General features: G+C 37.5%; 1 protein-coding gene across 1 annotated transcript; it reads right to left on the reverse strand.

The window, feature by feature from the left end:
- Window positions 1-14,818: 14,818 nt before the first annotated feature.
- LOC145661551 (uncharacterized) lies at window positions 14,819-43,167 on the reverse strand. Its single transcript, XM_081727027.1, has 5 exons — window positions 42,596-43,167; window positions 24,570-24,709; window positions 22,658-22,842; window positions 20,394-20,565; window positions 14,819-16,639 (listed from the first exon to the last, which is right to left on the reverse strand). Exons 1-5 carry the CDS (start codon window positions 43,165-43,167, stop codon window positions 16,503-16,505), a joined length of 1,206 nt encoding a protein of 401 aa, XP_081583153.1. The 3' UTR covers window positions 14,819-16,502.
- Window positions 43,168-72,089: the final 28,922 nt, after the last annotated feature.

Raw genomic sequence — 72,089 nt, forward strand, 5'->3', positions numbered from 1 at the left:
AGAAAGGATAATATTAATCATAGTAATGAATAATGATGCTTGTTTTGCAAAAGTTATATTGAAACTGAGGATTAATGAAAAACTTAATATTTAATTCCACACATGATATTAAATGTATGTTATTACTCTTAGAAAATGAAAGACAGTAAATACTACAAGCATATGCTACGACATTTAAAGAAATATTTGCTTTTGCAACTTCTTGAAATATGTTCGTTGCCATTAGGTGCAGATTTCACTTTCTTGGAACACATCAAAACACAACAATACTTACAATCCACACTTCAGTTATACAAAATAAACTTAAAACCTAGAATTATGTTAAATTTACTAAATTTTATTGTATATACACTCGTACATCCTTAAACACAACACTTCACTCGTATATTACACTACAAAACAATGGAAAAGTAGAAGTTGTTTCTTATCACGCTCTTTTTAATCAATATTCCTTACTTTAGAAAGAAGAAAAGACATTTTAGGAACTGTCAATTTTTGTGCAATTAAAGAATAACTTGTGAAATAGGCCCTACTTTTTTGCATGATGTTCTTTCGATTAGCTTCAAAGCGGCTCACTAACATATCGAGCCCTTGTAAGAAGAAATGAAAGTATGTTGAAATTGTGCTCCAATAGGTTATTTTTTGGGGTTATTTTCTGTGGCGATTAAAACGCAATTACTGTAGCTTTCTTTACTCCACGGGAAGACAACCAATACGTATTCACGCAACAGCAAATATTATATGGCAGCATTTTTTCCTATTAATCAGTAACAATACAAAATCGTTACATTTCCAAATGAAACTATATACATTAATTGGTTACTTAAAAAAAGTGCGGGGGCAACTGCCCCCCTTTGCCCCCCCTAATCGCCGCCCATGGAAGGCCTGTCCAGAAAATAATGTCACCAAATTCATAAGCATGAAATAAACATATTTATTTACTTAATAATACGAATAAATTACCTGTACATTAAAATTCTTGAAAATATTGTCCTCCTGAATCGGTACATCTTATCAACGGGATTCCGGAAGGCCTCAGGAAGTGTGTTTAAAGCTGTTTCGTAAGCTACTTTCATGTTGTCAGTTGTTCTGTAACGAAGTCCTTTCGGAAGGGATTTCAAACGGAGAAACAAAAAGAAATACGAGGGAATCAAGTTCGGTGCTGATGCAGCGATGCTATGTTAGGTTTGGGCAAGTAGCTGGTAACGACGAAGGCAGTGTGGGCTGGCGTGTTGTCATGATGAAGTTTCTAATCGCTGCTGACGTCTGGTCTTATGCGCTGGATTCTTGCTCTCAGTCTCTTGAGGACTTCTACGTAAAATATAGAGTTAACGCTTGTGCTGAGACGTACAAACTGACGGAGGACGTTCTTCCTGATGTCAAAAAGCAGAATGAGCTCAGTTTTGGTCTCTGATTTGCTCCTTCAAGCCTTCTTGGAGCAAGGGGATGCCGAGGTGTGCCACTTCGCACTTAGCCTTTACGTTTCGAGGTCGTATTGAAATATCTACGTTTCATCACCTGTGATAACATTGCCCATAAAGTGAGGATCATTTTCACACATTTCCAAAACGTCTCTACAAATTTCCACTTAGCGAGACTTTTGGTCGTCGGTCAAAATTCTTTGGGAAAAAAATTGCGCACATTTTTTCATATGTAAATCCTTGGTCACAATCTCGTGAACGATAGTTTTTAAAATATTTAACATGTCAGCCATTAAACGAACACTCATTCGACGGTCTGTTTACAAAAGTTCTTCCACACGAGTCACATTTTCGTCGTTTGAGACGGTTAACGGGCGCCCAACGCGGGCTTCATCGTCAACCTCTCCATGCCTTGCAAAAACGCCTCGTCTCGTCTGAAGATTTGCCTTTTCGATAAACAATCATACCGAACGCGTGTTGAACTATTGGAAAAGTTTCTGCAGCAGACTTGCAGAGTTTCACACAAAAATTTATCGCATATCTTTATTTCAGTGACCACTACGTCGCGACTTGTACAAGAGATGAAACAGAAGTTTACAAAATCGTCTATTCTTCACCTCCAAGAGCTCCTAGCCAACTGAGCAAGTACTCACTCGTGGTTGACTTATACATATATCACCATCCATCCCGGTGGATATAGCGTACTGTAACGTACAGTCGCTTCACAATAAAATGTTTAACATGATCTTCTGAACCGACCTTGTAAAGCCTCGCTAATATAACGGGCGCTAAACTAAAATCTAAATTCAAATAACAATTTTCATCGCCAGTAATATTTATGTATTTCTCCCGCCCTTTTCTATTCATTTTCTTTTCGAACAGAATTATCACAATGTTTAGAAACTAAATTGATATTTCATATACAAACGCCAAAAAGTAGGTATATAGAAGATTTGGAAGAAAATTTGTGAAACAATTTTAATTTTTAAAGAATTGTTTCAATTTTCACCCTTCAACTTCAACTGTGCCTAGTGTGGTAGAAGGGTATGTACTAATAAGGAGTGTAGAATGCGTTAGGATAATGTTTTCATAAAGAAATGTGATTTTAAATGTTGTGTCAATTTGATCCCGTATTCTTAAGCTGTACGCAATTTTATTAGAGAGAATTCATTATGTATTTTTTCACATTCACAATAATTGAGTTCTCTCTTCCCTTCTTTATACTCAAGACTACATTCCGAAATTTAATCACGTTCGAATAGTTTTTAATCTCTCTTAGGAAAACGTTAGCACATATGCAAATATTTAGTATGATGGCAATAGTGACAATCCTACCACGGTGCTATACAATAAGAAAGAGAAAGAAGATATGAAAAGCACAGCGTCTGATGAACAAGATATTCCTGGCGAAGATGAAATTGCAGATACAATAAGTGAACTAATTCACAGCCATAAAGTGGTCATATTTTCAAAAACTTATTGCTATTTCTGTTTTCGAGTAAAGAAAATTTTAGATTCAATTGGCCAAGAGTATAAAACTGTTGAACTGGATCAAATATCGAAAGGACAACAGATTCAAGAAGCATTGAGGAAAATTAGTGGCATAACTACAGTACCACAGGTGTTTGTGAATGGCGTATTTATTGGTGATTCTGATGCAGTGGCGGAGAGTCACAGAAATGGTACTTTGACGAAAATACTTAAGTGAGAAGTGTACGGATAATGAAAAAAAATAATCAGACTGTTGTTCTTAAGTTAGTGTTCCATCAAACGGACTTCTCATGAACCTCAACTACTCAATAAAATATTAAACCATAACTTTCAGTTAGATTTTACTTTTAGAACTATGACAATTTATGACATGTATTCCGAACTTGGTCGTCCGTCTGGGTTTCGACCAAAGGCGTAATAACAGCTACGAAAACTTAAAAATGGATATAGTATACGTAAGACCGTCTGAGTTCCAGAAGAAGCTGAACGCTCATACTTTTAGGGATTATTCATTGAGTATCTACGAACTTAGAAAGGGGGTAACAAACCCACTTTCATTTACTTATCCACTGATACGAAAATAAGAAAGAACGTACCTATTTGCCCTTGTACTTTATATGCTATAGCGCATTACATTATATGCAACAAGGATTTTGGTCTGCATCATGATATAAATTTAAAAATATTTAACATTTTTCGAATCGAAATCAACAAAATTTATTCTAGAAAGTAAAAATAGAATGTTAAGCACATATAATGAAGACAACACAGTGATTTAATTTGGTAACGTATAAATATATAATATGAAGTATCCTCGCGCACGGAAGACAGGGGGTTCTCATGTATACTATTACCTTAAAAATAATCAATTTTTTAGGACCCCCTTTAAAAAGGGTATAACAGAGTAGGGTAGGGTAGAGTAGAGTAAGGTAAGCATAAGGAGGATGGGGTAGGGTCCGGTTAGGTTATGGTTAGGAAAAGTTAGACTCATTTTGTTAAATTTAATAGTGTAATTTCTCGTCCCTGCATAGAGATACAAATTGGAATATCTCTGTAATGATTGATTGATTGAAATTGTTTGGGTGGGCGCGTCGACAACGGGGTCTTTTGCACCCTTCTTTGACAGGAACAACAAAAAAACAATCAAGAAGAAAAAAAAATAGTAGTGCAGAAAAAATAAAATAAAAGAGGTATCTGGAGCATGCTAAATTGGCAGGACTTTGATGAAGTAAAATGTCATAGCATTTAGAAAATGTGCAAACTCAATACACAAAGACTAGGACTGGTTAGTACACAATGACAGGTTAATCTTCTCTGCCGGGGCAGCTCGGCAATAGGTGAACACACGTAGGGCAGCCCATAATTAGTATGGAATATAACAGTGCAGTAATAGAATAAAAGCAAGGAAATGCTATGACAAGCATAAAATCATGAAAGCTAAGAAATAGTAGATAAAATCAGAAATAAATTAATTAAAAAGAAACGCGAGAAATGCACTCACAGAGCATTCAGAACATGCAGATTCTTCAAATAATTGAACATTTTCTGGATCATGGATTCATCATCTCCAAGCAAGATTGCCATATCGGCTGGTAATCCAAGTCGAGCTCGCTCAGGAGCAAGAGGCACACATTCCACTAAGAGGTGACGAATACTCAGGGGCTGACCACAGTGACGACACACAGTCGGAGGCATACGTCGCAGAAGATGTGCATGGGTGAGATGACTATGTCCAATACGAAGGCGTGCCAAAGTCCGCTCTTCCAGGCGAGATGATCGGGAGCTCGTCGACCAGACTCCAAGGTGGGGCTTCACTGCATGCAGCTTATTGTGAATCTGCTCATCCCAGTGTGTCTGCCAGCGGTGAAGAAGAAGACGATCGATCACAGGACGAAGATCAGAGCTGGGGAGCGGTGCTGAATAGGCAGGTCCTGTAAGGGCAGCGTCTCTGGCAACACGGTCAGCATGCTCATTACCTGGAATACCAGCATGGCCAGGCACCCAACAAAACTGGACCTCACAACCTGCAAGATGTAAGGAATGGCAGGAGAGGAGAATTTGCTGAACGATAGGATGCGCAGTTGACACGTCGGTAAGACTACATAAAGCGCTGCTGGAGTCAGAGCAGACAAGAACCTGCCGAAGATGGCGGCGACGAATATAATGCAGAGTCTCCAGGATAGCAACCAATTCAGCAGTGAACACACTGGTAGTAGGATGGAGCTTCAAGCCAGCGCTATGATCATCCGTGACGAAGGCACAGCCAACAAAATCTTTAGACTTGGAACCATCTGTGTAGAAGATATCGTAGGTACGGTACGCCTCCAGAAAAGAGAAGAATTCCTGACAGAACTGTTGATTGCTGGTGAGAGACTTCTGAAATTGCAGTAAATGAAAACTGACAACTGGTGGAAGAACAGTCCACGGAGGAATAGGAAGGAAGCCCAATGGACAGATAGCAGGAACTTCCAGTCCTAATGAAGCCACAAGGTCTAGAGCACGAATGCCAAAAGGCCGAGTAGCAGTGGGTCGTGCGTGATATCTGGCGTAGCGAGCACCAGCCTCAAGTGCAAAGGCCGAAGGATGGTCAGGTAAGGCTTGAATATGGATGTAATAGCGCAGAAGCAGGCAGTCTCGACGGTGGGAAAGAGATGGCTCATGAGCTTCAACATAGAGACTAGGAATAGGGCTGGTTCGAAAAGCTCCAAGCGCCAAACGAAGGCCAAGATGATGAACTGCATCCAGATGACGGAGGATGGAAGTTCGAGCAGAACCATAGGCAACACAGCCATAGTCCAATTGGGAGCGGATGAGGCTACGATATAAACGCAGCATCACCACACGGTCAGCACCCCACGAAAGATGAGACACCATACGTAGTAAGTTCAAGGAGCGAAGACAGCGATACTTCAGATCCCGAACATGAGCAGCCCATGTAAGTCTGCGGTCAAACTCCAAGCCCAGAAAACGAACATGATCGACATAGGACAATCGAGAACCGCCAAGGAACAGGTCAGGATCGTAAGCACATTGACGTAGGCGACAAAAATGTACACAGTGTGTTTTGGTGAGAGAAAAGCAGAAGCCAGTAGTGGAAGTCCAGCGGTGAAGACGGTTAAGCACTAACTGTAACTGGCGAGTAACAGTACGGAGGTCACGTGAGCGACAGTAGATAGTAAAGTCATCCACATAAAGCAACCCATTAACTGTAGGGGAGAGTTGCGACATCACACTGTTCACAGCTACAGCAAATAATGTGACACTTAACACACTACCCTGGGGAACGCCATTCTCTTGTGGAAACGGAGCAGACAGAGTAGCTCCAAGCTTGACTCTAAAAGAACGTTGTTGGAGAAAATTCTGGATGAAGAGAGCCAAGTGGCCACGTAAGCCCCAGAGATGGAGTTGCCTCAAAATGCCATATCGCCAAGCGGTGTCATAGGCCTTTTCAAGGTCAAAGAAGATGGCTATCAGATGTTCTTGATGACGAAATGCATCGTGAATAGCACTTTCAAGATGCGCCAAATGATCAGTAGTGGAACGGAAGCGCCGAAAGCCACACTGAAGATTGGAAATGAGGCCATGGTGTTCAAGAAACCAGACTAAGCGGGTATTGATCATCTTCTCCAAAAGTTTACACAGACAGCTAGTCAAGGCGATCGGGCGGTAGCTTCCACTGGACGTGGCAGGTTTAGCAGGTTTCAAAATAGGAATAATGTATGCTTCACGCCAGGCATCGGGGAAGGAGTCTGCAAGCCAGATGCGATTGTACAGGTCAAGAAGATGTTGCTTGCCATCGTCAGGCAGGTGCCGGAGCATAGCATAACAGATGCCATCAGGACCAGGTGCCGTGTCCTTCGTAGAATCCAAAACAGCAACAAGTTCAGCAGTAGTAAAAGGCAGATTATAAGCTTCAGCGGTTGCAGAGCGGAACTGAAGTGGCGTACGTTCGGTGCGTTGTTTGTAAGTGAGGAATCCAGCTGAGTAGTGAGTAGAACTGGATACATCCGCAAAATGACGACCTAATGCAGCAGCAATTCTGTCCTGATCAGTGACCATTACACCATCGATAATAAGGGATGGAACCGCAACGGAGGAAACATGTCCCTGTAGACGACGAATTTGCGACCAGACCGCTGTCATGGAGCTGCCAGCAGTAAGAGAAGAAACATAAGTGCGCCAGCTATGACGCTTAGCCTGCTTAATCAGATAGCGGGCTCGAGCACGAAGAAGTCGAAATTGAGCCAAATTATCAGCTGTAGGAGCACGATGAAAAGTACGTAGTGCTCGACGTCGGGCCACAATAGCGTCACGAATCTCCTCTGACCACCAAGGAACGGTGCGTTTACACCGGGAACCAGCATAGATAGGAATAGAGTCGTGTGCAGCTGCCAGGATACTCTGCTGAAAGGCCTCACAATGATCATCAACAGTAAAACGTGGGTCTAAAGTGAAATGAAAAGTGACGGAAAAATGATCCCAGTCTGCTCGACGGAGATTGTAGGCAGTGAACGGAGCAGAATGGATGAGCGGAAGACCATGCACAAGAATAGGAAAGTGGTCACTGCCACAGAGATCATCATGCACGCGCCAAGTAAGATGGGCACCAAGTTGAGGACTGCAAATGGAGAGGTCCAAATGAGAGTAGGTACCAGTAGCAGTAGTAAAATGTGTGGGACTGCCATCATTGAGGAGCAATGAGTTAGTGTTGTCAAGGAAAGTGGAAATCTCTTGACCTCGTGGCTCAGTACGAGGAGAGCCCCACAGTGCATGGTACGAGTTAAAGTCACCCACAAACAGAAATGGGGATGGAAGCTGTCGAGCAATCTGTTCAAGATCAACAGCAGTAAAGGTGTCATGACGCGTAAGGTAGATACAACAAAAAGTAACAGGTTGTCTTAAGAAGACACGAACAGCTATAAGCTGGAAAGCACTATTCACATGGATGAGAGCAGAATGGTAAGCATCAGAGACCCCAATTGCTACACCACCTGCTGCACGACCTGCAGTAAGCTGATCATGACGATATACAGTGTAACCAGAGAGAACTGAGTTGCTAGTAGAGGTAAAATGCGTTTCCTGAATACAGAATATGGTAGGATGAAACAATGTCAATAACTGCTTAAATTCCTCGTAGTGTGTGGAATAGCCATTTAAATTCCATTGAAGAAGGGACATGTTTAACAAGCATCGAGAACAAGAAGCGAGGTACTGCTCTTGCCCTTTCCACGGCCTTCCACAAGGGTAAAATCATCGAGCTCCTCCTCCACCATATCATCCATAAGAGACTCGTCATCACTAGGTGGACTACGTGACGTATGCTTCTGTTTCTTCGCCCCAGGTGGGCTAGAAGACTGGGTGCGTGAAGATTTCTTCGATGCCTTGGTAGAAGAAGCAGTGGAAGAGGGAGAGACAGCTTTGGAAGCTTGAGCCTGGAGCTGTTTTTTTCGTTCCTTCTTAGTGAGGGGTTTGGTAGGAGGCTGGCTGTTTGACTGCTTCAAAAACTGAGTTATGGAGGGAGTAGGAGCAGACGAGATAGAGCCAGCTGCCGGAGCGGCAGGAGGCTGAGAAGCAGGAATGGGCTTAACAATTCGTGGAGGCGAACGATCTGTCAATGGAAGCTTAGGCTGCGAAGCAGATGATGATCGGTGCTTCGTGCGAGATAGTCCTGGGTTCACAGAAGTAGTGGTACGGGACGCCTTGGAAGAGACTGACGCACTGGGAACCTCAACGTCAGTTTGGGTAGCAGAATTGACTGTCTGGGTACCTTGGGATCTGCTGGTCTTTAGAAGCGAAGAGAAACTGGTGCCGAAGTTGACTTTTGGCTGTAGTCTTCGTTTAGCCTCAGCAGCGGAGATCTTCTCGATTACCATCAATTCACGGATCTTCTTCTCAGCCAGAAAAGTAGGACAGTCACGTGACCAAGCTGGGTGGTCACCTTTACAATTAGTGCACTTCGATGGGGCCACACATGGGGCCGGACCATGAGCTGCAGAACTACAATTGCCACAGATGGCAGAGGCATGGCAAGAAGGGGCTGAGTGGCCAAAATGTTGGCAGTTAAAGCACCGTAAGGGTAATGGTATGTACGGTCGGACCTTCAAACGGTGGTAGGCAACGTTCAAATGCGTTGCAAGGTCAGGTATAGCGAAAGTTATGATGTAAGAATCTGTGGGCTGTACTGTACCATTTCTCTTTGTACTAATACGATGGACGTCTATCACATGGCTATCCTTTAGTTCAGCACATATTTCCGCCTCTGGTAACTCTCTCAAATCAAAGCAAGTGATGACTCCTTTGCTAGTGTTTAGTTGTCGATGAGGCTCAACCAGAATAGGAACAGGTCCTAACTGCGTACTAGCGAGGAGTAATTTTGACTGTTTGTCTGTAGTCGTCTGAACAAGGAGCGTCCCATTCCGTAATTTGCGTATATGGCCAGGAGGAAACATTCCTGTGGCAATGTGATGAATTTGACGATGTACTAGGAACGGTGACAATTTGCTTAATGCTCCAGCGGTTTCTGTTGATCTATCCTTAATAATTAAATATCTTGGTGCAAGACCAAGCTTTTCCTCTCTTTCTCTGTCCTGGGTGGGTAGTTGATGCGTATCCATAACTAAATGAAGCCCAAAATCCTCTCAGCTTCCCCGTCATGGTTCGAAGCGGCCAACGAGGCTGGCAGGTCCTACCTGCATGACCCTTGTCAGCAAGCTAAGCTGTGACACCAAGTCAAAATGACAAGGAGGCAGAGCCACTTGCACCGCCGACTGATGGGTACTTTTGAGAGGACCCACGTCCCACCGTGTAAGGGGAGGAACCAATGGTTCATTGGAGATTCCCGCACCGCAGACTCCCAGCATTCCCTTTCAGGGCATCACTCCGTCCGGTCCTGCTGGGTGCGCATGCGCTGCACTCCTCCGTCCCACGGCCCCGGGTCCAGCGTCATCCAAGAAAATCCAATCAAAACCAGTCCATTGCAAGGTTGTCTTCTAAAAGAGCAGTCCACATCCGAGGCTTTTATTTGTAACTACGCTCGATCGCAGGTTTTAAATGCCGGGTGATCGGCCCGGCACAACCCCCAACCTGGAGGACCAGTGGCTGATTGCAGTTCCGAAGAACTGGGCGATGGGGGCGCCACATCCCGACGCCGGGGAATATCTCTGTAATCTGCAGCCATGTTCGGAAGAGAAATGCTCTTTACTTTCCATACACTTCAACCATACCGTAACATTGCGCGAAGTAGTTCCGTCCACTTGCCAAATAGTTCCATATTCATAACTGCTTATTAAGAAAAACAAACACAAATTTCGCTTTTCTTACATAATATCAGGCACATAAAAGGGCAAATTATCTATTTCTTCCTGGTAAATTTTCAGAATTTTGATAGAAATGGACTACCAACTTTGGAACTTAATTCACAATTTTGGGCAAACAGGGTTTCATTTTTCTGTTTACGCTCCGATAATGATTAGAAGTTTTTGAGTTCGTGAAATGTTATGAAACCAACCAATAATCGGAACTTAAATTAGAGCAATCCAAATACTACTACTACTACTACTAGAAATATTGAGCCTTCCCAGTTTAAGCAACCATACTGAATTTATGATTTAAGTAGTTTTTCATCAAGAAATGCTCTATAAATTACTTTTTTTGGGTGGGAACCAGAGGTAAAAGTGAGAGGGAACTCGCGGAGACGCCGTTCCCAAATCCGAAATATATGTACGGCGTCCCTCCACTTCCTAAAAAATACAATGGGCAAAGATAGGCAGGGGGACGGCGTGATGTCATGTCGCTACCTATCGCCCCCTTCCTTTTCAGATCCACTTTTACCCCTGGTAGGAATAGTAGCAGTGCTGGGTGCAGATTCACTTTAGGAGAGCTTAATCGTTATACTGGAAATTATCAGACATATCATGTCCACACACACAGAAAACGACAGAGCAAAGAACATGAACCAACCTGTGTTAGATGGCCACTAAAAGCAATAATTGTTCTAACCTGTGTAAGGATAAGGCGAAGCAGGTGGCCCGCGCAGTAATGCGTCCGTAGGGAGAAGGGGCGTCAGCGATCATAGTGTTGGAGCACACTCCCCATTGACAATCCGCTGGCTGGACGAGAGCGGCCAAACAGCGAGGCTCGGGCCAGTATCGACAGCGACCCGCCTATGACTTTACACTTTTTCTCCCGGCGGCCCACTTAGCGGTAACGTGTCTGCTGTCGCCAAAATGTCGCACACAGGTTGGTCAGCGATTTGTGGATTTTATGACCACAAATCCGTAAGCAGGCAGCCGGATGAATAAATACCTGGGTCTCAAGGACCAGGTTTCGGAGGAACCAAATTAAAGTACCGCTAAAAATTACCGTTTTTCTGTAATCAAACTGAAAAAAATAATCGAAAAATTGCTTTGTACGAACAGTAGTGTGCATGACACAGTTATCACTAGTCTGCTAACTGCTTTCGTTAATGCGAATTCCACAAATTTCTGCTTAACGACAACAGTTAGCCGACTCGTGATAACTGTATCTCATGCACACTGCTGTTCCTACAAAGCAATTTCTTGATTATTTTTTCAGTTTGATTACACAAAAATGACAAAATTAGCGGTACTTTAATTTGGTTTATGAGGCCCCTTAACACACAGTAACCCATGTGTTACGCTAACTATAGTCATTGGGGAGAAACCAATGCAGGTACACAATATAACATTTACTTTAATTGTCGTCTTCCCCACCAGGGGCCACCTACACATCATATTCTTGTCATTTTCTCTTAACCAGCAACTTGGTACAGTTGCCAGACTATTGTTCACTTGAAAAAAGCACTACGGTATAAAATTATGCACATTTTTATCGCTCACAAAACGTCTTCAGGGTTCTTACCAATATGGAAAACAGGGATAAGTCAGGGAAAATGAAACCAAGGTCAAATGTCAGGGAAAAGTCAGGGAAAATGGTGCTTAACCTTGAAATCAGGGAAAATTGGGGATTTTTCTCAGAAAATGAAACTATTGTCCATTTTACCTATTTGTTAAAATAAGCCAATAATTTACTAATTATTTGTTGAAAGAAGCACTATAAATAAAGGATTTTCGTAGAGTTTTAGGAGTTGTATTTATAGTATGTAAACTTGTTAAGTAAAGTTGTTACCACTTCATGTACGGTTGTACACAACATTATTTCTAATATTAAGAACGTAATTTATGAAGATATTTTGATCTTTAACACTTCACGTTATAAATGGTGGCCATAGTCGGAGCTAGGAATTGTCTGCTGGAGGGGCAGTGGGAGGGGGGGCAGACCTTTTGGTCGGTCTCAGAAGTCTTGGTAGGTGGCCATTTTATAGGTGGCATTTTTTTTCAAAAAGTTGGGAGGGCAATGCCTCCCTAAGCCCCCCATAACTCAGCCCATGATGGTGACATTTCTTTCTGTTGGGAACATAATAGTGTAGAAGTACTGTTAAATAAATGGAGGGTAATTTGCTATTACTCAATGCTTTTTCACACCGTAATAGACTGTAAACATTTTTTTTAAAGAATATATGATAAAATTTAAATGCCGATGTCCAATGAAACGACTGACGGCAAGCTATAGAAGTTAAAAGTAATCTGAAAGCTTCAAAAAATGTAGATATAGGATTCGGGGCACAAAATAAGATACATTAGGAAGCTTGAAGATGTAAATGAAGTAAGCAAGTGCAGTTTCTTGAGTGATTGTCCAAAATTTTTGATAGGCACTACTGAAAAAAAAAATCGAAAAATGACCTTTCAGATATCCTCTTACTCGTGCCATTTCATGCATTGACCTTGAGGTTTTTGTTGCATAAACCTGCAATTACCCGGACAAGCATGACGAAACTCTTGGAAATACCCCATCAGTCGTCTCGTTATGTTAAAGCAGAGCTAGTTCAGAAAGAGTTCGAATCTTTGCTTCAACCGTCTAAAAGTGTGTTGGCGTCTTACTTGAATTCAGATGAAAGCAAAACCAATCTTGATGAGTATTATAAAACAGTTCTAAAAAGTGACAAAAGTGAATTCAAACACTTGTGGTGTCTTGTGAAAATAACATGGATTATTTCACATGGAAATGCAAGTGTAGAGTCTGTTTTTTTCTATTAACAAAAGTTTATTGGTCGAAAATTTCAAAGAGGCTTCTTCGGTATCTCAACGACAACTGGAAGATTGTTTGGCCTACATATGTGGAATTAGATGTCTCAGTGCTTCAGATCCAGGACTCTTTAACTTCTTGTAAAAGGTACGAGAACAAGATACGATTCGGCTTTGGAAGAAAAGAGAAAAAGAGAGATCTCAGGTAGTACTTAAACCGACGAAAATGGTTAAGTTAAAAGAACTAGAAAAGAAAAATGAGATGACTTAAGGAGAAAACAACGATTGGAATCAGAAGAAATTGAAAGTGAGATCAAAATTTTAAAGCCGTCAATCTAAGTAACTGAAATAAGTAATCATAGCTATTATTGTTAAACGCTTTTAAGCAGTGTTCCTACTTATTTAATATCATTTAAGTTGTTTTTGGACAAAAAAATCCAATATATTTCAGGCAAAAATTTTCTTGTAGGTCTTATATCTGAAGAACTGCATATAGTGTACCCAACTCACACTATCACTTAACTCAGTATGATATGCTTATACCGTAAAAAAAAAAACTGGAGAACTGCATATAGTGTACCCAACTCACACTATCACTTAACTCAGTATGATATGCTTATACCGTAAAAAAAAACTGGAGAACTGCATATAGTGTACCCAACTCACACTATCACTTAACTCAGTATGATATGCTTATACCGTTAAAAAAAAAAAATCGATTTAGTAACTCCGTATCCAAAAATTAACTATCGGCCAAGATCGCAATCTTTTGATCCATTTTTTGGATCATTCCTAAAACTCTTGTTACCTTTTAATAAGTTGGATAATATGTATAACACAGTAAATGTATATATTATTGTGGTAACAGTTAGGGTCTATTGCAAGAACAGGAAAAAATCGGTACAGGAAAATAGAGGTTAGGGAATTGGCATGGGCAGCTGTAATGTTCGCTCCCCATAACTCATGTTAAATATTCAAATATTTTTGCGTTTGAGGAAAAAAAATCGCAATTTGTATTCTCACAGTTGCATATACATTTACACATTATTTTGAAAAGTTTAACTCATTGTTACATTTTCTCATTTTATTGCTTTCGAAGAAATATTGAGAAATTTCATTAAGGTGTTGTTTTTCCGTTTGTTTACTAAATTTTTAGGAGCTCGTCTTATTTTCTGCGAAATTAATAGAAGCAGTTTGTTGACATTTTTTGAACCTATCCCACCGTTTCAGATTCATAGGAGTGGCCATAGACTTTGCAATGAAGATTGTATTGATATTTTGACCTACCGCTATTTTGACCAGGCTTATCATAAACAATCGAGACTCGATTTATCCTCTTTCATTCAACACCAACTTTCATACCATATGCAAGTTGAACATTTAAAAATTTTGAGTTGGATCCCGTCTAGGACCGCGCGGGGGAATCCCGGACAATTTATTTTACTTTGATACATTGTATCTTTGAAATGATGAAAGATATGTTTTTTCTGTTTTCATATTTGTCTCACCGTTCCAGATTTTTCGAGATTGCAATGGACTTTCTGAACACGCTTAAAGATTTTAATAACAATGAATGTAAAGTGCTGCCCCCAAGCGGAATGCATGAAACCTCCCCAATTTTGGTAACCTGGTTTTGATCTTACCTTGACCCAAGCTTTCAGGAAATATATACACCACCTTTACTTTATGGGTTCAGGTTCAATTACATTCCTAGTAAGTATCGCATAAGTTCTTTTATCAATTCATTTGATTTTATATTTGTCTATCCTATCAAGGTAAAAAAAAAACACAGTAAATGCATATTATAGTTTACTTCAAACTAAGAAGTTACACAGAAAAACAGTATACAATATAGTCCTCGGTAACAATATAGTTCAAAGTAGTTTGATATTGAAATGTTTTGAGTTTCTTTGAGTATGAATGCTACTGAGTTGGATATCTCTTAATATTTTGCAGATGGTTGATTCACTTCAGAAGAGGAAGGTTTGACAGTTGCTCACGGGCACATGACATGATTAGGAAACGTGTTTCCGTTGTTGTCGAATGATCCAGTAAGGCAACCATAATACTGTGTGGAAGTGGTTGCAATGAGCTGCAGATATGTCGAAAAAGGTAACACGGTTTTGTGAAGGGTACGTATCGACACTGTAGGATGCAACTCGGTACAGTGCGACACTGTACTTGTTATTGATAACTAGTATTGATAACTAACTATTGTGTATAGTACAAGAACTGCCAATATCACCAGGTATATAGTGGCAATGGTCATCCAGAACTGTAAAAATATTGGCCGCAGACATCAAGACAAAGGTGTGAAATGTACACGAAGTTGGGCACCCCCGTGTAATACGCAACACCCTTACAGTAAAGAGTTCACTGAATTAAAGAATACATTTATTCCTGTCATCACAGAAGATACGTCATAAAAAGAAAAGTCGTAAGTTAGCGCACAGGTGTGGTCAGAAGAGATTCACAAACGCACGAAAGCTATATAAACAGCACCTTGCAGTTGACAATATGACAATGGGTTGTCACTCGCGATGAGTTTCGGTCTACCTCAACGATACTAATAAACCAAGTGTCATTTTTTAACGTTTCAACTGATACGAAAGAGCGCAACTACTTTGTTTGGGAATATCATGAGAACTTTTCAGGTTTTATGGTGGTTCAAGGTTTCTGGTCACCTGGGCAGTTGCCAACCCATCATGTACATTCTAAGGTCAAGACGAATGCGATTTACTTCAGGACACAAGTCATGGTGCCTTATTTAATTTACCCACTCATACCCCGTAATTTAAGGCACTGATACCCGTAAAATGTAGATCAATATACTCAAAGCAACCTGTTACTTCGAATGAATTTCAGTATGGTACAATCTACAAATCAAGGCTGAGACTACTGTTTCTACTCCATCCCTTTGCAAGTCTCTAGATTCATCCCCAGTGGACTCTGCGCGGTTAGCTTGCTGAAATGAAAACTCTTAATAAGACTCCTTAGGGGCCTCTGGAAAGCCTATCAAGGAATCTGGTTTGAAATTCCACTCCCTCACCTTTCTCCTGCATGTCTATAGCGAAAATTACAATGCACAAGGATGACAGTTGCTCGTGGCTACCACATCGAGCATAACCCTGACCAAGGAGAGAACTGTCGAGAACAAGAGTGTCCGCAAACTTTAGTTATCTTCGGAGAAGCCACCCTCCATAGATAAACTTTGTACGCAGATTTTTGTTTTTATGTTGTCTTTCAAATATAGTACAGTTTATCGGTTTCCTATAGAACAATATAGTTGACACACATGTTCTCGGTATGGAAGACTTGAATTCACGGTAGACCCTTACATGCTTCAACTTCCCATTAACTTATAAGCCACGTCTCATACAGCTCCGGCAACGAAAGGAAATCAACCAACCCCTGCCATTTATTGTAATATCGGGTATTTAATATATATAAGTTATCCTTTGCTTTAGTAATCATTGATGTCGGTATTTTAATAGCTGAGTTCGTTCGATAATTCCGAATAACAGTTTTCCATCACTCTTCTTACTGTTGTCATCAGTTCGTCCATATTTTTTTCCGTCATCCCCTTCGTTAAGATTGGTGGAAGAATTCGTATAATATGTTTACCTAGAACATAAAAAAAGAAAAAAATATTTGTTATTAAATATTCCTTAAGGCCTGCGTTCTTAAGACTTAGGTTTGGACTCCATTGTAATTAAGATGTGACCATACGACTTGATGAGGATCGACAATTATGTGCACAGTACGCTAATTAGGAAACAATACTGATTTTTCTTTGGTTAATGCTTAGATGATGAGGGCCTTGCTAATTGAAAATACCAAACCTAAACTAACCTAATATAACATTTTTCGAAGAAAAAAAAAGCTGGCTCCCATCAAGTAAACTTTGGCCATTTCTTCATATTCTTGAAAGAGCTTAAATAACTACATAATTATATAACATTCGTTTCTTTTAGACATTCTTTCTCCAAAACCACTAACGGTTAAATAGGTCCCTCGAACATAATTCATGTAGGCTATAAATGTAAAATTGTCATATGTATACCTTACAAGAAGGGCTTTTGAAATGAAAACTAAAGTGCCTATAAGATCACAATCAGGAAAAGGAAACGTCAAAATCAGGAAAAAGTCAAAATCGGGAGAGAAGTTGAGACAATGAAAGAGAGCTAGTTATCCAGATAGTGTAAGTACAATGAAAAATGAAAAAAAAGTATAATGTATAATGTAAAAAGGAAAAAGTGTAAGTAAGAACGAGTAAATGTACAAGAAAGAGATGTAAGTGTAGTGCATGTATTAAGAAAGTCCTACTTGACCCACTTCGTCTACACAGTACCAGGAATACACAATAAGCACTCGAAGGCTGTCACTGACCAACTTGTAGACAACTCAACCGGTAACTATAAACAACACAGGAAAAGAATAATTGAATTTCTTTTTTTAATCACTTTGTCCGATTATTTTGTCAGTCTCACCAAGCACTTCTAGTTTCTCTCAACACAAGGTCTTGGATACCAGTCCACAACTTAGAAAAGTCATTCCAAAACTTATTGCATTGTGCAAAGCTTGGTATGGACAGAAAAAATTCCTACTTTGAATGAATTGAAGTGAGTTGCTTCCAATTCAAAGTGAAACCTAGTTAACACTTGGCTATAGTCGACTTGTAAGTTTCATTATCTTCGCATTATGTGTTTCAATTAGGAACGATGGATTTTCTTGTTTCCAAACTCGACTGCTCTGTAATTAAAATTTTCTTTGTTTGCGTCTGTATCTGTGTATGTGTTAATGTGTTCAGAGGACATTCTCACTATCATTTTCAGAGTTATATCTTAAGAAGTCTCACCCGCTAATAATTAATAATAAGGATGGTAACAAAGATTTTCCATTTAGATTACAATTTAGTAAAAGACATTTCTTCAAAAACACTTCAAATTTATTACAATTTGAACATAGAGCACCGAAATAGATGTTCCAGAGTTGTTTCAATTTCCAATTTAACTTGACAAAACGTGTGAAGACTCAAAATCTAAGATTGACCATGACATAATAAATAAACTGAAGTGGGGCACAGTGATACATTGATAAGAGGTTCTTGGTTCAATCTACAGGCACAAGAGTTTGTGGTGAACCACATGGAATCGGTGGGTTTTCTCGGGAACGTTTCTCTCACATTCTCATTCCACTAATTGTTGCATGATCATTCACATTCATTAATCATTTGTCTGCTTTAGCCTAAAAGCCATAAGCGCGGGACGTTAAACTAAAAAATTCATTTAACCCTTTCCAGCCCGAGTTTTTTTTTGTGTTGGAAAAACACATGTTCACAGTATTTCCTGTTGCAATGGTGCTAGATCCTAGATCCCCTGTTTTGCTTCACCGCAAGTGAGTAGAAGTACCAACTTATGATGGTACTACAAAGAATGAGTGTAATGATTACATGGGGAAACTGCATGAATTAATATTAGATTTATGATTATAAAAAGTTAGTGATTCCAAATGTTATCAATGGGCTGGAAAGGGTAATTCAACAGAATTGAAAATAGATATCCGACACTTTTCCAAGCAGGAATTTGGAAAGAGAAGACAGTGGCTAATTAGCATGCTTTCAAGAAGATAGGCATCTTTGTAAGCAAAAAAGTAAGATAAATAATTAAAACTGTCATGTAGAGACGCAGACAGGATTTTTTTTCAACGAAGGAGGGGACCGATAAACAACCGAAGTCGCGAATATAAAAACCTTGATACACATAATACTTCATGTAAAGCATTATTAGCAAACATTACTAACTTTATTAACTACGCTAAATACATTAAATACTGTAAGTGGGTGAATAAGCTAATCTGATATATTTTGACATTTATCTGGAAGTACTAAACCCTTTTCCAAAATTCAGGACGAGCAATTGGCTTCCCTTGTTCTCCGATGTGCAGCCCCATTAAAAACCGGAATTCTAGTTCAGGTAACTTGTAACGTAATTAGTCTCTGGTTTGGTGCGAAAAGCGCTAGAGGACATTCGTAATGGATAACTTAGGTATCTTATGTATTTGCAGTCTTAGTTACACTATATTCAAGAGAAATTACTTATGACAGTACCATAAAATCATCCTTACTACCTAGTAGATTTTACACTCGCTTATTACTGTGGGAATATAATTGGTAGCGGAAATACAGATGTATTTTGAAAAACATAACAAATTTATTGTATATACTATACATATAATTCCTTGTATTAATAAAACAACGAGAAATAAATTAATCTAGATCGTTTATGGTATGTAAAACGAAATAACTGAATAGGCTAACATCATTCAAACTCTTTCGATTTATATAGAACAAGCAAACGTGTTCAGCTTTGGACGGAAAGAATAAAGAACTAAGCATAATAAATATAGAGTGCAATGCCTTCGCTTCTGAGACATTCTTTTTTTTGAAATGGGTTTTAAAACTCTTCTCTCCTAATTTGAAATCCTGTTTTGAATTATCGTCTTTTTCTTTCACCTCTTATCTTCTTAGAACTCTCCTCTCCTCCTTAGAACTCTATTCTTCTCTTTTGAACTGTCCTCTTCTCTTTGAACTATCCTATCCTTTGAACTCTCCTTACGTCCTTTCAACTCTTCTCTCTTCCTTTGAACTCTCATCTCCTCTTTTGAACTCTCATCTTCTTCTTTAAACTTTCCTTTTCTCCTTTGAACTCTCCTCTTCTCCTTTCAACTCCCCTTTTTTCCTTTGAACTCTCCTCTTCTCTTTAGAACTCTCTTCTTCTCCTTTGAACTCTCCTGTTCTCCTTTGAACTCTCCTCTTCTCTTTGAACTCTGATCATATCCTTGGAACTCTCCTTACCTCCTTTGAACTTTACTCTCCTCCTTTGGCCTCTCCTATTCTCCTTTGAATTCTCCTCTTCTCCTTTGAATTCTCATCTCCTCCTTTGGACTCTCCTGACCTACTTTGAACTCTCTTCTCCTTCGAAATCTTTTCTCCTTTGAACTCTCCTTTCCTCGTTTGAGCTCTCCTCTCCTTTGAACTCCCATCTTTTCCATTGAACTCTCCTTTCCTCCCCTGAATTACCCTATTCTCCTTTGAACTTTCCTGTCCTTTTTCGACTCTCCTCTTTTCCTTGGAACTCGGCTCGTCTCTCCTTTGAACTCTGCTCTTCTCTGAATTCTCATCTTCTCCTTCGGACCATCCTGTCCTTCTTGGGATAAGCATAAAGATATCTAAATAACTTATAATTTCTTCTGGACTTCGGTCTTTTTGATATAGTTACTTAGTAATATGCCGAGGTTACGCTACAGATTGTTATACTGAACAAACAAACATACATACTAATTTTTATATTTAGCGTAAATTGATACTTAATCATACCTGGGCGCTCGGTCCATTTGCCATCTTTGATGAAATAGAACGGTGATCCAACGTAAGGTAGAATCGAGACTTGGTTCCTAATGGCTGCATAAAAGGCTCCTTTCTTGAAAGGTAGAAAACATTTTGGATTCGTTCCGGATCTAGTTCCTTCTGGAAAAATCTGGACACTACACTGAAAGAAAGACCAGCATGGGTTAAGTGTTACAACTTCGAACTGTGTTTCTATATATTAAAATAAGTAAACAGTGTCGATGTACACCCCGTGAAGGAGTTTGGTTTTTATGGCGTCATATTTTCTCAATTAATAATGGAAGTGGCAATAGAGAAACCGGAAGTAGCAATAGAGTTTTATCACTTCAGGTTTTATGTTACTTTCTACCAAAGAATATACATTAGAGACTAAAGAAGAATGATTTATGATATGGTTTAATATTTATAATGTAATGCACTATATTACACAACTGTGACACATTTGTAGTTTTCTTACATCCTTACTCTTTGATATATAAGGGAGATTCTTTGTTCAAAGAAAAACATCATTTTTCGTAAACAGGATTCGAACCTATGCTAAATTGAAGTTCTGTACGCATCTCCGTTATATTAACAACTACAATACGAAGACCTCACTCTAGAAGTTCTCCATCTGTGTATATTATTACCTTGGTGATCTACACACCGTAGAAGCATGAATTCTGTATCCTCCAGTAAGCCAATTTTGATTTCATTTGTCTTTTTTTGCCATACTTTATGACCTCTTCGTATAGGCTATGGCAATTACATATTTACTTGAGGGCAACGTCCAAATAGTCAATATCACTGATCCAAATTATCATATTAGAATTGTATCATATTGTTTTTGGCACCTATTTCAAAATTGGATAATTATTGTTCTTTTGCGGGTTGTTTCTATTTTATGTTGATTCGTTGCATAAATAAAAACTTATAAAAAAGCTCATTTGGGGTGCTTTTATTTTCGCTATTTTCAGAATTTGATTGTTTTTTTGACTTTTTACATTTTTAGGGGGTGTCGATTCATTGCATACATGTGTAATTTGCAAAAGGCGTTTATTTTGGGGTGCTTTTATCTTCACTGTTTTCAAAATTTGATTGTTATATTTTTTTATATATTTTTTTTTATATTTTCAGGGAATGTTTATATTTTCTGTCGATCCATTCCATAAATGAGTAATTTACAAAAATAAGTTGATCTTCAAGTGTACACTATTTCAGAATTGCATAATTATTGTCCTTTTATTTCGCAACAAATCATTGCAAAAAAGTGCAATTTATAAAAAAAGATCATTTGTACAGTATGTGTTTTTATTTTCACTGTTTTCAAAATTGATTTTTCTTTCTTTTTTCTTTTTGCATTTTTAAGGGGTGTTTCTATTTTTGTCAATTCACTACAAAAAAAAAAAGCTCATTTTTCGGTGCTTTTATATTCACTGCTTTCAACATTGAATATGATTTGCATTTTTAGAGAATCTTATATGAATTTTTGAAAAATTGCAGCTCATAAAAGTCTAGCAAAGGGTCTGCGATTTACTATAATACTGGCGTCCACTGCAGAAGATTGGACATACCGTCTTTGGAATAACCAATAGATGAATTTCAGAATTTTCGATTTTCGAGTTAACACCCGTACCTCACATGATTTTACGAGATGTACAGGTTGCTGCGCCTTCTGATCAATTCGATGTCTTATTAATGAAGCCTCCGTCACCTAGAGCGGAGTAGATATGATTCTACGTTAACACTGGTATATTATATGTTTTTACGAGGTATACTGACCGATCCGCATTTTGATCAATTCTATATCTCAAGAATGAAGCCTCTTTCGCCTATGATTCTTACAGGGATCGGTAGATATGATTCCAAGTTAACACCTGTATCTTATATGTTTTTACAAGATATACTGATCGATGTTCTATTCATCAATTCGATATATCAGGAATGAAGCACCCGTCGTCTATAATTCTTACAGATTCTTACAGCGATCGGTAGATCTACCGGAGGTAACGTCACAACTCGAATATGGAATACGTACATTTGTCATTCCAATGATAATATTAAATCTTAGTGTAGCTTCTTTCAGAACATAGATGATTAATGTCTGGTGTTGCATATAAGTCTCGCAATGTAAAAAAAAAGTCGATACAAGAGTAATGCTCACGCGAACGTTTTTTTATGTAAGATTTCCCTATTTTTTCACAATGTAATCTATAACTGTAAAAATTCTTAAAATAGTAATATATATATATCACCTTGTCCTTCGTTAAACATTTATCTATTTGTTGATTAAATAAATCTCTTTCCTTCTGAGTGGCTCTTCTCTTGACAAACATGCATCCTACGAACCAAGTATAAATTCCAAGAAGTCCAGCGAACAGGAGCTCCTTCTTTATTATCGAAACTACAGGGGATGCATCTTTCCCATATGCAGAAAGCACTAGAATACATTAATAAAGAAAAATAAATTAGAACTGAAATAGGAAACAAAATTGCAGTTTTAGACTTTTATTTATTTATTTATTTATACATATTTCTGGGTATTACAAGCACCGGTTTGGGTACAAAATCTTCACGGCCGATATATCGTGGCCATAACCTCCGGGCCTAAGATCTTGCCTGGTGGTAACCTCGTTCCCCAAAATCTCTCGACTCAAAATCTCGGCTAACCAAAACCTCACTGCCCGCAACCTCGCTTGCCAAAATCTCGCCTGGCCAGAACCTTACTTGACGAAAACCTCGCGTACCAAAATCTCGCTTAGCTAGAACCTCGCGTACCGAAAACTTCTCTGCCTCAAAATTCACGTGTCAAAATTTCTCCTGGCCTGAACCTCGCGTGCCAAAATTTCGTCCAAAATCTCGCTGAATAGAATATTACCTGACCAAAACTTCACGGAACGTGATCTCACCTAGGAAAGAGTCCATCAGTACAAAGCCTCGCCACAACGAGTTTTTCAGTGTATAGTGTTTTATATATTGCTATATCTGTAAACTTAAAAGGTAATTATATTAAAAGTAAAATGCGCATACCGTTTTGGGATTGTCGCTACATTTCGTTTTCTTTATTTTGTTGTTACCGTTGTTGTCGTTGTTTTGTATTTTTTGTATTATTATTATTATTATTGCTGTCTACCGTAATTTGAATAAGTGTTAGTGTTCGTGTTATATAATTATTTAAGTGCTGTTCTTTAGTCGATCGTTCAACATCTCTTCTCAATTTGGCAACCTTGTTGGTGTACTTTTGTTGTTTCACCTTTTCTCAAATGTGTGGTCAGAAGGCAGCTCCACGAATCGTACCGAATTCTTCCGATGCATTATAGCTGATTGGTGTATGATTAATGATTGGTGTAGAGCATAGGCTTCACGGTCACCATAATCCATGGGAAAAAGTATAATTGTACTTTCAAAGATATGATTTGATACCAGAAGCATTATTAGAAGTAATGACTTTAGGGCGTGGCCCAGGGAAATTTCACCCCCGGTGCTACGAAATTCACTCCCTAGAACAAATCGTTTCTGCTCGACAAGGGTTACCTGTATCTTCGCAGTACTACTCTAAATTAGTGGTGGGCACAACAACCGGTTTTTCGATTTTCTTTAAAACCGATTCGGTTTTCACCGAAACCGGTTATCGGTTTTCTCCAAAACCGGTTCGGTTTTTCACCGGATCCAGTTTCGGTTTTCTTCAAAACCGGTTCCGTTTTTTTTTAAGATTCTATTTCTGAACAGAATAGTGTTTCGTTGTTCTCCGGAAACTGATTCTGTTTCCACAGAAATAGTTTTATGCGTTTTCCAAAAGTTTTCACCGAAACCAGTTTGGTGAAAACCGAAACCGGTTTCGATGAAAAACCTAACTGGTTTTGGAGAAAACCGAAATGTCGGTTTTTCTAGAAACCGGTTTCCGGGTTTTATAAAAAAAACGGTTTTGCCCATCCTTACTCTAAATCCCTGCATATTGACACTCCCCTAAGAAATAATCTCTCATTAGTAGTAGCAGTAGCAATAGAAATAGACGAACATTGCATAATTGCAGAGAGGAGAGGGCTGCATTAGTTTTATCTTTATCATGAGAAACAAAGTAAATAAATTTTCTTTGTAATTAAAAGTTATTTACATTTTTAGTTCCTAAACTTATCTACCTAGGTAAACAATTAATACTTTACTTACTAAGAGTATCCAAACAACATTGGTGGTTAGCTACATAAATCATTGGTTCTTTGCTTTGACGTAACAATTCAGTTCCTCGCACCTCAACATCGATGCCGAGAATTTTCACCAAAGCGGTACATAATGTTCTGTATACGATGCTGCGAAGGAAAAAAAATATATATATAGTAAGCTGTACTATATAATTATACAAAATGTATTCCCTGTAAGGAAATAGCTTTTGCATAAACAAGAATTTTGAATGAATGGCATCACTTAGTACAGCGTTTCTGCTCTTATAGCCTATTGGTAACTTCGTCTTAAATTTTAAAAACAAAGAATCAAATGGATTTCATTCAGAACTAAAACATTTTTGTTAAAAAAAAAAAAAAAACATTTTCCGCAATATTGTTCGTTAAAATATGCATTATTTTATGGATATCTATGACCAACGCTATACATATAAAAGGTTTTTCTACAAGTTGCTACACCATTTTGCTTGTCTAAACGACTGGAAGCTTTCGAAATGTGGGTATGGAGAATAATCGAGTGAATTACCTGGTCAAGCGGAGAACGAATTAGAGACTATTAGAAATAGTGGGGGAGAAAAGAACAGTTTTAGATATTGTTAAGAAGAGGAAGAGAAAATGGTTGTGACATTGGCTAAAAAAGTACTGTATTCTGAGGAACGTGCTAGAGGGAATGGTAGCAGGAAAGAGAGGGAGACGGCGAGGGGGACTACAATTAATGGACAATATCAAAACAGAAAAATCGTACGTGAAGATTAAGAGGTTAGCGGATGATCGTGTAGCATGGAAGCTTCTGAGTTGCAGCAAGTTACCTGCCAATAAGGGCAGAATACCTATGATGATGATTATGATGATGGTAACGGAAACAGCATCTGTAGAATGATATGCTATGTAATATCTATAGTAAACAATCTAATAAACAATCTTCGATAGTTAAAGCTATGAATAATCTGCAATAAATATTCTTTGACAATAGAAAAAGAAACAGAGAGGTGTTTTGAGACACTGCCCGCAAATCTTGCAACACTCGGTCATTGGCTCTGTCTATTACCCGGGTTCCGCATGCGCTAAGTTAGTCTACAACGAACATGTAGAACTCAGTTATGTTAGTTCTTGGCTCCTATAGCACGGCCAATAAGAGATGGTCTCTGACATTTCTTACCACATGCGGTGGGACATTGCAGCCCCTACTTTGATACCAGTGTTACCAACCACGATCACTCTGTCTTATATCATTAATTATATTGCCACTACAGTTGCACCGAAAAAAACCTTGACACGCGAGTAGTGGCAATGTCACTGTGAGCTGTCAGAGACGTTCCCTTACTGGACGCACTACAAGAGGCTATCTACAAGGGTTCTGGAAGCGAAAGATGAAGAAACGACAACTAATACGAGAATTCGTAAATTTGGAATTGTGTACATGAATAAAATTCAGCAAGATGTGAAAACCATCCCACATCTAGGTTTTAACCTCTGGAAAAACTGTGATGTCCAGCTGAAGGCCGATTAACGAAGGTCAAGAAACCAGATGCTCTACTGCTGGTATTTTAGGTTGGTCGGAATCATGTCCACTACAATACAGTATAGGGATTGCTTTACCAAACACTAGAGCAGATTAAAAGCAGTGTTGGCAATCGGAATTGTTTCTCTAATTAAGAGGTCAGAATTGGCAGGTGAGTTCTTATTAGTAAGAGCTACATCATTCAGATGCAATTTTAATAATTATTCTGGCAAGCCTTGTCATTTAAGCAGTAAACTGTACACCTTCACATTTTTCTGTTCCCCAATAGGCCCGCATTTTCCTCAAGCTGGGAGGAAAGTTGAAACCTCTTCAGCTGTCATTAGTCAGTACTTTCCCACATCAGTTCAGCACTCTTACCCGTAGGCTAGCCATCACTGATCAACGGTCTATCAGCGTCTATCTACCATCAGCCAATTGACGCGCTTCGTCGCTGGAAGCACATCACAACATTCATTACTCCTGAAAAGGGCCAGAGTTAGCATCAGGTGAGTAGGTAGGGAGCTACAACACTTCATCCTGTCATGACTTGTATCCTTAACCGCCTACAACTACTACAAGTCCCAGCTTCCACATCCGCTGGTGCTGAATGCTTCATCCTGAAGTCTGTGTGTTGCAGACTACCCAAATAATTAACCTGTTTGGGCCTATGTTTAGCAGAAGGGGTCCAGCTCTTTTCTCTAAAAAATACTACAATTTTGGTAATTTCTGTTCACATTTGGTTAGTTTAGGGTAGGTTAGGTTAGTTTAGATTAGGTTAGGTTAGTTTAGGATAGGTTAGGTTAGTTTAGTTTATGTTATATTAGTGTAGGGGTCCCGCATAATTTTCCAAAAAAATACAGAATTTCGCTTATTTCTACTAATATTAGGTTAGTTTATGTTAGCTCACGTTAGCTTAGGTTAGTTTATGTTAGGTTAGGTTAGATTTGGCTACGTTATGTTACGTCTAAGTACTTGCATCATTCATTTCTCCTGTAAATTTTGTGTTTTTTACGTGCTTCTGGACCCCTTGTACTAAACATACTCCCCTGTTTGTTCCGAAACATTAAATGAATAATTTGTCGTCCTTGTTAAATGATGGTAACTTCAGAAGATCCCTGGTACAGCACACTTAGAATTTGACACCGTCGTGAATAGAACACAACTCGCACAAAAGTAACTCTCACACTTTCCTGCTTACAGGAGCATCTTTCTTCTTTCTCAACACGGAGTTGGGAAAGGTTATGGCGGAGTTCCTCTTTGACAATATTAGTTATTAATATTCAAAACTGTAATTGTCAAAGATTGTCCTATGAGATTATCACAAAATTATAACTGAAATTGTCAAAGATTATTTATCACAGAATATTCATAAGTACTTCTTAATTTTATGTTATATGCGACAAACCAAAATAAAGAAATAGGTAGATTCATTACCACTTTCTTTTTTTGAAGAGATGTTATTTAAAATATATATATATATATATATATTCTGGTTTTCAAATTAATTCAGATTTTCAAATATATCGTAATAATTACCGTAAGTTTCTCTCCAGGTCGAAGTCATCCACAATATTACCGATTGTCATTAGAAGTTACTGTGTAGTATTATTTATAAGCTGTTTCAATTACTTAAGTACTAAGTTCCACTAAATTGAAGTTCCTTCTTTGGTATCACTCTATTCCAGTTTTCCTTTTAAAAAAATCCAAAAACAACCAATTTTAAATCATTTCGTTTCAGAAAAATAAATGTAAATCCACTTAGTTATTTCATTTTCTCTCCTTCTAACTGAAATTAACTTCTTAACATAAAAACCCGAAAATACTCATGTGTTTAATTTTTATCAAAAATATAAAATCTCGAGTATACTCGTATTACTTCTTTTAACTCGTGTATGTTTCAAGAGGACGATTATACTCGTTTTTCCATTTTTCTGTATGTTTCCGTCAGATACTGGTGTTGAAGTTGTTGTTTACGTGCCTTTTCCGGTAGATGTCACTGTAATCTCATTTATTCAGCCTTCCAGTTTATTTTCGTCCGTAGCTCGGGCCAATCACAAACTCCATAAAATATAAACAATTGTCTAAATATACTAATTGGTATTTTAGTACTGTTTTGTGTTTATTTCGATTATTGAAATGTATTTTCTTTATTATTTTCACAAGTTCCATACCCATAGGTATTAGTCACATTGCGAGCACGAGTATACTCGGAATTTTATTTTAAGAATTGTTATAGGTATTAGTCACATTGCGAGCACGAGTATACTCGGAATTTTATTTTAAGGATTTTTATAGGTATTAGTCACATTGCGAGCACGAGTATACTCGGAATTTTATTTTAAGGATTTTTCTCAGATGCATGTATCTCATTGTTGAGTTGTCAACAATTAAAATTATCATCACTATTTATAATGTTCTTAAGTGATTGTTTCAATTGAGTAACAAAAATAATCACTAAAATCGAAACACTTATCTATTCAAAATCTCTATGCTAAGAGGTGAAATCATCGAATGGTTTAATTACTTATACTTACAACTTATTTGTTAACTTACTCCGAATCTCCTCGTTTGTAGAAGATTCTAAAAGGCATCGACACCAGCGGAATAATCAGTCCGAAACACACACCAAAAATAGTGAACGAGATGATATATCGCATCCTATCGTTGATACAATATAAGAAGAAAAGTGATATGGGAAGTAGATACATCCACGGCAACCATACTTCCATTGTTCTGATGGAAATTTGTAATTTTCGTTTCCTGGAAAATAATCAGAAATTAATATTGACACGTTATTTTTAGTGTATTAATAAGGTTTTGAGGTTACGCTGTAAAATGTAAAGTAATATTACAGTAAACCAGAGACAAAAATCTTACCAACAGATCGATGTAAAAAAAAAAAAAAAAAATACAATCGACTATGACATTACGGAGACGGTTGATAGAGGAACCAATGAACTTATTTTTTAGTTTGGGAAAATTTACGAGTTACTCTTCAGAAAATTAAACCCCAATCAAAAGAAGTAATTATTAACAGAGTTGAACACCCCTCCATCTTTTTCAAAATTATTTTTCGGTTCATTGATTTATAAAAGGGTCAATCCATCTAAAGTGGTCCAAAAATGGGGAAAATGGTTGCTCGACCATCTCCGAAAAGACCATATATGGAGCTAGAAAGATGAAACAAACGCCATTTGCAAGCTTTTGCACAACTGAACACAAACAAAAGCGGGTCTAATTGCTGAACCATGCGTAGTTTTTGAGTTCTAGCATGAAATATATCAAAACATTTAAATTTTTCCTGGCTACGACAATCGTCACGCGTAGGGATGCGCAGGAGACAAGATTTGTGACTGTCTCGTCTCGAAAATGTGCTGTAAAAGTTATATTTCGACTCGAAAAATGTATATTTCTCTATTGGAAGAGCCGTGTTTCGACTCGAATTTTGTCAGGAAAATCCTGTCTCGACTCGTCTCGTGCGCATCCCTAGTCACGCGCGTCCTTTCTCCGCGTTTCCACCATGACTTCTCTTTTTTCTCCATGTAATATCAGTCATGAATTTCTTTCTTTCTTTTTTCTTTTTTTTTCTTTCTTTTTTTTTTTTTTTTTTTTTTTTTGCAATAGTTTATTCACATACAGAATTACTTTGTGGCCTAAGCAGCAATTTTTAGCACTTTGCCCTCCTGAGATATTACGCCTCCAAAATGGCATCAAAGTCACAAACTTCAACTTTCGGACCCCCATAAATCTAAGATGCCAGTATTATCATAGCTGTGCATATTTCTGCAGACTTTTTACATGGAATAGTATTCAGCGCAAAACTTATGAACCCCCCACTTTATGCCATTCCAAATTACAGCCTCTTTAAAGTGTAATTTTCTGTACTTTTTCTAATAATTTCATATATTGGTTTGCTACTCTGCTATTTATTTAGAAGCAAGAGTTTATGTTCTCCGTGTACCTCAGTCTCTCCTCTAAACATTTGTTTTTATTTGGAGTTGTCTGGTACGTACGTCCTGAGCTACTGTAGTTTTCGTTAACGCTTCAAAACGCAAAAAAAAAAATGGCACTCCACCGACAACAAAGATGGCTGCTATTCAGGAACAGTTGTACATACGACAACGTGAATAGTGTTATTAACCTTCTCATACACAAGGTTCGTTACACTCAAAGTTTTATAATTTTCGGAGATGGTCGAGCAACCACTTCTGGACCACTTCGTATGGATTGACCCATAAGGAGTCATTTCGCTTTCTTTTAAAATGAATTTGAACTTTTTTTAGTTTAATTATACTAATTCCTTTCTGAAATTATTTACTTCTCCAGAAAATTAAATTTTGTCATGCGTACGTGTAATTTTAATCCTTAACAGCCAAAGTGAACGTAAATATGATTAATTTTATTTATAATAAACATTTATTTTGAAAAATCAAAGGACATTTAACTGGACTTGAAGTCAGCAATATTACATAATTACCAGTTAATAAATGGACGGGTTAAAGTTACAGTGGTGTAAGTAATTTTTTTCAAGAAGAAAGATTTATTGGATTTTAGCACCCTTTTCAACAGCGAGGCTACATGAGACGAGGACCTACAGCTTAAAGTGTAATCCGAACCAGATGAGCTCCCGTTGGGAAATGAACCAGTGTCTTCCACGCCAAAGGTGCGTACACTAACCGCTTGGTCACAGTGGAACTTTCAAAAAGAGAGAATTAGACACAGAAACCAGACTTGGATGAATCAATCTGTGAAGAGAAAACAAGTCAGAACTTCGTTAAACTGCCAAAGGATGACAGTGTATGTTCTTATGGTAAAGGTAACTGTCTTGTATGATCTTATGGTAAAGGTAACGAATTTACAACAGTATGTTTTACGTTAATTTCCGGAAAACTAAGAAGGAACGGGCATGAACGTGTCATCCGGACATTCGAATCAAACCTAGTAAATTCGATAAACGTAACAAAAAAATGTTCATTGTAACGTATATTAGCGTTTTCGTCTGAAAAAAAATTGTGATGGATTGGAATGTTGTACATTATATGTAAAGGTAGGGGTTACGTAATACAACTTCTACTCGCTAGAAGCCCTTCCAGTTCAGTTATAGGTGCTGGCTACGAGGAGTTCCCTCGAATGGCAATAGATGGCAGCACTTGTGGTGGTGCAGGCTGTTGCTTGCTAGGTGCGAGCGATCCGTAGCTCGCCCACAATGAAGACCTGAATTGGTAGGTGACGCTAGTAGATGGAATAATATGAAGTTATAAGAAAATTTCGTTTGGTAGGAAGAAACCAGTAAATTCTAGTCTAGAGACGTTTTCAGGAATTACTTGCTTATTGGTTGGAGGATATAAAATTCAGTGATTGTAGAATATTACGTTAATTGAATAATATTTTTTTTTTGTGTTTCTATATTCGTACTTGGTAAATTGAGTACAATTTCTACCTGTTGGAAGAATTGGGTATGATTCTAGTACTGTGTTGGGGAATGAAGGGAGGTCGAATTGTTTAACCGCTTTTGGCTGTGGAAGGAGATTTGAAATTTATTCGACCCTCTCATTATTTTCCGTCGTAGTGCGTGAACTTCCCAATTCCTTCGGTTCGGACCCAATAAACTTATGAGTATGGTAGAGCTTTATTGTTTTTTGAGCACCTTTTAATATTTGGATTTACACAGGAATGAGCCTACGAGTAAAGGATAGAGTAGACGTATTACTAGTAATTCCTAGCCTACCGGAAGGAAAGATTGTAAATTTTGAAGAGAAATAAGTCACGTATTAGTATTGAAAATGGGAAGGTAAAAGTGTACAGTCAAATTTAGGATATTTGGAAGATAAAATACCTTTTTAGGGGAAAAATTAATGGTTTACTTATTTGGAATTGTATGAAATACTAGGAAGAATTTCTGAAAGGAATTAATGTTTACTTTTGAAGTAATTTCTTGTTCATGTGTTTTTGAAGAAGTTGAAAAATTGATTCAAAAAATTTACTTCTTGTTTTGAGCGTTTACTGTTGTTGTTGAATATATTTATTTGGTTTATAATAAATTGTTACAGTTGAAAATAAGAGTTTTGCCTGTATTTCCTGAAGTGCTAAAAATTAAGCTTGATTGCTACCAGAGAAAAAGGGGGGGGGGGAAGTGATTTCAGTAATTTTACTCTGCTGCCAAAACAAGAATCGGTGGGTCTACTTACCGTCCAAGTGTGCTTGTGGTTGATTTATATGCGGGTAAAGGTAGAGGAATCGTGTCTAGTGATTAGGCAAGGTTTGGCTTTATCTGCAGACATGTTAATCGCGGGACCACGGTTGTATGTGTATGCAGACAACGTTACATCATGCACAAAAAATTAGGTATCATGGTCAATGGAGTAAGTCTTGGGGACCATTAACCCTGTTTGTATCAAGAAAATCGTAGACTCACAGTGAAAAATAGCTATCGAATCAATACAGTTCATTGGAAAGTCATGATTTATAGTTCATTGTCTTCAGCATGAAACAAGCTTTCCAGAGTGTTATGTATTGGGGCCCATAATGTACTTGACCAAGGAAAATTGGGAGAATGTCGGAAAAATTCCCTCCAGAAGTCCCTTCCATTTACTTTTTACGCCTCTGGAGTGGCCCCAGGTAAATTCACAGAATCCATATGTATCTCGAAAAATACTCTAGGGCATAAGAAACGAATGTACCAAGTTTTGTATTGATAGTCAGAATAAGTATGAGGGGAAAGCGTGTATTGGTATCTGGAGGGAATTTTCCCGACATTCTTCCAATTTTCCTTGGTCAAGTACATTATGGGCCCCAATACATAGCACCTCTGGAAAGCTTGTTTCATGCTGAAGAGAATAAACTATAAACTATGACTTTCCAATGAACAATGTTGATGCAAAAGCCATTTCACTGCGAGTCTACGATTTCCTTTATAATAACAGGATTAATGGGCCCCAGGGACTTACTCCGTTGTCCATGGCAGCTATTTTTTTGTGCATGAACATATCTTTGTTATGTTTATCGAATGGACTAGGTTTGATTCGGATGTCCGGATGACAGGTTCATGTCCGCTCCTTGTAAGAAAATATGACTTAGACTTTGGTAGCTTTAACTCTTCAAATAAAAATGGCGTAGAAACTCAGCAACATTAATCTTGGTTGGGAGAAATGCGTTTCCTCGAAGAAGTCTCAAGGTTGTGACGTAAGCAGTAATGATTTCACAGAGTGATCGGGTAAGAAAATCCCGCACCTCTCGGAGCTTCGACATTCCTCCCCGGGGCAAAGTTCTGATTATGTTCAACATGAGCTACCTGTACCATTCCCCCCTTCTGGGTAAATCTTCTGAGATGATCGCTGGACGTAACGACACAGGTGACGTCAGCGCTCCCGTGTGGCTATATAAATAACATACGCAACTTTGGCGTGAAAGACCCGAGTTCAATTTTTGACGCGAGCTCATGTGGTTGGGTTCCCATTTTAAGCTGTAGGTCAATGTCTCATATAGCCTAACTGTTGAAAGGGACGCAAAACTCGAACTCAAATCCCGTGTTTTTTTCGGAATACTATTGTTTCCTTCCACATTCTCATTTCACCAATCTATCCATCGTTATTCACTTGCCTTAATCATGAGTCTCCCTTAGCCTAACGGACGTGAAAGTGGGACTTTAAACTGAACAAACTCAAAGCAAACAAAAGATAAATGAGGGAACATCAACTGCATCCGCTTGTTAAATTGCTGTCTTCAATTTAATATACCCTGTAAATTGAATATAATTAAAGCCTGTGACAAACATCTTGGCATTTCAGCTAAACGAATAAAACGCAAGCTCTGACGCGATGTTGCTCAGTGCTAAGGGGTGTGGCTATGGCTAAGCAGACAAACTACAGCGCGATCAGGTGGCAGGGAATAAAGGTGGATGTGTACAAAATAAATGTGGCAATACCGCTGGCCTCTCATTTGCTAGCAGCATTTAAAGGGAATTTCAAGCGCTGCCTTCAAATGCCAAGATGTTTGTCACGTCGTTTAGCATTGGTTTTTGCGATATCAAATCTTGGAATACGGGGACTTCTCGGACGGCCTGAATACAAAACATAAGCAAAATGTCACCTTTGGTACGTGGGCCTCTTCTTCAATCTAAGGTTCTACCAAGTGGGCTTTGTGGTAGACAAGCACCTTGTGGCTGGGTTTTCTCTAGGTCCTCTCGTTTCCTTGCTTTTTCGTCATTACACCATTATCATGTGTCTAATATTATCATGCATCTAATACCATCTTCTTCTTTAACCTTGGTGCACAAATGTTTAAATTTTTTGTTTTAGGAAAAAAGCACGTAACGCTTAGCATTTCACGTTTTTTGTTACGAGAAACATCAGTCATTACATCAGTTTCTCTAATTTTCTCATGGTTCTACAATCTGTTTACTTTATGTACTTAATTTATTGCTAATAAAGTGTTTTCTTCATCCTGTATGGAAAGAAAGTTTTAATTACCTTTTTACGTGCTTGATTTTAATTGTTCTCATTATTTTTGTTTTTGTCTCTCTTTGTTAAGCTGAACAAGTGAAGTACTTATACTTTTATTTTCGATTTTGCTCCGTAGGTTTTCTCGGTGTAGTTCTGTTTCCTTCAACATTACCATTCCACGAATTCATCCATCATCATCATTTCCTTTAATCATCGTCTTCTTTAGCCTCTAAAAGACATAATCGTGGGGCTTTAAAATGAAAGAAAGATTTCTGTTTCATCAAAAGCTGATATCTCTAATAATGAAGTTGAATGTCCAACTTTTGCATGTTGCAATTGATAATGATCAGGGACATCTTTAGGGGAGATCCGGAGAGGACACAATTGTTCCCTATGAGTTTGAGAAACACATGCGTTTTAATACTTTTACACTAATACATTAACAAACAAAAAATAAATAAATAAATAAAAAATGAGACCCTTATGTTGGTGAAGGCTTGAAATGATGCTACTAATATAGAATTATCATATCCATGGGATATGGTGGCTAAAAACTGTCAATAATGCTTTGCGCTGTGCTTTGATGTCCTTTCCAACGTCTTGTCACATAAGAACACTGCACTGAGAAAATTTGCAGGGTTAAAGCAGCCAAAATTCGGTTGCTAGTAACCGTTTTGCTTTGTCAATATACATATAACACACTGAGCCCTCATCCGAGTATTACTCGGTTAGTTAATCTTCGCTCATTTGACCGAATAGTTGGCTAATTTAACCAAGGGGATTAGTTGATTGAGTACGTAAAGGTTATTAAGGAAAAAATAAAGAAATTGTGAACGCATGAAGGCCATTCGGTGTACCGTCCGACGGGTTAATAGATTAATACCTTAACACACTTTGTTTTTAAGTTGACTGATTCACCGAACGTGCCTTATTAACTTGTTTAACTACTTATTACTAGGTTTTACTTAATTTTACTTGTTTTACACGCTTAACTCGTTATTTCAGTAACCTAGAACTATACGGCGTAACAAACATTTTGGCATTTGAAGGCGGCGCTCCAAGTCCCCTTTAAATGCTGCCAGCAAATGAGAGGCCAGCGGTATTGCCACGTTTATTATGCACACATCCACGTCTATCCCCTGTCAGCTGATCGCGCAGTAGTTTGTCTGCTTACCCATAGCCACACCCCTTTACCACTTGGCAACGTCGCGCCAGAGCTTGCGTTTCATTCGTTTAGCTGAAATACCAAGATGTTTGTCACAGGCCTTAGTAGGCAACACATGGGTTAATAAAGCAAAGTACGGCTTAACCGAATACTTGCTAGTAACCCAAAGAATTTCTTGAAAAGGGGTATTTTCTAACAGAAATCCAGTTATAGCAACCGAGTTTTTATTTAACCCTCACTTAGTAAGCGAAATATTTTCTCAGTATGTTTCAGTAGATTTTGAACCACACACAACACTGATAGTTAAAAATTCCACACATTTTACTGGATATTTTAATCCGTATTTCGGACGGATCGAATGTTTTTTAATAATGCAATTTTAAAATAACAAAAAACTCGAATATTTATGTATTTACATATCATTCTAAACTGTTCTTAATTGACTTTTGTAATGAAAAAATGATCACGGTGAGAATCTATGGGCAAAAACTGTAAAATAGGATCACCGAAACCCAGTTTCAGCTATTGACAGAAGTCACATCCCTAAAAATCGTATTATCTCTATACTTAAGAGAATTAGTACACATTTTTATCTTAACAAACTGCATACAAGAATTAGAACAAATTACTTCCGTTAGCTTGAGCGGTAAAATATTAGTTTTTAGACGAGAAGTTTTAATATAGGGTAGATGCCTCTTGCCTGTGATCGAATAATGGCCGCTTTTACAGATAGACGCTTTATCGATTGTACTACTCTGGTTCTTTTTCATAAATAAAGACAGGTACCCTCCAAACCCATAGGCCCGACGGTCACTTTCCCGGGGGCCCACTAGCAAATTACATGCACTATGTGAAAATTTTGCCCTACGGGCACCAATACACTCGCATACTCAGAGGTTCATAATGCTGTTAAGACGACACGAAAAAATTATATAAATATTTGAACGGTGACATTGTAGCACCATGTATTAATAACAAATACATATGTACTCTTAAGATAGGTGTACTAGAAGGGAGACACGCTGTCTCGATGAAACAGCGTTTACCTCAAGTGTGTGGTGTCCCTGATTCGATTCCAGGCCAAGTAAGTTTTCGGTGGACAACATCGTGTCCGTGGGTTTTCTCAGGTTACTCCCGTTTCCTCCCACATTACCATTCCACCGATTCTTCCTTCAGTATTGGGTGCCGCTGTGGCTCAGTGGTACAGCGTTCATCTCTGGTGCATGGGGTTCTTCGTTCGATCCTTGCTCGCGCTAAGTGATTTTTGTGATGGACAAACCCCGTGGGTTTTTTCGGGGTCCTGCTGTTTACTTCCACTTTCTTTATTCCACTATTTCATTCATTTCTCATCGTCACCGTCTCTGTTAGCCTACCCAGCATAACCATGAGACGTAAAACTTAAGGTTGTCATTTCATTTTTTCTTCGGGTCGCGGTGGCTCAGTGGTAGAGCGTTCCCCTCGGGTCCTTGGTTCGATCCCAGCTCACTCCGTGTGGACTTTGTGGTGGACAAACACCGTGCTCGTGGGTTTTCTAGGGGTTCTCCCGTTTCCTCCCACTCTCTTCATTCCACTATTCCATTCACTTCTCATCTTCACCGTCTCCTTTAGCCTAATCGTGGGAATGAGCTCCTCCGTGGCTAAGTGCCGGTGGCAATAGCCGAGTGGTCTCGGGCGTTCGGCTTCGGATCATGAGGCGCAATCCACTGGGGGTTCGAATCCCCCTGAAGAGCAAGGTCGGAATTTTAACTGCCCTGGATTTTTCTGTGTTTGTGTCCCTGTCGTGTTTGGATTACGCAGAAATTGCGCGAATAGCCCATGGCGAACAGTATCCCGGTTGGGACGAACTTTTTAACAAAAAAAAGCGGTTAGCGTACGCGCCTTTGGCGTGGGAGACCCGGGTTCGATTCCCGGCGGGAGCTCATGTGGTTCGGATTCCACGTTAATCAGTAGGTCCACGTCTCATATAGCCTCGCTGCTGAAAGGGACGCTAAACTAAAATCAACTCAACCTAATCGTGGGACGTAAAACTTAAAGATTTCATTTCATTTTTTAAATTTTTTCTTCCATCATTATTCACTTGCCTTAATCATTTGTCTTCCTTAGCCTAAAGGGCATAATCGTGGGACGTTAAACTAAAAGATTTCATTTCATTTCATTTTAAGACACTAAAGGCACTTGAATACTGACAGAGACAAGCAAATAGACAAATTCTAATTGGAACAAACTTCGCCTATGTTCACATAAACAGCAGTCCACTGGAAACGGTAGTTCGAGGAGCCTTTTACCATAACTATACTCACGAACCTTAATTTAATAAACTAACACACTTTTCTCCTCTCTACAGACTTCTTTCACCAGTCCTATCTAGTGATGAGCGCAAGAGTCTTGGGCTTGCAGTTTTTGCAAGAGTCCTGCATGCAAGATCAAGACCAAGACCAAGACCAGGAATCCTGATGCAAGAGAAAGACCAAGACCAAGGGGTGCAAGACCTAGATCAAGACCAAGACCAAGACTCTTGCGCAAGATTCTTGCACAAGTACCGACACTACTTGAATTTTTTTCATAGAATGTAAAAAAGGAGAAAAATCACTACGTCTTTTACTTGAATTTTTTGGCTTCAGTAAAAATGCCACTGGAGTTTTATGCAATCCGTGTGAGTCGATCTGCCCCTGTAGCATATAGCTACAGTATATCGTTTCCTGAATTGCTTGTTCGCATTTTCTGTAGATATTGCTCCTTTTTAAGCCACACAGGTGTCATCTTGCGCCACGTAAGCTATTTTGGTGGACAAACATCGTGTGCGTGGGTTTTCTCAGTTTCTTTTCGTTTCCTCCTACTTTTTTCATTCCACCATTTCAGTCATTTTTCATCATCACCGTCTCCCTTAGCCTAGATGCATAATTGTGGGACGTTAAACTAGATACTTCATTTCATTTCAAAGCATACTAGTGGTGGTCTTGTTCCAAAACTGAAGAGAAATGTAGTATTGAACATCGGTAATTCCGTACACCATAGGTGCTGACTACATGGGTATGGCCTTGGCTCCGAGACTCAAGCATAAGATTTCTTAAAAGGAAGACTTGCAAGACTCTTGCAAGCAAGACCATGACCATGACGGGGTGTGCAAGACCAAGACCAAGATCAAGACCAAGGATACCAGTACAAGACCAAGACCAAGACTGGGTGTGCAAGACTAAGACCACCATTTGCTCATCACTAGTTCTATCCTTACTTTTGAGTTTCGTCGATACTTCACAGCCTTACCAACAACAGGAAGCAGACCAGTGGCCACTCTTGAGGGAAGTCGCATCATCAAAAATTTAAATTTTATTCTACTAGCTAAGAAAAGAAAGCTTACTTGTAGTTTCTTTTACTGTTGTCACTTACGAGGAATCTCCATAAACCATGAGAGTTGAACTTTGACGAAAATTAGTGACAAGATTCAGTTCGAGTTCCTAACTAACGTAGTAATAGTCACACGATGCGCAATTGCTTCGTTGAGCTGCTACACCAACGCCATCTTGAAATCCAGTAGGCAATGTCCAAGAATACCCTTTTAACACAAAAACGGAAAAGCTTTTGGTAGATCTGACTTCAGCGTTGTAAACCGGGGTGGAGCATGTATATGTGAGAGTACTTCCAGTGCATGATCGCCATCTTGAAAGGCGCCATATTGAATCGCAGTAAAATATGATAAACGGCAAGGGGTCATGTGGGGTATCAAATTTACTCCTGAATCCATTTCAGTAACCAAAGTTTACATGCATGTATCTGTTTTCACTTCAGAGTTAAAGAGCTCATTCAACCACAGGAACATATAAAAACTGTGCGAGTTACATTTGTGTTATAAATCCCGGTCGTGCGAGCAGTTGCAGGGTTTTACTAATGCAGTAGTAGTCACTTGATGTACAATAGCCACTGTACTAATCAAATCTTGAGCCTAGTAAGAGAAATCGTTAATTAAATTGAAATGCCTGTAGTGAGAAATCGAATAGTAGCACTGTAACAAATTATACCTATTTCGAAGTGTGGTATATATGCAGTGTTTCAAAACAACACCGACAACGTTTGGGAGGTGATTCCTTACACCAAGGTAAGACAAAAAGTATAGACCAACCTGGGTGCAGAAATGCTTCCTTTCGGAGTTATAGGCTACCGAAAACATGAAAAAATGAACTTTAAAGATCCATAGCTCCAAATGTATGGGACCTACCATACTCGGGTCAAGACTTTATTTAGGAACTAGTATATGCCCTATCCAAAAATATATGTCCTGGAATCCTAAGGCATTCACGAAGCAATTTTTATAGAGGGAGTTTGGCTACGGTCAGATAATTGGAAGCACTCTCCAGCTGCCTTTATAAAATTGTTGCGGAAGTATCGCAGGATTATGAAATATGAATATTTGAATAGGGTACATACTAGTTCCTAAGTGAAGTCTTGACCCGACTAGAGTAGGTCCCATAATTTTGGAGCTATGGACCTTTAAAGTTCATTTTTTTCATGTTTTCGGCAGCGTTTAACTCCGAAAGGAAGCATTTGTGCACCCAGGATGGTCTATACTTATCTTGGTGTCAGGAAACACCTCCCAAACATTGTCGCGATTATGCAAAGCAATTATGCTGTAATATAAATTAGATGCAACGGCACATACGACTTTACAAAGATATGTCTCGAAGTTATTAGAAAATTAATAGGTAAATTATTAGAAAAATAATATGAACTGGTGCACATAAGCAGTTATTAACCTACTAACCTTTTGCTCTTCAGTTGTGATGATGGAGATCCATAACGAAGTGATTAGAACACAACACCCTGGAACAGTACAAACACTTAACAAATGCACTTTCGTCAGAATCTTCATGACCACTGACACTATTTTCTACTTGCAACGTAGTCTCCAGTGCATTTGTAAATGAACCAACTATTGCTCTTGTGATATACCCACATTCTGTAATGCATATGCAAGTGTTACATGATGAGAGATATGGTCCCGGAAGTCCGTCGTTCGATTCTGGTGGATGTCACTTACATTTATTTTTTTTTTCTTTCTTCAAGAATATTTGAAATGTAGCCTCAAGCTTCTTTGAAGCAATTTGTAATACTTTTCTGGTTCATTAAACTAGATGCAATGGCAGAAGTCCTTTACCCTGCACATGTCTACACCTTATTCCTTGTCCTGCCTTTTTCCCCTTACTTGCTACTTTTCACATTTCACTTCGAGTCATATGTCAGCTATATTTTGTTTTGTCACTTTGTTGAGTCAATATTCTGATATTGACTAACATGCCAGATAATGCTCTTTTTACTGAGTGAAGTGATTTATATCCGCAAACATAAACATTATTTTATTGTGGAAATACTTATTTTCTACGTTATCAGCTATATTGGTGAGTTCACGTTGGACGATGTCACCTCCTGTGAGGTTGATTGAGGGTAATGTTTGTGGTACTGAACTTTGGAGGTTTTTGTCCTAAACCTTCTAGAAATTTCTATTTTACGTCAAGACAACGTGATTGTGGGTGTTCTCGAACATTTAAGTTTTGTTGCCTTTTATGGACAGAAGAAGAAAAGGGGTTGGGTTTTGTAAAACCAGCCTTTGAATAAAACCACGGACACCGAGTTTGTCGAGGAAGTGGGAGTAAGATTTTGACGGAGAAAACATCGTTAAACGACACGTCATGGAGCTACTTCGATACTTGAAGGTATTGTAATCAGCTGACATATTGAAGGAACTTTACATTTAAAACCACTGCAATTCTTCAAGACCTAACATTCTAGTCTACCTACCCTAATTCTGCTGCATCTTTTGAAATATGTATTTTGTGTATTTAATTTATTATTACAACATTAACCCTGTTAAAGCTACATCCAAAATTTAGTATCTTTTGCATTACATGAAAGAATTATACAATTTAATTATTCATGATTCCAGCTTTTCATAAAAGCTGGTGGTGGAGACAACATCCCCAATCCGTTGGGCAACGATTTTCTTACTGTATTAGGTTGCCTTCAGTGCATACCGACTCTATGTACGGTGATGCAACACAAGCATGCACTTTAGAACTGGCGCACAAAATTGATGATACACAACAAAATGCATTTTCATTATGAAAATTCTGTCATATAACTTGTTCGGTATACCACAAACAATGAATTTATGTCAAAAATAATCTTCAAGTTCCAGAATTAAATGCTTATACTCCAGATAAAAAGTATACATCAAGAGGCGGAATAAATTTTGTGGTTTTTGGGGGTATAACTTCAGCATGAATGTTTTTCCCATGTAACAATTCTCGCACGTCTTTACCCATCTGTCCACTCCACGAGTCAAGCAACAGCAGGGAATCCTATTTCACATCAGCAATAAAAACGTCTTTTAGCCACCATTTGACATGTTCGAGAGTGAGTTTACCTGATTTGCTCACATCAATAACAATGTTGAAATGTATGTGACTGGTTAACTGTTGTTTCACTTTGGGTCCGAACACACCTTTAGGCTCCTGGAAATATATATATTTGTATGTGTGTCAGCTGTACCGGGGAAATGTGAATTAGGATGATCTATGCGTGGGCCACTGATGCCAAAGACTGATCGACTGCTGTAGTGTGTTTCTCACCTATTTCTGACAGAGTTCTACCAGAGGTCATTTCGTACTCAAACCTAGACTGATCAGTATTAAAGATGCATTCACTGTTATACGATTACTCATATATTATGTTATTAATTTTTCACAAAATTTTATGTATTATCAAGTAATTCAACTTCGTTTTCAACATCTTTCTTCGTCACAAATTGAATAATCCTTCGTGAGCGAATCCTGTGCTCTTTTTAAAATTTCTTGAAAGCACAAGAAGGACGGGATGGATAGTTCAATATCCTCGCTGTCAGAACCATACACGCTTACAAATGATAATCATGGACCGTAAGTCTTTTAGTGCGATAATTGTGGAATGTCTTTAGTACTCCGTATTTGAGTTGTGACATGACATGAGAGAGAGGAGGTTTGTTATGGAACTTCAAAGCCTTAGACACGAACGCCGTATTGCAATTGAATTTCTTCGCTGCAACTGCAACAGTGTTGCGTTTCCCATTCCTTTTCAATAATGCAATGTGCTCCTGAATTTGTTTGTACTTGTTGACGACAACTTCTGTTACACCTTCAGATATAGTCCGGCTTGGAGATGATATCTCATACTTGCTCGTAGAAGGATCACTTTCACTAATTGATGGACTAGTTATCTGTTCCAAATCCATTTCGTTTTTTGAATCTTCATGTTCACTCTCTGTGTCAGTGTCTACATCTAATGTGTCACTAACTGTTAGAGAAACGATACCATCATATTTGCTTGCTATCACTTCAAGCAATGTATCTGCAAATGTTTTATCTTCTACCCCATTCTCACTCACGACACTATATTTTTCCACCACTGTTTGATTTAAAATGTTAACTACGTTTATCGGATTACTTGTTTGCATTTTATGCACAGAATGAATGCTTCACTGGTCCAATAAATGCGTTCGTACCGAACGTCACACGCCTACCCGCACCAAAATTGCTGTATTACTACTGTTTGTCATTCGAAGACAGACACCATACACCTCACTGCACACCCATGTTGCAATTGCCTATAGGAAAGCACTCTAAATTCTGCGTTCTATGTTTTAAATCCTTAAATAATAGTCTAAAGTCAAGAGAAGTAATAAGTCTACTTTGTCAGTTTTTAATAATGAGGAGTACAATATTGGGGAAATTCACCACATTCGCATAGAGTATTTCAAACACAAAAAAGAGCCATACATATTATTTAATGCTCGTAACTTACCAATATGTAGAGATTTGTTCAAAATAAATCGTATCGACCAAGTTTACGCACAATTGAGACATTAACTTTTATTCAAGACGCAACAGTGATGTATTGCAAAAAAAATTACACATACAGGTCGATTCTAACATATGTGCAAATCATGCATTTCCACGGTGTGGAAAAGACTGGAATAAAGTGTTCACAATTACAATGTATGAAAAAATGTATTCTTTAAAATAAATATTACCTTTTTAACCAATTTTTGTGAGTGTTAAAGCAAATGAATAAATAAGTCCCAAAATAAATTTCTTGAGTTGTCAAGTACGTGATTTAAATAATAAATAAATCCTCGGACTTTGAGGATCATCTGTTACAATTAGTTATTTATCACAGTTTTGATATGAAAACTAGTCTTGTCCTTATTATAAGCCAGCTTTTTATCGTTAAAGGTAGAAAGATACAGATTTTTGATTATTTAATATTGAAGGAAAAAGCAAGAAAGAGGCTTGTTTTATGGATTGCAATTTGGTTTTGAATCTTGTAATAATCTTCATTGCCATCTGTTCGTAGAAGGTGTATATACATTTTCTTATCACTAATAGCAGAGCAGACACACGAAAAGTGAATTCTAAGTTTTCAGGTATGTCTTCTTCTAAGAATAGGCTCTGACATGATAATTTAAATCCCCTTCATTGTTCAATGGGTCAGCGATAAATCGATTTTATTTTGAGGTCTGTGAAGTTGGTCTACCCAAATTAGCTTACCCACTTTTATCTACGTAAGCTGTTAGTTCCTCGTTAGTTTACGTTAGTTCTTACTACAGTTACGTTAGTTCCGCGATTTTAAAGAAATTATACACAAAAGTCAATGGGTAGGCCAACTTCATATGTCAAGTTGGCGTACCCAACCAGCTTTCCCACATTTTTCGGCATAAATCGTTAGTTCCTCGTTACTTCCCGTTAGTTCTTATAAAAGTTCCGTTAGTTCCGCTATTTTATACAAATTAGAGCAAAAATAAAAGTGTGTCGGAATTCTAACTTCACATGTGAAGTTGGCGTATACTACAAGCTTTCCCACATTTCTCGACATGAATCGTTAGTTCCCGTTAGTTCTTACTAAAGTTCCATTAGTTCCGCGATTTTATACAAATTAGAGCATAAATATAATTTATGGATAGGCTAACTTCACATGTGAAGTTTGAATCAACAAGTTGTCCCAGATTTCTCGACATGAATCGTTAGTTCCTCTTTAGTTTCCGTTAGTTCTTACAAAAACTTCCGGTAACGTAACTTTTGTAAGAACTAACGGCAACTAAAAAACAACTAACGATTCATGTAAATTGATTCGGTATGCCAAGTTCAAATGTAAAGTTAGCGTACCCATTAACCATTTGAGTTCCAGTGACATCCATGTGCATGTCATAAAATGCTATAGCACGCACATAGGAAAATGACATGTGGAACGCAAAGGGTTAATTTTTATTTACATAGAATTTGTATAAAATTGCAGAACTAATGTAACTTTAATAAGATCTAACTAAAAATTAGCGACTCATATCGAGAAACCTGCGTAAGTTTCTTTGGTAACCCAACATGAGAAGTTAGTGTACCCACCAATGTTTATTTATACTTTAATATGTATACAATCGCGGAACTAACGGAACTTCGGTAAGAACTCAAATGAATTACAGAAGAACTAACGAATCACGTAGTAAAATGTGTTTAAGCTGCTTGGGCAACCAGCTTAACATATCAAGTCAGCCTACCTACCAACTTTACTTATACTCTAATTTGCATAAAATAGCGAAATTGACGGAACTTTTTGTAAGAACTAACGTGAAGTAACTAGGAACTAACGAATTATGTCGAGAAATCTGGAAAAACTTGTTGACCCAAATTTCACATGTGAAGTTAGCCTATCTATAAATTATATTTATGCTCTAATTTGTATAAAATCGCGGAACTAACGGAACTAAAGTAAAAACTAACGGGAACTAACGATGAACGAACGATTCATGTCGAAAATGTGGGAAAACTTGTAGTGTACGCCAACTTCACATGTGAAATTAGAATTCCTACACATTTTTCTTTATGCTCTAATTTGTATAAAAATCGCGGAACTTTTGTAAGAACTAACGGAAACTAACGACGAAGTAACGATTTTAGCCGAAAAATGTGGGAAAGGTTTTTGGGTTCACCAACTTTACATGTGAAGTTGGCATACCCATTGGTTTTTGTGTATAATTTCTTTAAAATTGCAGAACTAACGGAACTTTAGTAAGAACTAAAGGGAACTAACGGCTCATGCAGATAAAAGTGGGTAAGCTAATTTGGGTAGGCCAACTTCACAGACCTTTTCCTTAGACTGTCAATAAATACATTAAAGTATCTTAACTTCGTAACATGCGGAACGGTAAGTTATAGGTTGTCAAGTATGAGTATTGGAAAAGAACGCAATATTCAGCAACAATGAGGATATTTGCTTAAGGTTTCAAAATTGAAGAAGAAAACACACTATAATGAACCTTGTAAAATTGCCTAAAATAGACTTTTGGTTTGATTCAGATTAACGTTCCATACTTATGCCTGCTACGATAAAGGAGACATGGACCTACTAATTATAGTGGAATCCGAACCATTTTGGTCGTTCATCTAATATGCACCATGCACCAGTTTATATCATTTTTCTAATATATATCCGAACAATCCCTTTGGTATTCTCTGCTCGTCAGTACTATTAAATGTGTGTTTCATCGACCACCAGTCTATTCCATCGCGCTTCGAAATAGGTATAATTTGTAGCATGCTGCTATTCCATTTTTCACTACAGGCATTTCAATTTAGTCAACGATTTCTCTCATTACACTCAAGACCTGATTAGTATAGTGGCTATTGTACGTCAAGTGACTACTACTGCATTAGTTAAAATCTGCAACTGCTCGCACAACCGCGTTTCATAACACAAATGTAACTCGCAGCTCGCAGAGTTTTTATACGTATGTTCCTGTAGGTGAATGAGCTCTTAACTCTGAAGTGAAAACAGATATGTAAACTTTGGTTACGTAAATGTATTCAGGAGTAAATTCCAGTGCTATTTAATACCCCCACATGACCCCCTTGCCATTTATCATATTTGACCGTGATTCGATATGGCGCCTTTCAAGATGGCGATCATGCACTGGAAGTACTCTCACATATATATGGTCTACCCCGGTTTACAATGGTGAAGTCAGATCTACGAAAAACTTTTCCATTTTTGTCCCAAAAGGGTATTGTTGGGCATTGCCTACTGGATTTCAAAATGGCGTCGGTGTAGCAACTTAACGAAGCATTTGTGCATCGAGTTACTATTGCTACGTTACCTAGCAACTCGAACTGAATCTTGTCACTTATTTTCATCAAAATTCAACTCTCTCGGTTTATGGACCTTCCTCATTAGGCATTTCAATAGCCGTTGTCGGTGGTTTCCTCTTATCCAGCTTTCTTGGATAATATGACTTGATAATATGATGAGGAACGACATTCACTGTGAGTGTTAATATTGCAGAGTGGTCTGTTAATCCATCAACTGTAGCGGATTCAACCTCGGTTGCGGTTTCGGAGCATACATTAGTAAGTCCGGTCCTTTATAAGCCCATTATTGCGTAAAATTGTCCACGATACGAGACAGGACATTACGAGACGGGAAAGAGGTTCTTCCAATTGCAAAAAAAAAAAAAAAAGCATACATTTTTCGAGACAGCACCTTTCCGAGTCGAGACTGTACCCAATCGCGTCTCATGGGTAACACGAGTTATTGCCTAAGGACGTGAAACACCAAAAATTAAATCTTTTGAACTTCAATGTGTTTCCTTTCTTCCGATCTCTACTGTCTTAATTTTCGATAAAGAAATAGAATTGTTTCACAGACAGACACACTGAGAAAAAAAATGTAGGTAGCATACTTAAAAAGATAGGTTACATGCGTAATTCCTGTAGTTTTTGGACTTAACTTACAGGAGACGTATAACTGAAAACGCATATTTTATAATACTTTCTATATAAGTGTTCCATCTATACGTACTTTCCATGTGAAACAATGTAGGCGGTCAGGATCTCATATACAAATGGACGTATATAACATATAGCTGACGAAGGTAACATAAGTATATGTATGTGATATACGGAAAACTGTTAGATGTCAGACATTCTGCAACGGCATGATGTAACATCTAAGGGCAGTGCCTATGTAGCATACGGATAATGTATGCTCCGTACTGATTTCTATAGTAAGCAAGAGGATACCGTATATTTGTACAATATACCGCTGTCCGGAGAACGGATTTTTCTCTGTGCAGATAGTGAAGAATTGATTATCTTTGGTTTTACTGGCCTCTCTTAACGTAGTAACTAACGATCTTGTCTTTAGAGCGTGAGGTCCCGGGTTCGATTCCCGGTGGCAACACTTGGTTGAAAAATGTGTAAAAATCTTTTCAGGGCACACATGCTGAGTGAGTTTCTATAGGGGTTTTCTTAATCACACCAAACAAACTGCAGAATGGTGCTTAACATACAGGTCCCAGATCGCTTTCTTCCTTCCCTTTCCTCGATTAGGGTGATCACCGAGTGACGTCATCCTTCATACGCGACAGGCTAATATGGCTATAAATATCGATAGCCCAGAAACCTAATTCCTAATACTAAGGCTAATACTAAGACTAATCTTTCGTTTTAAAGAACACTTAAACCTACCTTAAATGGAGATCCGTCGCCAGTAGTGGTTCAAACTACTCTGTGTGGGTTTGAAATTATTCTCTTTGATGTAGCAGCTTTGGTGGGTGTCGATGTGTGAAAACCCATATCCTTAAAATACTTTTTTTCTTAAATTTCTTCGTTAAAACAGTAACGATTATAATCTAAATACTCTGAGAACTCATTTGTATAGACCTTGAACCCAATTCTTTCTCTCATGACTTTTACTAGGTTCTATTTCATATAAATGCTTAGAACATTGTATGTTTCCTCTAAATATGACGTAGAGGAAATCATAAAATGCCATACATAATAAACAATCTCCACGTGTTGTATTTCAGTGTGTGTGGGTGTGTGTTTGTGTCTATTTATTGTGAAGATGTTTCAGTTGTGCTTATAATTATGAACGTTACAGTTGCGGAAGTAACTTTTGTTGACTATTTGTAACTTTCAGCGAACCATTAGTGGAAATAATAATAATAATAATAATAATAATAATAATAATAATAATAATAATAATAATAATAATAATAATAATAATAATAAATAATTTGTAACATTAAACCAGGCCCGTAACCAGGAGGGTCTAGGGGGACGCCCCCCCTAAATTTTTACTGGCCCCCTCTAAAATTTTCACGATAGGTTTGGAAATGAACTTTAATATGGAATGAACTAATATTTTTGGATCGGGCCCCCCTAACTTCCACCGCCCCTTCCCCTACAATTTCGGGCTGGCTACGGACCTGCATTAAATCAGTAATGAATTACTACGACAGAAATACTTGTCAATACTGCCGGTGCAATCGAAAGACAAGCCTTCCCCACTTATTCTGCAATCATTTATTGAACTTAAAAAGAATGGAGACATGGAGCAGGAAGGATAATTATGATTGTTCCTACCTGTAAAAGTAAATCTTTTTATTCACACCTTCTTCTGTTTTCGCAAAGTATCTCTTTATGACTTACGGTTGCAGAGACATGTCTCGTTAAATCTCACGAAATTCCAACATTTTTGGCCAATATCTAGGGAACGGTAGCCAGTTGGCCAGTAGACAGTTGTCCAGTGACCACCGGTTACTATTTGGCACCAAAATGTTCACCATCCTCTTAGTTATTGACCAACACCCATAAGATCTCTCTATGACTTACGGTTCCCGAGATATGGCTCCTTCAATCAACCGAAATCGGAACTACTTTTTGGCCAATGTGTCGGGTGGTACCGATATTAACTGGTGGCCACTGGCCAAATCAATGGCCAGTTGGCCAGTGGACACCGGTTACTATTTGATACCAAAATGTTCACCACTCTCTTAGGCATTGATCAACACCAATATCATCTCTCTATAATCTATGGTTCCAGAAATATGGCTTCGTAAATCTCCGGAAATCGATCAATTTTTTTTAACCAATATCTCTGGAATGGTAAGAGTGACGCGAAACTCACTTTCTCAGCATCACTTTCTACTACTTTCTCAAATAGTTTTTGATGCTTTATCGAATGCAGGGTTCAATATTGAAAACAAATCGCAAATAACAGACAGACGGACAGACAGACCAGACGGATACACAGACATAGAGAATTCAGTAATGAACATTTTAAGTTTGTTGAATATGCAAATAACATTTCATATTTCGATACATTTATGCAACATTTCGTGGTCTTTACCTAATTATGTAGCTTAAAAAATCCGACTGGGCACGGTGGGTCAGAGGTAGAGCGTTCACGTCTGGTGTGGGATCCTAGGTTGGATTCTATCTCGCGCTAATTAGGCCTTGTGGTGGACAAACATCGTATTTGTGGGTTTTTCCCGCGATTCTGTTGTTTCCTCCCACATTCATTTCTCATCATCACCATCTCTCCTTGAGCTAGCCGGCATAACCGTGGGACGTAAAACTGTTAAAGATTTCATTTCATTTTCATTAAAAAAAAATCCGAAAATTCACCACCACATCGAATCATCTTGCTAACTAATCCATTTAGAAACATAACACACTTCCTAAGGACTGCTCTGTTTTATCTTCCAATTTTTCTCCCTATCAACTGAAAAAATTCTTTTTAAAAGGTTTTCCAAATGAAATTTCTACCCTATAACTCGAGCATTTTTCGTGTCAGCAGCGGCGGCTTTTCTGAGAAGACACTTCGCTAAAAATTACTAGTTTATCCCTACAGGCTAAGAGACAGGAACTTACCATATATGCTCTAATTCTTGGAAACAAGTTTCTCAACATGCACGAAGCTTTTTTTTACCCCAGCTTGTAGTGATAATGAATATATCAATTTGACTTCCCTCTAGAGCCCTACTGTATGTGACAGACATGTCATACCCATCTTAGCAGGGCCGGCGCGAGGGGGGGTCGAGCCGTGCCACCGCCCAGGGCGGCACGTCTAGTGGGCGGCAAAATTTGAAACAGAAAAGAATACTATTAAAATATAATGCTTCGTAATAGGCCCACATGGAAAAATAAAATTGTGTTTCCTGAGAATGTAATTAAACTGACTTCACTCACATTCAGGAAAATACTCACTCAGGAAATTCAGAGCATTCTCCTTCATTTCCAATTATCAAACTACTAGCCACAGGTATCTCGTTCAATATTTCCCTTGCAGCGGCGTAGATAAGATTTTCAGCTAGGGTGGATAAGATTGTCAAGTGTCTTATATTTTTTCTATTCAGCAATATTCTAATGCTCCACTCCAAGTACGCAAAAGGCACACTCCCGCTTGAGACAAGCCGTTCTAGCCTACAGCACCTCTAGAGACTTTTAGGTTCTAGCAGCCAGTTTTTAACCAATTTACAATATTTTTTCATTATCATATCTTATCAACAATATATGTATTTATATATAATTGTTTTTATATTTAAACAACACAAGTTTGACTGCGTCATGGCCGAACACATTCAAAGAACCATGGGAGGACAAAATAAATACCACTACTAAGGAAAAGACGTCCATTTTTTTATTCCAATTCTTAGTGAGTAAATTGAAAGTAAAATACTGTTTTTGTTGAGAGCTGCAACATCTTACACTATAATGCTAGACTGTACACCAGATATTTCTGGTACAGAGCAAAGGATCGTTCGTTTTGTACAAATTGCATACAGTAATGGAGAATGGCTTGTAAAAATTTGCGAACACTTTCTTGGTTTCGTACCAGTAAAAGGCATCACTGGTCTAGAACTGACAGAAGTAATAATTAAACAGCTAAAAGAAATGAACTATCGAAGACATGAAGGGCCAAAGATATGACAATAGTTCCAATATGAAAAGCAAAACCAAATTTTTAAGCCTTCCATGTTCCTTTACTAAACTTTGTCGTTAACGATGCAGAGAAAACATCTCAGTCCACCGTTTCATTTTTTTGTATAGTTAAAAAAAATGTTTATGACTTCTTTTCTGCGTCAGTTTAACGTTGGGTCATACTAAAGGTATATATTAGCAGCCTCACTTTAAAACCATTCAGCACCACAAGATGGGAGAGTCGAGTTGATGCTCTCACTCCACTTAGATATCAAATAGAGGTCTATGATACCTTATTTCAAATAAATAACGATAATAGAATACATAGAATGGTCGCCTACGATGCTCTGTGCATAGCAAACCAGCTGCGTGACGTTACTTTCCTTTGCTCTTTCGTTATCTGGTATGACTTTTTACTCCACCTAACATAGTAAGCAAAAATCTCCAAAACATTGATTCTCGTGTGTTGAATGCAGTCGGGGTTTCTTGAAAATATATCTGAGTACTTTGAGAGGAGCTGAAATGATGCAAAATTTCAATCTATCTTAGTTGATATGACTTGGCATCAGCATTAGAAATGGATGCCCCACGGATATGGAAAAAGAAAGATTCAGTACGAGGCAGAGGATGAAGCTATTGAAGATCCACATAACAAAATACAAGATCGATTTTTATTACTACTTCTAGACGTGATTGTGTTAGCTTTAAGGGAATGGCTTGAGCAACTTAAACATTACAGCGAGTATTTCGATTTTCTTAACGATATAAGTAATCTGAACGATATGCCACCTGAACATTTGTCTGAAAAGTGCCATTTTAATATGCAAAGAATCAAAAGATATTAACCCCAGTAATTTGAAAGACGAACTGAAACTATTAACCGCTATAATTAAGCCTAAAAGTTCACCAAAAGAGACTAAAATTAATTAAGGAATATGACTTTGCTTCCTATGTCAGTATTGCAGTTATGATTGTGTTTACCCTACCAGTAACCGTGGCAAGTAGAGAAAGAAATTTTTCGAAACTTACTCTAAGCTTATTAAAACCTATCTACTTTCTTCCATATTTCAAACACGTTTAAGTGGTCTAGTGATGATATCAATGGAACATTAATTGGCTGAAACATTGAACTACGTGAATGTGATAAAGGAATTTGCTCATACCAAAACAAGAAAAGTTTTTTCAATTAAAGTATGTTAAAATTGTGTATTTCTATTGTGTTTTAGTACATAATAAGTCTTAAGCTAATTACTTAATTTTGCCATAATATTTGATTCACTATATTATCTTTTTGCTTCATACTCTATTGGAAACACCTTTTGATATAAAGTCGGACTAAAGTACATTTAAAAAATCCTGTATACCCTGCTATATATCACGTACAGTGAAATCGATAATACTGAATATTGTGTCATGTATGGAGTCGTTTAAATTACATAAGCATTCGAGAGAGGTAGTTCAATTTTTTGTTTCCTTTTCCTTTTCATACATGCTTTTAAATATGGTATCTTATTTTTTCTTAATACATGAACGTCTTCTGTCAAAACAAGGTTTGTGAATTAAAGGGGCGGCATTTGAAAGTACCGCCCAGGACGGCAAAACTGCTGGCGCCGGCCCTGCATCTTAGAGTACAGGTATAACTAACTGACTAACTAACTAACTAACTCTATAACCTATGGAACCCGGAGGTTCAATGCCGCGTTCACAAAAGCTCTCCACTGATTTCTATCCTTAGCTAATTGCATCCAGTTTCTACTTTGTATTCCAATCACTGTGAGATCCATCTTAATATTGTCCTCCCATCTGCGCCTAGGTCTTCCTAATGGTCGTTTTCCGATTGGTCTTCCAGTCAAGACTCTGAGGACGCGCCATGCCGTGGTGATAGGAACCCACGTTACACGGTATTATCATCTAAAATATATTTAATTTTAAGAGTATATTAGCAGGGTAATACTGGCCGAAAACTTCACAAAAGTCAGAAATAAATACCATAGGCCTACTTTTTTCACTAGAATATTAATGGGCAGTGTATTCTCCGTAGGGGGGAGGGGCACGATGGCACAATAGTAGAGATCTTACGTATGGTACAAGGGGTCTCTAGTTCGATCCCCAACTGGGCACTACTTCATCTACATTGGACTGATGGCACCATCCTGCTGCATTCACTTATCTCTTAGGCCAATCCATCTCATATCGTTTACAAAAAATGTTCGTAACAATGTGTTGTAATACTAAGCGGTGACTGTGACAGAGTCATCTGTTCGTTGTATAAAACGACATTCATTATGTTCGGATCTAGCACACAGATAAGACTTACTGTATACTCATCCAGCACAGTACAGTTGTGATTCGTGCCAACAATATGCGCTGTCGGGACAAGAAGATCGCTCGTTCTTGCTCGATCTATGTAAAACATTGGTGGCCAATCCGCAACAGTAGTCTTCAATACCCTACACATGGATCCCCATAGACGTGGTCCATTTAGTTATACTGCGACATCTTCAAATTCGAATTTTACGTAGCTCAGAATCTCCAATTTTTCTCCATTTTTGTCCACCCAAGAAAAAAATTGTACCATTCAAATAAACGAGGGAGGGCCAGTTCAAAATTCGGAACACTTCGATCATCTGTAGTGCGACATCTACAAATTCGAATTTTAACTGGCTCAGAAGTTTGTCCATTTTTGTCCACCCAGGAAAAAAAATTGTACTATTGAAATAAACGATGGAGGGCCAATTCAAAATTTGGGAAACTTCGATCACCTGTAGTGCGACATCTTCAAAGTCGAATTTTAACTAGCTCAGAATTTTGTCCATTTTTGTCCATCCAAGAAAAACAAATTATACCATTCAAATAAACGAGGGAGGGCCAATTCAAAATTTGGGAAATTTCGATCACCTGTAATGTGACATCTTGAAATTCGAATTTTAAGTAGATCAGAATTTTGTTCAATTTTTGTCCATTTTTGTCCACCCAAGAATTTTTTTTTTTTTACCGTTCAAATAAACGAGGGAGAGCCATTTCAAAATTTGGCCAAACATTTAGTTGTAGTGCGACATAATCCAATTCGAATTTTAACTAGCCCAGAATTTTGTCCAAGTTTTGTCCATCCAAGAAAAAAATTTGTAGCATTCATATAAACTAGGGAGGGCCATTTCAAAATTGGGAATCTTCGATCACCTGTAGTGCATCTTGAAATTCGACTGGCTCATAGTTTTGTTCAAATTTTGTTCATTTTTGTTCACCCAAGAAAACAAATTTGTACCATTACTCCATTTAGTTGTAGTGCGAAATCCTCAAGTTCAAATTTTAAGTATCGCAGAATTTGTCAAATTTTTGTCCTCCCAAGAAAATGATTTTCTACCTTTAAAATTAACAAAGGAGGTCGATTTCAAAATTTTTCCCACTTCGACAACCTATAGTATGATATCTTCCAATTCGAATTGTAACTAACTTAGAATGTTGAACAATTTTTGCCCATTTTTGTCCACCCCTGTAAAAAATTTGTAAAACTCAAATAAACGTGGTAACACCATTTCAAAATTTGGCTGCTTCGATAACCTGTAGTGCGACATCTTCAAGTTTTAATTTTAAATAGCTTTGAATTTGGTCCATTTTGTCCAATCAAGGAAAAATTTTGTACCATTCAAATAAACGAGGGTGTGCTACTTCAAAATTTGGCCACTTCGATTACCTGCAGTGCGATGTTTCAAGATTTGAATTGTAACTAGCTCTAGTTTTTCGAATTTTGTCCAATTTTTGTTCTCATTCAAATAAATGTGCGAATCTATAAATTCTAATTTTAATTATTCAGAACTTAGTCTAGCTTTTGTTCATTTTTGTACCAGCAAGAAAAAAATTTATACCATTCAATTTAACAAAGAAAGGTAATTTCAAATTATAGCCAGTTCGATCACCTCTAGTGCGACATCTTATTCGAATTTCGACTACCTGAGAACTACTTACATTTTTTTACCAAGAAGAAAAATTTTGTACCATTCAAATAAACGAGGGAGGGTCATTTCAAAATTTGGCCAATTCGATTGCCTGTAGTGCGACAACATTTAAATTCTAATTTTAATTATCTCATAATTTTGTCCGATTCTTGTACGTTGTTGTACAATCAAAAATAATTTTCTAATATTTAAATGAACGAAGGGATATTTTAAAATTTTAGCCACATAGATTATCTGTAGTGCAACATCTTTAAATTCCAGTTTTAACAAGCTTAGAATTTTGTCCAATTTTTGTACATTCTTCTACCACCAGTAAAAATTTTTCTACCATTTAGATAATCAACAAGGAATCATTTCAAAGTTTGGCCACCTGTAGTGCGACATCTTCGTAGTGATGTCAACCAGCTTGGTTCAACTGATCCATCGGCTCGAGCCGGCTCAGTTGCGATGAGCCATCGGCTCGGCTCAGGTGATCCATCGGCTCAATTCGGCTCGACTCAAGTGAGCCACGGCTCGGCTCGGTTCGGTTCGGCTCGGCTCAATTGAGTCATCTGCTCGAGCCGGCTCTGTTGTGATGAGAAACCAGCTCAGTTCGGCTCGGCTCAGGTGAGCCATCAGTTCGCTGTAGCTCCGCTCCAGTGAGCCGTTGGATCGATCCGGCTCAGTTGGGTACGCTGTTGGCTTGGCTCATTTCTTGGCTCTGCTCGGTGATTACTGAACCATGAGCCGAGCCGTTGACAACAGTATCATATTCGAATTTTATGTAGCTCAGAACTTCGTTCACTTTTTAACACTAATACAGTCCCTAGCAATACCTTTGTAGGAATTTCATAGTTGACGACATTTCTCTTCATATTCATGGATAACATGTTTATTTGAATAAAAAAATATGAGGTAGACATTCTGTGTCCCGGGCATAAGTTCAGAATCAGCCATTTTGGAAAATGGCCGATTGACACCTGTCAAAGTCCGCAGACATGCACTTTAGCGCTCCTTATATCCCGTCTAACTATCCGATTGTCATAAGTGATACATCGTTGGAAAGGGCATAGAACGCAGATTAAAACGATATATAACTTGTGTTCATACTGTCTAAATTTTAGAAGAAGAAGAAGAAGAAGAAGAAGACAACTTAAAATTTAGGAAAAAATAGGTTGTATTTCTATTCTTAGGCAGCTGGCAACACTTACACTTACCGTACGCCGACAAAAAAAATCCAGCGTGTAACTTAGATATTTCTGTAGAACATACGCAACAATCATGCTGATCGGTGTTATACTAAGTAAGAGAAAAAATCAGAAATCAAATATTGCCAATGAAGCACGTTTATTATTAGGCTTATGGAGCCCCCTCCTTTTTCCGTACTGTTCTGCACTAGCACTACGCAACTGAAACTAACTTGTCCATATATAATTCAACTTCGACTATAGATGTTGTAGCGCCATATATGAGGAAAAATTTAACAAATAACGTATGATATAGTTCACTTATACATTCATAGTAGCCAAGGTGGGTGTGCCGTAGTGATCTTTACATTGGTATTATAGAGTAAAATGAATAAAAAAGGGATTTAATTTAAGATTAGAAACAGCGCTGTTTCCTTCTATACTGTTTCCTTCCATATTATTATTATTATTATTATTATTATTATTATTATTATTATTATTATTATTATTATTATTATTATTATTATTATTATTATTATTATTATTATTATTATTATTTTGGTAACCTATTCACCTTCCTTTTTCCTCCCTGTATTCCACTACAGTATATTTTTGCGATAGAGAGTTTGGTGTTTTCTTAATTTAAATGATCTGGTATTATGGTTAGTCTTTTGTCAATGTCATGTGATTGCTATACTTAAATTTGATTGGTTGTTTATCCTTCCGATGAAGTAGCTTTGAAATTAAGTGATTGGGCCCGTCACTTGTTCTCTTCGCGAGGTATGTGTTACACCATATTTAATATTGTGTATAGTATATTTTATTTGTGAATTAAAAATCTATTCTGGGTTTTTCCGTGAGTATAAAAAAAAAACATGTAGATAGAAAATTGATAAATATTCTAATTGAACCATCAGTTCAAATATTGGTATTGAATTTCTATAATATAAATATGTGTATTTCAAATATGGTTTATGCTGAATATGTCTTGTAATAAGGCAGGAGCCATCTTGGACTTTTACTTCATGCAACATGTGCCTGATAAATTTTTCAGTAATTATAAATTTCTTGTGGTTTTTGCATGAATCGAAATTGTTTAAATCTACTAGTAGTTGAAAATATTTTTCAAAATCGGACAAACTTTTACGAACTTTACAAATTCGTTGTTAGATTCAACATTACGTTTATTATTATTTTTACAATAATAATAAAATTTGTTAATGCTATCGGAATTCTTTTTGTGTTGTTTATCAAGTAGAGTTATGTTCCTGCAACCTTTGAAGACTTATTATTATTATTATTATTATTATTATTATTATTATTATTATTATTATTATTATTATTTGTTGAACTTTAGCATACCATTCTCTTTCAGTAGCTTACATTTTTACGTGCGTTAAGCGGCGTTGTAAACCACATACCTGGGCCGGGAAACTCTTCTCGGAGGGGCTACTTGTTTGGGTAGAGGGAAGGGAACGTAAAACTTTCTTTCCTGATTTTCAAAGATTTAGTTTTTCTGGGAAGGGACGGTAATGGCAACATTACCCACCTTGGCTGTTAAAAAAGAAGAGAACAAGTCTTATTTTTTATGGTATGCTTTAGAAGTTTAAAGTCAGTTATAGTCTTCATTGGTAAAATAAAGCAGGCGGGATTGAACCCAATTCTTGGCACATGTTAGTCAATATCCTTGCTTACTTGTTTATAGTCATCATGGCTTTTGGTGGTGATAGTTCCTTTTTTATGGATGAGATACCACTTTTTAAGGAAAATGAAAATGTAGAACACGCAGAGCAAAGAAAGGTCGAATCAATATTTTTGAAAGAAATTGCTACAATGAATCCAATTGACCAGACAGGTCGTAGAAACATTATCAGAAGGAGAAGCTAAATCACTGCTCTATAGATTCCTTGCAAATAAAACAGCTGACCCACAGTTGTCTGTTGACCTTGATAAGCAGGAGGTAGTTAACGTAGCACGTGTGAGTAATACAAACACGGTGCCTGTTGTACCAAGTGTTCATTCACCTTTTGCTGGCTCGTTAGTTGATAAGAATGTGCAAGGTCAGCAATGTAACTTAACTTCTTCTTCGAATGCTTGTTTTTCAAAACTAGAACAGAATTCCGCAGCTTTGGTACTTCGATCTTTCTTTGATAATTTACCAAGTTGTGATGGATCTAACCCTATAGTATTATATGAATTTGTTAAACAAATAGACGAGTTTTATAATGTAGACCGTTTTCCTTTCCCGGCATTACTGTATTCCTTAAGAGGAAAAGTATCAGGTCCTTTAAAAAATGTATTACTGGAATTGCCTAGTCAGCTTCGTACCTGGGAGCTCACGCGAGATTATATTTTTCATAATTTATTATCGGAATGTGCTATACAATCCATAGTTGTTGAATATATGTATAAACCCCAAGGTCAGGCGGAGAACTTGAAAGACTTTGTTAAACGTTTAGTCACAGTCGATCGCTTGCTTAAATTAAATTGTGGTGATGAGAGATTAATAAGTTTCATTACCAGTGGCGTTCTGCCTCGAATTAAGGGGAGGTTATTTTATAATCAGAAACCTAAAACTATGAGTGAATTACACAGACTGGTTAACGATTACACCTTTCATGAACTCTATTCTAAACAATTTGATTTTAAGGTGCGCTCTCAAGTAGGGTTGCCAGTTGTGAATAAAAACTTTACAAATAAACAAAAACAAAAGACTGTTGCGTGCTTTCTTTGTGGCGGTCCGCATTTAAAACGGAACTGTAGTTTAAATAAAAATTCGTCCTCATCTATGTCTTTTGTTGGAAATAATGAAAAGAAAGTGTGCTCTGTAGAAGATAGTGGGGGCGTTGCCTTGGTGAACCTTAAAGTTGGGGATTTTTCAGTCGTCTCTGCCTTAGATTGTGGGTGCACGGCTAATTTAATTAGTTTGGACCTTTTTAATAAAGTTAAGAACTTAGATGAAGTCCGTGTTAATTATAAAGACTGTTTTCGTGGAAAAACTATTAACAGAGAAGCATTAGTGTTACGTCCTTCAGTGTTGCTACCCTTGGTTATAGATGGATATAAGTTTCAGTGCAAGTTTTATGTGATGAAAAATCTTGAATATACAATTCTTTTGGGACTCGATTGTTTTCGTCGAGAGGGATTATGTATTGACTTTGATAAAAACACGTTATATTGGACCAAGTCAAAAATAGAAGTTCCCTTAGTAAAATCTTCTCCCCCCTCCCCTCTTACTTATAACAAAAGGAAGTCTGTTGCTGGTTTTTATCCTTCCAGGGAGGGGAGTGTGAGCGAAGCTGCCGCCAAACTTTTCTTGGGAGATTCTTCGCCTCATTCCCGTAGGCCCTGGACTTGTAAGAGAAATTTTGACAACGGAAGTAAACATCCTAGTAGGGAAGATTTGGATGCGACCAGGGCACCGCAGATAAGGAGCCGTAAGCCTTCTAAGTCGACCAGGAGCGACACAGTGGGACTACATGGTTACAGGTACTCTTGCAGCGAAAATTTTTCTTCCAGGACATTTCATTTGCCTTCATCAAATTTAAAAAGAAAAACAAATGTTACTTCGGACTCTAATTTTGAGAAAAATAATATTTCTATGTTAGAAAATGAGCCCGTGCCTGGGCCTTCTTCGCGACCTGATACTTGTAATGTAGTAAATGATGAAAACTTCGGTGAGAAACGTGTGAATTTTGATGTCAATAATGTCGATTATAATAATGAAATAGGGGGCGATCCATTGTTATGTATGTTACAGTCGGGTGATGAGAGTAAGTGGGATATTTCTGTAGAAGAGAGAAAGAAAATCATTGATGGTATAGATAAAAAGTTATTGGAACAAGACAAGAGTTTAGGGGCTTATGTAGATAGGTTATTGAGTAAATATGATAATGTGATCACTCATCGTATAGGCTGCATTAGTGATTTTGTATACCATATCCAAAGAAAATCAGATGAAGTGATACGTGAGAGACAGTACCCTTTTTCGAGAACTCAGCAGAAGGAATTATCCCATATTATTGAACAATTATTGGAAAATAATGTTATTCGTCCTTCACTCTCTGAGTTTAGATCTCCTTGTTTTCTTGTTAAGAATAGGGATTCTTCTTCCAGGCTAGTAGTAAATTTCGCTCGGGTGAACAATATCATTTGTGGAGATGGGGTCCCGTGTCCGAACCTCGACGAGTGTATTAGTTCGCTTTCTGATGCAAAAATTATGTCAATATTCGATGCCCGTCGAGCTTTCTTCCAGGTCCAGCTGTCCCCTGAGAGTAGACAGCTCACCGCCTTCGCTGTACAAGACAAATTATATGAATACGGGCGTGTACCGATGGGAATCTGCATTGGGACACAGGCCTTAATGAGGGCCCTTAATGATATATTGGGAGACTTGAGAGGAAAGGGAGTTGAATTCTATGCTGACGACATTGTCGTATATGGACGTTCTATTGAGGAACACAATTCCATGCTTGAACAAGTTCTTTCTCGTTTTTCGAACAGAGGATTCACTCTCTCTCCCGACAAATGTAAGATATTGAGGACAAAAATTGAATTTTTGGGCTTCTTGATCGAGGACGGTGAGATTAAGATGTTACCCGAAAGGCTACAAGCAATTAGGGATATTAAACCCCCTCAAAACCGACGTGGCCTTGTGAAGATTTTGAGCTTTTTAAATTTCTATTCTCGTTTCTGTAATGACTTCGCGGGCCTTATCGAACCCTTATCGAAAATGCGTTCTCCACGTGAGAAATTTGTTTGGGGTCCCAGAGAGGACTCTTGTTTGGAGCAAATAAAGCGAGCTTTTGAAGAACAGATTATTTTGTCCATCCCCAATATAAATAAAAGATTTTATTTGCATGTAGATTCGACGTTGAGATCTCAAGCGGCAATTTTGTCTCAGAAAACGGACGAGGGCTTGTTGAAACCAGTTTGGTTTTTCAGTAAGACTTTAAAACCCGCTGATTTTAATAGAACAATATATCAATTAGAATTACTTGCCATATATAACGCGGTGATGCGCTTTCGTTCATTCTTGAGTAACGAATTTACTATATTTACAGATAATAATGCTCTCGTACACATGTTACGTAATCCGAAGAATTTAGGTCGTTATGGTAATATAGTACAGAATTTATTTGAATTTAAATTCAAAATTGTGCACATTTCGAGTGCGAAGAATTTTCAAGTGGACTTTTTGACGCGGATTTATGAAATCAATCCCACGGATGTAGATGTTAATCCTTGTTCCATTAATTCCGCGGAGAATTGTATGTTTAGTCTATGGAGTTTACCATTGTCACATACAGATATTGTACAACATCAACGAACAGAAGCTGATACTAAAGATATTTATCGGGAGGTGGTTGAACATGGTGGGGAATACCAAGATTATAAGATTGTGAAAGATATCTTGTATCAACATACTAAGGCGAAATATTCACCTTATAAGATTTTTGTTCCCCGTTTACTTGTCCCTATGTTATTAAGTTATTATCATTCGATGTTACCCAATGGGGCTCACCTTGGGATTTTGAAGAGTTACAAGAAAATTTCCAAGTATTTTACTTGGAAGAACATGTACGACGAAGTTCGAGAGTATGTGAGAGGGTGCCATGAGTGCCAACTCTCGAAGGCTCGAAATTATCTTCCTCAAGGGCAGTTGATCTCAGAATATTGTTCTGAGGTGAATGGCCATAACTACGTAGATTTGGCTGGGCCTCTCCCGTGTAGTTATGGATACCGGTACATTCTACTTTGTCTCGATAATGCGTCTCGATTCCTTTATTTGGTTCCTTTACGTAATGCAACGAGCAAGCTTGTTATCAAAGCCTTGAATGATATTTTTTGTCGTTTCGGATTTTGTCGTTCTCTTACGAGCGATAGGGGCCCGTGTTTTTCTTCCGTGGAATTCAAGAATTTCCTCTTTGGAAATGGAATAAAACATATTAGGAGCTCTCCTTACTTTCCTGGTGGAAATGCAGTCGAGAAATACGTGAGATTAATAAAAACTAGTCTGAAATCCTATTTGAATGGAAAACAGGAGAAATGGGCATATTTTATAAACCAACTGCAGTTTTCTCTAAATACTGCTGAACATTCAGAGTTGAAATTTTCTCCATTTAGATTGTTTCTTGGGAGAGATCCCATTGACACCTTGATGGTTAAGTGGAAAATTTCCTCTGAAGATATTGATGCCCCTAATAATGCCACTATATGGAAGCAAGCTTTAGAAAACATGCACAAAGCTTGGGAAGAGAGACGAAGGATATATAATAAGCGTACTGTTCCTGTCACCTTTGCTGTCGGTGATCGTGTTTTGATCAAATCACAGCAAAAGTCTTCCCTACAGGATAAGGTTACAAAATCATTAGCCTTTAATTGGTGGGGTCCTGTTACTGTGATTGCTAAACCTACGGCAAATACATTAAAATGCAAAACAAACGATAATAAAATAGTTGTGACGCATACTACTTTAGCTAAGCTCTACAGAGAGCCCAGAAATGTGTGTGGTGGAACCATGTAAGGTAAATTGTTGTTTCTTGAATTGTATATTTATTGTTCATGTTCATCATCATTCATTCGCTACTAACCCTTTTCATCATCATTTCATCTCATGCTCATTACTATATTGTATTATACATATGTGTTTTTGGTATAAAATGAAAAATATTCTGAAGAATTTTTTTTTGGAGGGGGATGTTGTGCCGTAGTGATCTTTACATTGGTATTATAGAGTAAAATGAATAAAAAAAGGGATTTAATTTAAGATTAGAAACAGCGCTGTTTCCTTCTATACTGTTTCCTTCCATATTATTATTATTATTATTATTATTATTATTATTATTATTATTATTTTGGTAACCTATTCACCTTCCTTTTTCCTCCCTGTATTCCACTACAGTATATTTTTGCGATAGAGTTTGGTGTTTTCTTAATTTAAATGATCTGGTATTATGGTTAGTCTTTTGTCAATGTCATGTGATTGCTATACTTAAATTTGATTGGTTGTTTATCCTTCCGATGAAGTAGCTTTGAAATTAAGTGATTGGGCCCGTCACTTGTTCTCTTCGCGAGGTATGTGTTACACCATATTTAATATTGTGTATAGTATATTTTATTTGTGAATTAAAAATCTATTCTGGGTTTTTCCGTGAGTATAAAAAAAACATGTAGATAGAAAATTGATAAATATTCTAATTGAACCATCAGTTCAAATATTGGTATTGAATTTCTATAATATAAATATGTGTATTTCAAATATGGTTTATGCTGAATATGTCTTGTAATAAGGCAGGAGCCATCTTGGACTTTTACTTCATGCAACATGTGCCTGATAAATTTTTCAGTAATTATAAATTTCTTGTGGTTTTTGCATGAATCGAAATTGTTTAAATCTACTAGTAGTTGAAAATATTTTTCAAAATCGGACAAACTTTTACGAACTTTACAAATTCGTTGTTAGATTCAACATTACGTTTATTATTTTTTTTACAATAATAATAAAATTTGTTAATGCTATCGGAATTCTTTTTGTGTTGTTTATCAAGTAGAGTTATGTTCCTGCAACCTTTGAAGACTTATTATTATTATTATTATTATTATTATTATTATTATTATTATTATTATTATTATTATTATTATTATTATTATTATTATTATTATTATTATTATTTGTTGAACTTTAGCATACCATTCTCTTTCAGTAGCTTACATTTTTACGTGCGTTAAGCGGCGTTGTAAACCACATACCTGGGCCGGGAAACTCTTCTCGGAGGGGCTACTTGTTTGGGTAGAGGGAAGGGAACGTAAAACTTTCTTTCCTGATTTTCAAAGATTTAGTTTTTCTGGGAAGGGACGGTAATGGCAACATTACCCACCTTGGCTGTTACAGAGCCCCCTCCTTTTTCCGTACTGTTGTTTACTAGCACTACGCAACTGAAACTAACTTGTCCATATATAATTCAACTTCGGCTATAGATGTTGTAGCGCCATATATGAGGAAAAATTTAACAAATAACGTATGATATAGTTCACTTATACATTCATAGTAATCAAAATTTTCCAATGTGGCAAATTCTGAGGTTACGCGCATTACGCAGAATGTCTACTTCAGATATTTTAATTTGAACAAGCATATTCTCTTTGAATATGAAGAGAAATGTCCTCAAGTATGAAATTGCTACAGAGGTATTGTCGGAACTGGTTATTTTCTATCTCAATTGAAGCTATTTTAATGAACTGTGTGATGTTAAACCAGGAAAGTTACATGTTTAAAGTTATAATGCATGGCATTAGTATGTTAAATTATTAAAAATTAAATGTAAACTTATTTTTCAGTTTCTTTTTTCAAAGTTGTTAATTGCACCTTTTCGTCTTGCAGATAAATTTGAGTAGCCAAGATTATGGATATTAAATCTGGGAAAGGTGTGCCCCTTAACAGGTCTATTGAACAGAAAGAGACTGTTGATCTGTCAAAATGTGTTATTTGTCAAAAAGACATACCAGGAAAAGTTCCAACTACATCTGAATGTGGGCGCAAACGTATTTTGGGGGCAAGTGCCATACGATGTGATGCTGTTGGAAAACGATTGAAGACTCTTAAAGAAAATCAATCTTTTGTGTACCATTCAAATAATGAATGTTACAAAACATATACAATGAAGAAGACTCTTGACAAACTTAGTATGTCTGAAGAAACTAATGAAGATGATGAAGAATTAGAGAATGGAAACTTCACGAATAGAGAACGTCCAGTGCGGCAATCAAAACTAACTGCAAGTGAAGTGGATGCAGATATTCGAACTTGTGTTATTTGTAACCATGTGAGACATTCTGGCGTGAGACAAAAGTTCAGAATTTGTGAAAGTGATAGAGCGACGCGATTCCTAAATGTTACTACGCACTTTCAAGATGAGGTATTTACGCGTGTTTTTGATTTACAAGATCTCGCTGCTGTGTTTGGTGCCGACGTATATTATCACAAATTGTGTCTTGAGGGATATTTTGCTAAATATGAACGTCAGTGTCGTGAGAATGTGCCTAAGGTGGACAACATTAAAGTTTCAGCTTTTCAGAGAGTGAATGACATGATTTCACCCTTGCTTGAAAGTGGTTGGGGATTTACACTAAGCGAAATAAGAGATATGATAAACGATACTGCGAATTGTAATAAGCAACAAAGAAGTTAAGATATTTTTATTGCGACAAATTTGGAGAAGCTATTAGATTTTCTAAACCTAAAGAAAGAAAAGAGTCTTTGATGGTGTTTTCATCTAAAATTAGTGCAGAAGAAATTGCAGACAAAGTAAGAGCATATGATGTTGTTAAAGAAGCATCACAACTTCTTAAATCAGTTTTAAGAGATGTTGATTTCGGTTTGGGAGATAAATTTTGTGATCCTTCGCAACTTAACACAGCATGCAGAAGTACAAAGTGTTGTTCAAAGCTTTTTTGTTGATTTATTTAGTATGAAACGATCAGAAATGTTTCCAAATAACGAAGATATTGAGGAGGAATGTGAAGAAGGTGAACCACAGAACTTTTCTGAAAAGGCGACTGAAAGCAATGTCACTATTTCAAATTCGCTACTACAATGTTCACAGAGGCCAGAAGAAAACTCCTCTTCATTTAATGAATGCTCATGCGATATATGAAAAATGCAAAAGCAAGCTACTTATTACATCTTTCAACAAGCTAGGTTTATCTGTAAGCTACAATGATCTTATGAGAAATCGGCAAATGTTAGCTAAATATGCCATTGGCTCAAGCAACAGTAGTGTGCCACTACCTAGTAATCTAACAGGACATGGGTTTATAGTAGGCGCTTTCGATAATTTTGATCATGAGGAAGCTACTTTATCTGGATTACATGGAACACACGACAATGTCATGGTACTCTTTCAAGATGCCTCAACGACTCTTCCGACAAAGCCAAGTGTTTCATCCATGAATTTAGATCATGAAAGTAAGAGAATTCCAATGCACCTACCATGCCAAATCCTTAGAAATTATTACCATCGTGAAAGGGTATTGCATCTCCCAGAATCAATGAAATTTCCAGAAGCCCTGCAAACATCATATAAAGAAAGTAACCTAGCTGCAAACAAAGAGAAAATTATCAGTTTGTGCCGAGCCTTACCTCATGTAGAGGACAAGTATGATTCTACTGTGTCTACATGGAATAGCTTCAATGCTGTTATATCTTCGGCCAACGTTCCAAAGAAAAAAGTAGGATTTCTTCCAATTATGCCATATCCTGCAACAAATGAGGCAGCTGTATACACAGCTATGAAGAATATCCAAGACATAAGGAAACAGCTGCGTCAAGAAGCACTTCCAATGGTTTGTGATGAAGGAATCTATCATATTGCTGCAACTATAAAACTTCTGAACTCGGAAGAATTTAAAGGTATGATATTGATGTTAGGATCGTTCCACATGTCCAAAATTGTTATGAAATGCATTGGAAAGTATTTGTCAGGAACTGGAATTGAGCATGCTTTTACAGAGAATAGGATATTCGGTGTCAACATTATGTCATCAATTCTAAAATGTAACAACTACAATCGTTCGTTAAAAGCTTTTCTAATGCTAGCAGATGCTATTGAACGTATGCAATGGAAATCATTCTTTCAGATGTTTGGGGAGCAGATTCAAAAATTAAAAGATGAAGCAAAAACACTCTTAGATGAAGTGCATAATAGGAACAAGCCTTATGCTCAAGAACAGTATCAAAAGCTGAATGATTTAATTTCTGACCTTGGTCACAAATTAAATGCTTTTGTCTCAGATTGCATGGAAAGAAATGAAATGGCTCGTTATTGGAATGGATTTTTGCACATGGTAACACTTCTAAAAAATCTTATTCGAGCTGATAGGGAAGGACTATGGCTTCTACATTTAGAGACAGTACAACAGTTATTACCAATATTTAGAACTTTCAATTGTATTAATTATGTCAGATGGTGTTCATTGTACTTGGAAACTATGAATTTGCTGAGCAGTGATCATCCAAACATCTATACCAAATTTATTGAAGGTCATTTTGTTGTTCGGCGTACAAATACTCAATTCAATGCTGTGGGAGCTGATATGGCATTAGAACAAACTATAAACCGGAGTCAAAAATCCAGTGGTGGGATAATTGGAGAAACCCGGCGAAAAGAATATGTTGCAGAATGGGAATTAGTTTACCACGAAGTTCGGTCTATATGCAATACTTTTAGGGAATTGACTAATACCACATTGGTCACTTACGAGCTTTACTTACATCCTGAACTGACAGGAAGTCTTGCAGTTCAGCTAGAATCTCACGTTCAGTCCATTCTACAATTTATGCAGACTCATTGTGGCAATCCGTACGAACTACATGCTGGAATTGTGAAGTTGTATAACTTTTTGACTAAAGAAGATGTTCATTCGGAAGATGCAGAATTAATTTTAAGTTTTCTAGAGAGAGGAGTCAAGGTTTACGAAGACTTTCGTCTTCATAGATTTGTAAATAAATCTAAACTGTTGTCTGATCCTATTGTAAGACTGAAGGAACCAAGATATAAACGAGACCAACCAGTTAAAGCTAAACAATCTTATGGCAAAAAAAAAAAAAAAAAAAAAACTTTGAAGGAGAACACAAAATGCTATAGGATTTTTGCAATTGCTAAGGAAAGAGGCTATGATATTGATGAAATTTTGAAGTACGATATCACACTTTCCAATAATTTGTTTGATTCAGATGGCTTTACTTTAGGAACTACGAAACACACACTATTATCTGAGCTACTCAAGAATTTAGTACCTGATGATTGTATATTTCCTACTGCAACCAACAAACCTTTTTGTATTGTTGTTGATGTGTTGAATCAACTAAGAAAAATTCCAACCAAAAAACATTAAAACTTTCCAGGAAATGTGCAAAACAGTCTTGGATATGTCTGTAAAGAGTAGGAAACCATGTCGAGTAGACTTTGTGTTGGACAGCTACCTAGAAGGGTCAATAAAGCAAGGAACAAGAGAGAGAAGAAAGATGGCTGATCTCTTAACAATTGATAGCTCCACGTGCTGTCCGGTGCAGATGGAAACATTTTGGGCGTCTTCTAGGAACAAAGAGTTGCTGCAAAAGTATTTTAAAGATACAATAATTTCAAAGGCACAAGAATTAGAATTTCGAACATACATCAGTGGCACAAAAACAAATTCTTCCAGGACCCCAGCGATATCCATTTGTAATTCTGTAATAAAATCACATTCTGAATTGGAATTTGACATTGAGGAAGCAGATCTTAGAATTATACCACATTGCATCCATGCTTTACAGGAAGGATTCTCGATAATTGTTGTAATGTCATCTGATACGGATGCTCCATTCTACTTCTGCACTTTTATCAGATGATGATTTCTTATGGACTAGAGGAACTTTGGTTGATGAGGTCTGCAAACAACACAATTCCCATTCATACATTAGCTGAACGCTTGGGTCAACCTTTGTGTAAATCTTTACTTGCTCTTCATATATTAACAGGTTCAGATGTCACTAGTAAGATTGGCACTAAAACGTCAGCCTTGAAAACACATCCGGAACTCTATTTACAAGATTTCGGGCTATCATTTCCACCAGATCAGAAGAGTTTCTCTCAAGCTGAAGAGTTCCTTGTTAAAGTTATTAAACCAAAGTGTGAAGGAAAAACATTTAATGAGTTGAGGTGCTATATATACAACAAAAGTTTGTTGCAATCACTGAATGAACTGCCTCCTACATCACATTCTCTGCATACTCATCTAAAACGTTGTTACTATGTTGTTCATACTTGCGCATCAGTCATGACGCCTCATCACAGACTAAATCCAGTGGAATATGAGTGGTACCTTGACGATGAGGTTTTAATGCCTGTACAGAACATAAATTTCATTCCTGACAGAATTTTCCAATCTTGCGGGTGTAAAAGCGGTTGTTCGAATATGAGATGTGCTTGTAAACGTGAAAATGTTATATGCTGTTCAGTTTATGCGTGCTTCATGACTTGTGCTAATAAGGGAAATACATGAAGATCAAGTGTCACAAACTTTTGATTACTGTGAATGTATAAGTGAACTATATCATACGTTATTTATTAAATTTTTCCTCATATATGACCCTACAACATCTATAGTCGAAGTTGAATTGTATATGGACAAGTTAGTTTCAGTTGCGTAGTGCTAGTGGAGAACAGTACGGGAAAAGGAGGGGGCTCCATAAGCCTAATAATAAACGTGCTTCATTGGCAATATTTGATTTCTGATTTTTTCTCTTACTTTGTATAACACTGATCTGCATGATTGTTGCGTATGTTTTACAGAAATATCTAAGTCACACGCTGGATTTTTTTTGTGTCGGCGTACGGTAAGTGTAAGTGTTGCCAGCTGCCTAAGAATAGAAATACAACCTATTTTTTCCTAAATTTTAAGTTGTCTTCTTCTTCTTCTAAAATTTAGACAGCATGAACACAAGTTATATATCGTTTTAATCTGCGTTCTATGCCCTTTCCAACGATTATCACTTATGACAATTAGATAATTAGAAACAGTATAAGGAGCGCTAAAGTGCATGTCTGCGGACTTTGACGGGTGTCAATCGGCCATTTTCCAAAATGGCGGATTCTGAACATATGCCCGGGACACAGAATGTCTACCTCATATTTTTTTTATTCAAATAAACATGTTATCCATGAATGTGAAGAGAAATGTCGTCAACGATGAAATTCCTACAGAGGTATTGCTAGGGACTGGACTACATCAAGAACAATATTTGTACATTTCAAATAAACGAGGAAGAGTCACTTCAAACTTTGGTCAATTTGATCACCTGTTGTGCGACAATCTTCAAATTCGAGTTTTAATTAGCTCATAATTTTGTCCGAATTCGTGTATATTTTTGTACCACCAAAAAAAATTGTACCTTTTAAATAAACGAAGGAGGACCAATTGATGTCCGTGGTTTAATTGAAAGGTACAAAATTTTTACTTCGTTTATTTAAATTTTTCTAAGCTTGTTCGAATTTGAATCTGAAGATATCGCACTAGATGGTCGACGTGGTTAAGATTTTAAATAGCCCACCTTCGTTTATTTAAATGATACAAAAATGTACAAAAATCAGACAAAATTATGATTCAATGAAATTTCGAATTTGAATATTGTTGCATTACAAGGTAATCGAATTGGCCAAATTTTCAAGTGACGCTCTCTCGTTTATTTGAATGGTACATTTTTCTTGGTAATAAAAAAAATATACGAAGTTCTGAGCTAGTTCAAGTTGGAATAAGAAGATGTCACACGGCTGTTAGAAGTAAATAAATTTTGAAAATACCCTCCCTTGTTTTTTTCAATCGTATACTTTTTTCTTGGTGGTATAAAAATGTACAAAAGCTGGAAAAAATTCTGATTAATTTAAATGCGAATTTGAAGATTGGCACTACAGGTGATCGCAGTGGTCGAATTTTGAAATGGCTTTCCCTCGTTTCTTTGAATGGTACAAAATTTTGTCATGGGTGGGCAAAAATAGACAAAAAATGAACAAAATTTTAAGTTAGTTAAAACTCGAATTTGGAGATGTCGCACTACAGATGATCGAAATGTCACAAATTTTGAAATGGTCCTCCCTCGTTTATTTGAATGGTACAAATTTTTTTCTTGGGTGGACAAAAATGGGGCAAAAATTGTACAAAATTTCGAGCTACTTAAAATTCAAAGGACCCCGCACTTTTCTTATGGAAAGTGGCTTTCGGCTAATGTTGTTGAAACTTCGCTGGTTGATAGTTCTTAACATGTGGATCAAAAGTCTCAATGGGCACAAAGACAGAAATCCACTCCTTCCCCCCCAAAAACCGCCTCCAAGTAGCTGGGGGGATTGAACTGATTTCAGCATGTAAAACAATTTGTTGTTTTAATCAACTCAACAAGGACCCCAAACACCACATGTTAGACTATCAAACTACCCCACTTGACACCGCCCTTTTCCCCCCACATATCCCCCCCCCCCCCGCGAATTACCTGACGGATGTTCCATATTACTGTAGTTTTGTAGTTGCACGTATCTGTTGAAATACCTACAGTTTTGGTCTCACGTATCGCTGATTACGAATCTGAGGTGAGAGTTCTAGAATTCAAAATGGAGGATCAACAGATATCTTAATGCTGAACGGTGTTAAAATAATTCATCAATTATCTTTTCATTATTTTCATCATTTCGGTTTGCAGCATCTAATGTGGTACTTAGCAATGAGTCATCGGGATATCTAATATTCTGTAAATGTCGTGCATGGCCTAAATACCACAAGACACTTGCAGCGTGCGCACATGTACCTAATGTACGAGCACCGCTTTGACATGTACAGTAGTAACCTTGAATAACATTTTGATCATAATCCTGGTCATTTTGTTAGCAGACAGAGGATACCGCGATGCAATTCCTTTACTGGAATATTTAGGAATTGATCATAGAATGCCCGCACTCCTACTATCACGTG

This window comes from Thermobia domestica, chromosome 1 (assembly GCF_964235325.1).
Source record: "Thermobia domestica chromosome 1, izTheDome1.hap1.1, whole genome shotgun sequence".
In the NCBI taxonomy this organism is placed as follows: domain Eukaryota; kingdom Metazoa; phylum Arthropoda; class Insecta; order Zygentoma; family Lepismatidae; genus Thermobia; species Thermobia domestica.

Coding starts and splice junctions, on each gene's coding strand:
- LOC145661551 (XM_081727027.1), bottom strand. CDS start 43,167: ATGCAAACAAGTAATCCGATAAACGTAGTTAACATTTTAAATCAAACA. Junction 24,710..42,595: donor ACGGTCCATGATTATCATTT/GTAAGCGTGTAT, acceptor TTTCCTTCGCAG/CATCGTATACAGAACATTAT. Junction 16,640..20,393: donor CAAATGGACCGAGCGCCCAG/GTATGATTAAGT, acceptor TTTATGTTCTAG/GTAAACATATTATACGAATT.